The sequence below is a fragment of the Triticum aestivum genome, chromosome 2D (assembly GCF_018294505.1).
Source record: "Triticum aestivum cultivar Chinese Spring chromosome 2D, IWGSC CS RefSeq v2.1, whole genome shotgun sequence".
NCBI classification, from domain to species: Eukaryota; Viridiplantae; Streptophyta; class Magnoliopsida; order Poales; family Poaceae; genus Triticum; species Triticum aestivum.
This window is the reverse complement of record NC_057799.1, coordinates 587,621,933-587,694,021: the sequence shown is the minus strand read 5'-3', so window position 1 is coordinate 587,694,021 and position 72,089 is coordinate 587,621,933. Positions and strand designations below refer to the sequence as shown.

Below are 72,089 nucleotides of genomic sequence, written 5' to 3'. Positions count from 1 at the left end.
ATGAAGAGAGGCGGAAAGCTATTGGTGAAGAGGTGGCCCGGCTCTTGGCGGCCGGGTTTATTGTTGAAGTCTTTCACCCAGAGTGGTTAGCTAACCCGGTCCTCGTGCTCAAGAAGAACGGCACCTGGCGGATGTGTGTGGACTACACGGACTTAAACAAGGCGTGTCCGGCTGATCCTTTTGCCCTTCCCCGTATTGATCAAATTATTGATGCTACGGCAGGTTGTGAGCGCTTAAGTTTCTTGGATGCTTATTCTGGATATCATCAGATTAAAATGGCAGTTAAGGACCAGGAGAAGACGGCGTTCATCACTCCCTTTGGAGCCTTCTGCTATGTGTCCATGCCCTTTGGACTCAAGTGTGCACAGGCGACTTATCAGCGTTGCGTGCAGAACTGTCTTCATAACCAGATTGGGCGCAATGTTCATGCTTATGTGGACGATATTGTGGTTAAATCCATGAAGGAGGAAACCCTTGATAGATGATCTGAAGGAAACCTTTGATAATCTCCGGGTCTACAAGATGATGCTTAACCCGGCCAAGTGTGTTTTTGGTGTTCCTGCAGGCAAACTCTTGGGTTTCTTGGTTTCTAACAGAGGCATTGAAGCTAACCCGGAGAAGATCAAGGCCATCACCTCCCTGGCTAAGCCGGCGTGTATAAATGACGTCCAGCGCTTGGCGGGTCGCATCGCTGCTTTAAGCCGGTTTATAAGCCGTTTGGGTGAGAAGGCCATGCCATTATATCAGTTGATGAAGAAAACTGATGACTTTGTCTGGAATGATGCAGCTAATACTGCTTTTGAGGATTTGAAGAGGCAGCTGGCAGAGCCCCCAGTCCTTGCTGCTCCGGTTGATAAGGAGCCTTTATTACTGTATGTGGCGGCTAACACACGAGCCGTCAGTGTGGCTGTGGTGGTGGAGCGCAAGGAGGAGGGTAAGGAGCATCCGGTTCAGCGGCCAGTTTATTATGTCAGCGAAGTGCTCATCGAGTCCAAACAGCGGTATCCACATTAGCAGAAGCTTGTTTATGGTGTATTCATGGCGAGCCGGAAGCTTAAACATTATTTCCAGGGTCATCCCATCACCGTGGTCAGTTCTGCCCCTCTTGGTGATATCATTCAAAACAGAGAGGCCACAGGGAGAGTGGCTAAGTGGGCTATAGAGCTCGGACCTCATGGTCTGAAATACGTACCACGCACTGCTGTTAAATCTCAGGCCTTGGTGGATTTCATCAATGATTGGACAGAGTCACAAGTGCCTGAGCAAAAGCCGAATAACACATACTGGACTATTCACTTCGATGGGTCCAGGCAATTGGAGGGCTCGGGGGCTGGAGTTATGTTGGCTTCCCCTAAAGGTGACAAGTTCCATTATGTGCTACAATTGATGTTTCCTTGTACCAACAACGCAGCTGAGTACGAGGCCTTGCTCCACGGTCTTCGGATGGCTAAGGAGATGAGCTTGAGCCGGGTAAGGTGCTTCGGTGACTCAGACTTGGTGGCTCAACAAGTATCAGGAAAGTGGGACTCCAAGGACCCTCTCATGGCGGCTTATTGCCGCGAAGTTGATGCCATTGCTGGGCACTTTCAGGGTTACCAAGTAGAGCACATCGATCGCAGGAAGAACGAGGCGGCTGATGCTTTAAGCCGGCTGGGCTCTCAGCGAAAACCGGTGCCGCCTAATACTTTCCTGGACGTCCTGTATAACCCTTCTGTTAAGTTGCCTACAGAGGAAGACTTGGCTGTCCCTGACCCGGAGGCACGACTGGTGGCGGCTCTCCACGTCATACCGGACTGGACAGTGCCCTATTTGGCTTACATGACCCGGGGAGATTTGCCTGAGGATGAAACTTTGGCCAGGACAAATAACCCGGCGGTCTAAGTCCATGGTTGTTATCGATGGTGAGTTGCATCGCCGCAGTGTTACGGGGGCGTTCCAGCGCTGTGTCTCCCCTGAGGAAGGTCAAGAGATCTTGCGTGAGATTCATGAAGGGGACTGTGGCCATCACGCCGGCTCAAAGTCTCTTGTGGCCAAGGCTTTTCGTCATGGTTTTTATTGGCTGACGGCTCATGCTGATGCGGAGGACTTGGTCAGTAAATGTGATGGTTGCCAAAGGTTCTCGCGACGGGCTCATGTGCCGGCTCAGGAGCTGAGGATGATCCCAATTACTTGGCCCTTTGCGGTCTGGGGGCTTGATATGGTTGGGCCTTTTAAAAGGTCCAAGGATAAGAAGACCCACCTCTTGGTGGCAGTTGACAAATTTACCAAGTGGGTTGAAGCGGAGCCAGTTAGCAAGTGTGATGCAGCCACGGCGGTTCAATTTATGAAAAAGGTGATTTTTCGCTTTGGCTTTCCACACAGCATTATAACTGACAATGGTACCAATCTATCCAAAGGCGCCATGGAGGAGTTTTGTCAACGAGAGCATATCCGACTTGATGTTTCATCAGTGGCTCATCCTCAATCCAATGGTCAAGCTGAGAGGGCTAATCAGGAGATTCTGAAGGGCATCAAGCCCCGGCTTTTGGTCCCTTTGCAACGGACGCCGGGTTGTTGGGTGGAGGAGTTGCCCTCCGTGTTATGGAGCATCAACACTACTCCTAACAGGTCTACAGGTTTCACGCCTTTCTTCATGGTTTATGGGGCAGAAGCAGTCCTCCCCAGTGACATCCGTCATGACTCGCCTCGAGTGGCGGCTTATGTTGAGGCGGATAATGAACAGGCGCGCCAAGATGCTCTTGACTTGTTGGACGAACAGCGTGATGTGGCAGCAGCTCGCTCAGCGATTTACCAACAAGACCTGCGCCGTTATCATAGTCGCCGGGTTAAATCCCGGGTCTTCCAGGAAGGCGATCTGGTGCTCCGGCTCATCCAAGATCAAACAGATGCGCACAAGCTATCCCCGCCTTGGGAAGGGCCCTTTGTGGTCAGCAAGAATTTGCACAACGGGTCATATTACCTCATTGACATTCGGGAGCACAAAGATTCACGTAAGTCGGAGGAAGAGACCCGTCGGCCGTGGAATATAGCTCAGCTTCGGCCTTACTACACTTGAGCCACCGGCTCTCATAATGTACATATTTCTCTAAGCCATGTATATATTATGATAAGCAATAAAGCAGGACCTCTGTCCTTTTTTCTCCTCCAAATGTGAACGTGTTGTTTTCATTGCAAGATCATGTGATAACTTGAAGGAGGATCCGGCTTATGATCGTATTCGAATCTAGCCGTAGGCAATAAGGTCACTTGGGGGCTTCCTGTTCAAACATAGGTCGTATTCGAACCAAAGAGAACATAGCTGTCGATACCCATTTGATTGGCAAAGTGCCGAGCTCATTGGGGAGTTTTCTTTGATCATATTTGAATCATAGTTTAACCCCTTTGGGAACCGACGTGGATCGTATTCGAATCAGCGTCGTTAAACAATTCTTAAAGTCATTTGGGGGCTTCCTGTTCAAACATAGGTCGTATTCGAACCAAAGAGAACATAGCTGTCGGTACCCTCTTGATTGGCATCGCCACACCCACTGGGGGCTATATGATCGCATTCGAATCCTAGCATAACCCCTTTGGGACGGGTCTCTGGTCGTATTCGAACCGGAAGCCCCTAAGTTCTTCTGATTTATAGCGAGTTCTTCTGATTCTTTCAAGTGTGCACGGCGGGTCTCACTTTGCCGGCTTAACTTTGATTTATAGTACTAGTCGAATACAATCGGTGTTATTAAGACTGGTAAACCGGAATTGAGGTACCAACCTTATTACTCGGGTTATATAAGCCGGAAGTGTGCTTGCAGGCCGGTAAGTGTGTTATTACGGCTATATCAAGGACATAATTGAGGACCAGTCTTGTTTGATTCATATTCCGGGTTATATGTCTAAAACTATGATTCTCAGTGCGGTAAGACGCCTAGAGACTTGTGATTTGTCCTTTTATGCAGGATAGTTAAAGGCAACTATTTGAGCTTAAGGAAAATGAAATGATCGATTATGACCGGGGGAAATATAAGGGAGACAATTTCAATGGACTTCAGCATTCAACGCGTGCACGATGGCACGGCAAAGTTAAAGTGTTGGTCCTACTCTATTACAAGACTTGTCGAGTCCAAAAGGGTGGAGCATTGTTTAAGTAAGCCGCCTGCGGAGTTACGATGCTTGCTGAGTTGAAGTCTCCGGCTCATCCCTCTCCTTTGCTCCGGCTGTTCCCAAGACCTGGAAAGTTGACGACTTCCAGTCAATGCCGCTCAGAGCTTCAAAGTGAGCTTCCTCGTCAATTAACCCGGCCGGGTCAATCTCCGGGGCGAAGGTGTGCTTACGAGCCGGCGGGATTAAGCTGAGGGCTTCATAGCGCGGAGTGGGGATCCTCTGATTTTATGCATCGTAATCCGGCTGGTACTTAGTCAGATCTGTATCATTGCCAATCAGAGTGGCCACCGGGCGTACGATCTTCACGCAGGCTGCGAAGTCCTTTTGGTCGAAGGCGGTGCCGTCTTCCTTCAAACTGGGGTAGCCCAGAGCGATGTCCGCCGGGTCTAGTTCTGGAAGGAATGCCTTGGCCCGGCTTAGAGCAGCTATGGCTCCAGCTCTTGCAGAGGCCCGTCGCAGCTCTTGGATACGTTGAGGAAGAACGGCGAGCCGGCGAAGAACTTCCGCAGGTGAGTCGGCACCTCATTGGATAGGGCCACCACAGCCAAAGCACGCTGTGACCCGGTGTAGAGTTGCTCCACCAGGGTGTACACGGCCTTCAGCTTGGTTACCACGCTTTGGTTGAGGTTGGCGCTTCTGGGACCTGTTTTACAGAATAAAGATAAGCCGCCGACAAGGATGAGTTATGAGATATAAAGATTATAAACTTGATGAAAGCCGGTGAAATGACTTACCGAAGATTGCGGCAACCATCTGGGACACTTGGCGCTTTAAGCCGGAGAGTTCGGCGGTCTTCTCTGACAGAGCCTTCTCCGCCTGTTCGGCCCGGTTCACCAGAGTAGCCTTCTCTTCGGCCCAGGCTCTCCGTTCAGCGTCAAAGTCCATCTTCAACTTTTCTTGTGCAGCAATACTGGACACAAATTTGGCATTTGCTTTCCGGGTCTCAGTTTCTTGCGTCTTCAGACGGGTCTTGAGATCGGAGATGTCAGCTTCAGACTTCTTGCCAGCAGCCCGCATAATTTCCGGGTCATAGGATGAACAGTTACTATGCAATTTTAAAAGTCCCAAGCACTTTCCAAGCAAAGACACTTGGCACTTGGGGGCTAATGCATATCGAACGTTTCTATTTACAAGTTACCGGTTCAAACGATTAAGCCAGAATTTAAGTCTACAACATATTCTCTCATAAGTAGTAGACTTGGGGGCTGGAGCATGGTAAGAATAACAAGATAACTATGCAGTAAGTAAGAAGAAAGAAGAGGGATACCTCAGACTTCTGCTAAATCTGGTTCACCATGGCAATTTCTAAGTCCCGGCTCTTGTGCACCTGGCTGATATAGCCGGAGATGATCTCTCCGATGCTCAGATTGCCACAGTCGGTGAGGTCCAGATTGGCCCGGTGGCGCCCTAACAACTCCTCCTTAGCGGAGCACTTGGCCAGCGCAGTAGGTCTCCCCGGCTCAACATATTCCGTCCGGGTGATTACCACATCCGGGTCATCTGCTGGTTGAGCCGAGCTGGAGGCCTCCGGGTTAGCAGAAGCTTCTGCTATTGGCTTGTCAGTTGGAGCAGTGGCTTCAGGAGCAGAGGCAGCTGGCGGCTCTTGAGCGGCTGCCTCCGATTCAGGCAAGTCCGACTCTTCGACCGACTTGTTCTTCTTTGCCCTTTTGCTGAGTTTTGCCTGGGCACTGAAAAAAACAGAAAGGTTAAGCACAAAAGTGTAAGTAAAGACAAAGTACAACATGAGATGATCATCATTACCCGGGCACGGTCTTGAAAGCCGGCAGGTTCGACTGCATAGAGTCGCCAGAAGAGGGGGAAGTTTCCTGATAATTTGAGTCAGAGGAATTGAGCGGTTGACGTATAACACCCGCCAAAGGATGAAAAGGGTACAAGTTGGAGATAACCTCAGTTCGGCGTTTCCTCGATGCGTCAGGTAACCCGGAGGAGAGGTCAGCGTCCTTGTTGGTCCGGGTGTGACGCCGGTTCTCATGAACCTGTCGCTTCAAAATAAATTGAGGGTCTTGATAAGCTAAAGGATGTGAAAAGCTTACTTTCCGGGTTACCCTTCGGATTTTCAGCCTTGGCAAGGGCTCCGAGTCGGAGGAAAGTGACATTACCTCTTCAACCACCGGGTTACTTGCTCCGGTGTCATCCTGTTGATGAACAGTATTGATAAGGTGGACAAAAATAAACAACAAATACAACAAGAGCTTACAGGTTCAGGGGTTACCTCTGACTCGGAGCTGTCGCTTAGTTGCATCAGCTCTGAAGCAGTAGGCCTACTTCCCTTCTTGCGGGGAGCGGCTCTCTTGGCGGCTTTCTTCGCCTTCCTGGCCTTCTTGGCCGCCTCATGGTCATATTTGACCTTCCCGAATTTGTCATCAACCTGAAAAATACAATGATGATTTCTTAAAGATTCAGGTGAAGGATATCTACAGAAGAAGATAAAATGTTCAAGTTAGCGGCTTACCGCTGGGGCTGGGTTGGTCTTGCAGAAGGGGGCTAGCCCGGTCCTCCCGCAGTCTGCCAAGCTCTTGTTCAAGAGAGCCTTGGTCATATCCTCAGCAACGTCTTCAGGAAGATCGTTGCGGCTGTGTCTCAGGGGGTCATCCTTTCGGCCCGTGTACTCGCACATTAAGCCGGGGCGGCGGCTCAATGGGATCACCCACCAGGAGATCCAGACTCGGACCAGATCGATTCCATTGAGACCATTGCCTGGGAGAGCCTTGACCTTGTTGATGGTGGGGAGAAGAGGTTGGCGTTCCGCTTGAGTTAACTTGTCAGACAGAGGGTGAGTTGGCTCCAGACGTGAAGGGCGAAAGCCGGGCAGCGGGCTCTTGTCAGCCGGTGACGTGTCTTGGCAATAGAACCACGTCAGGGTCCAGTCCTTTGGGTGACTCGGCGGCTCGGCGTAAGGGAAAAGGCAGTCTCTCCGTCGCTGAATGGAGATTCTGCCAAGTTCCAAACTTGGCCCATTGGCGCACTCGTTCTGGCGGTTCAGGTAGAAGAGCTTTCTGAAGAGTAGCAGGTTGGGCTCTTCTCCAAGATAAACCTCGCAGAACACTTGGAAATTGCATATGTTGGACACCGAGTTGGGTCCTATATCTTGTGGCCACAGGTCAAAGAAGTTCAGCACGTCTCTAAAAAACTTTGAGCCGGGCGGTGCGAAGCCCCGGCTCATGTGATCCGCAAAAATGACCACCTCCCCGTCCCTTGGCTGTGGTCTCTCCTCTGATGGGTCGGGGGCACGGTAGGACATGACGTCCTTCTTGGGCAGGTAACCCGACTTCATAAAGTCTGCTAAGGTCTCGTTGGTGACGTTGGACCTCATCCAATTGCAAGTGATGGGTGCTTTGGGAGCTTTGGGAGGCATGGTGAAAGTCGGAAGCCTATGATAAAAGGGAAATATGTCCGGTTTAATTGTAAGCCGGAGGAAAGTTACAGTTCAATATTTCAAGTGGCGGCTTATGGAGGGGCCTAATGACATATATCTAAGTGCATCGGGTTATCTAAGCCGCTGGTGTGCTTGAGAGTAATTCAAATCATCTACAGCCTTATTGTAAGTGAGCCGGAAATTTTACGGCGCGTGGCTTCCTTTGAGCCGGAAGGTTCTACGGTGCGTGGTTTCTTTAAAACCGGAAATGTAAACCGCCAAGACTCAGCAGAAGCAGTTTTTTACTAAGTATGGTGAAAACAAGTTTCACAGATCGCAGTAAAAATTTCGGATCAAAATGGTCAACTAAAGGGAAAAATTTCTAGACCTAAAGCAGATGCAAGAGAAGTTCGCAGGCTCAAACAGGGATTCTATGCAGTGAAAAGTGATCTATTTGCATTTGAAATGGGTGCCAAACAGCTACCACAGTAGGTCCATACAGGTCTAAGATCAAGAAGGGCAGTAAAAATGAAAACTACCAAGAGCTTGTGGGCGACGGCGAAGAACACGGACGAACAGGATGGACCCTACTGCAGATCTGTTCTACGGGGTAGCCAGGACTTACAGGTGCTGGTGAGTCGTGGAGGTCGCCGCCGTCTTCTCTGGACACAACAGGTTGATGCAGCGGCCGGAGTTGGTGAGGAGGAGGAGACCCATGGGGGCGACAGCAATAGAGCTCGAGTGGAGGAACAGTGGCGCGAGGAGGAAGACGAGTGGCTGAAGGCCCGTCGGGCCGGGCTATTTATAAGGGCGAGCTCATAAGTGGGCGCGAGAAACGAGGAGACCACGGCGTGGTTATCTCCCCATGAAACGCCTCGATTTTCGGGATGGCAGTAAAGATAAGATCCGTTGCGGATCTGGTGGAGTAAAAAACGGACTTAATGGAAGATGATGTCATGGCAGATTACCAGGAGTCCAGAGGATGACGTCACGCCGGGTTATGACCTTCACACAACGGTAAGCCGGAGATTTTTCTGTCGAAAGGATTGAAGATTGACATGAGCCGGCTCAAATCAATCTGGGGCCTAATGTTGAGTATATAGACCTTAGAGTCACCCGCCAGGAGGGGCCGGGTTACCCATAATGGTCATCGCCAGAAGCCCGGTGCCAAGCTTGAAGATGGTGGGCCAAAGATGGGCTTAAGACCCGGATATGGCTTAAGGCCCGTAGTTACAATCATCATTGTGGTAGAACTTGTAGTGTAAGGCAAGAATAGTTGAGAGTCCGAGCCGGACACTCTTATGAGCCGGCCGGGACTCTGAGAGCTGCTGGGCGTCAGCCTCCCTATATAAAGGGATGACCCGGCAGCGGTTTAGGGACAAGAAAGATCTCATCGAGAGCCAGGCATAGCAGTTAAGCTCCTTGGTCATCGAAACCCTAATTAATACCACCTCAACTGGACGTAGGCTTTTACCTTCACCGTAAGGGGCCGAACCAGTATAAACCCCCGTGTTCCTTGTCCCGTTAACCCCTTCAAGCTTCCTAGCGGCGATGGCTCCACGACTAAGTCCAAGCTTGAGGACATCTGCCGTGACAATTCCACGACATACCCATTCATATCGTAGGACTGATAGGTCGTGAGCTTGGGCGCGGGGCCATGTGCTAAGGCGTGTATGAGCAATCCGTCCGAACTTCCCTCTTCTGGGTAATTTCAAGAACTTGCGCTTTGAACCAACGCAAGAAAGTGGCATTGTGCTCTAAAGTAACTTCATTGTCCGTCTTGAGCATCCCCTTATCATGGTACTTCTTTGCGATGCTTTCTTTGTGCTGTGCCACATAATCATCTACCACATCTAGATGTTGTAGCACTACTGAGTTAGCCCTGTCTAAGTCGTTCTGTCGATCCAAGTAGTCCACGTGCAATTCCCTCCGGCCGTTGTTGTGACCATCTCCTTCGAGCTTCCCATCGTGTTTCTTGACGGCAAACCAACAACAGGGTCTCTGAAGCTTCTATAATTCTCGCAAAAGGAGACGCACTCATGCGTCACATACCCCTGGACGATGCTCCCTTCGGGACGGGACATGTTATGAACGAATCCTTTGATGACCCCATTCATCCTCTCGAACGGCATCATGCTGTGAAGGAATGTCAGCCCGAGGTCGATGATGTCGTCCATGATGTGGACACACAGATGCATCATGACGTCAAAGAACGCAGGCAGGAAGTACATCTCAAGCTCACATAGTACGACAACAATCTCTTCATGTAGTCTTCGGAGGTGCTTCACACTTATGGGCTTTCGAGATATAACGTCGAAGAAGTTGCAGAGACCAGTAAGCGTGTCACGGACGTGCTTGTCCATTATCCCTCTAATGGCAACCGGGAGTATCTGTGTCATCGTCACGTGACAGTCATGAGACTTCATCCTGCTGAACCTTTTCTTCTTGGGGTCTAGAAATCTACTTATCTTCCCACAGTAACCGGAACTGACTTTGATTCCCATAAGGCACTTGATGAATTGATCGATCTCCTTAGCACTTAAGGTGAAGCAAGAAGAGGGGCAATAATTCTCCTCCTTCTTGTTGACTTTTCTGCCCCCTTCCCCCTCCTCCGTCTCCGTCTCCGTCTCCTCCATCGACTTTTTACGGTGGAGCTCTTTCCTGATCTTCAAATCTTCCAAGTCTTTCCTTGCCTTCGGCCCATCCTTGGTCTTCTCTGCCATGTTCAATAGTGTGCCAAGCAAGCTCTCGAGGACATTCTTCGTGATATGCATTTGATCAAGGCAATGAGGCGTGTCGTGATTGGGCCAGTACTCCAAGTCCCAGAAAATAGACCTCATTTTTCATACCTTCAGCAGCGGCTCCGGCGCCTTTTGGATCTTTCCAGGTGCGGGGCTTTGTTCCCAGTTTCTCAACAGCTCGTCAATTTCGGCGCCGCTCCTCTTACATGGAGGTCCTCGAAGCTCAGCCAACCCATTGAATAGATCTCCACGCTTTCTCCACGGGCCATCCTTCTCGAGCCATCTATGATGCCCCATGTACACGATTTTCCCGGACCCGCCATCTTTCATTGACGTAAGCTGCTGAGACGTTGTATCATGCATGCACCTCGTGCATACGCAGTATCCGTGGCACACCTGGTCTGAGGTGTACCCGTAACCGAGATAGTCGTGCAACGTCATCATCAGCGCGACTCTCATATGGAAATATTCTCCTTTGCTGGCGTCCCATGTCCATGCCGGTGTTTTCCATAACGTGTCTAGCTCCTCTTGCAGAAGCCCCATATACAGGTTAATACTATTTCCCGGTTGTTTCGGCCCTTGAGTCAGCATGCTCATGTGTATGTACTTTGTCTTCATGCACTTCCATGGGGGGAGGTTGTACATCCATACAAACATGGGCCATGTGCTATGGTTAGTGTTCTGGTTTCCAAACAGATTCATGCCATCGGTACTCGCACCAAGCACGATGTTCCTTGGATCTTCTGCAGCAAATCCATATACGGTGTTGAATGCTCTCCACTGGCTACCATCCACGAGGTGTCTCAGCCTCGAATCATCTCCATCGTCGGGCTTCTTCCTCTCCGCGTGCTAGCGCATGAGCTTTGCTTCCTTAGGATCTACGAAATACCGCTGCAGATGGGGAGTGATCGGAAAGTACCATACAACTTTCTGAGGAGCTTTCTTTCCCGCCTTTTTGTATCGAGAAGCATTGCACACTGGACAGTTGGTTTTTTCTGCGTGCTCCCCCCGATAAATGATACAATCATTTATGCATGCGTGGTACCTAATGTGCGGCAAATCAAAAGGGCAAACGATTTTCTTGGCCTCCTCGACACTATTAGGACACAGGTTCCCCGCGGGAAGAACTTTATTATGTAGATACTTCAAATGCTCATCGAGGCTTTTGTCTGTCCATTTGTTTTTGGCCTTCGTCTTTAGAAGTTCAAGCGTGAAACTCAAGCGGGTCACCTCGTCATCGCAACCGTCATACAATGGAGTCCTCGAGTCTACTTCAAGTTGTGCCAGCTTGGCCTCCTCTCTAGAAGCAGCTCTCTCGCTAGTCGTACTCTTGCGAAGGAGGTCTCGAACATGAGGGTCCTGCACGACTGGACTTAGTAGCGTCGAAGACTGCGGCGTGACCGCCGCCTCTTGTCCGCCATGTCCGGACTCTTCTTCGCCGTGTCCGAAATCTTCTCCGCCGCCATCGTCATTTCCGCCAGACTCTTCCCCTCCGACATGTCCGGCGCCATCGTCTTCATGTCGATCGGTCATCTCTTCGTCTAGCCACATGTCGTTATTCCCTGCCATGTAGACGTCCTCCTCCTCATCATCTTCTTCACTTATCCACTGAGTATAGCCATCCATGAAACCATTCATCAACAGGTGCACCTTCAAAGTGCCATGATTAAAAGGGTCCAAAAGGACTCCTTCCTTGCATCTTGCACACGGACATCAAATCCTAGTCTGATTATTTGCATACATGTCCATCACCGTGGATTGCATGTACCGCTCCACCTTCCATCCACTCACCTTCATGACCGACTGCACGGTATAAAATAAATAATGCATGCTTCAAAGTCATATATATATATATATATATATATAAAATTTTGGCATGACCTTGCCTAAAAATAGGACATATTGAGTTTGCTCAAACTTCACCGAAATGGAAATAAATCGACATTTCAGCAAAACATAAGCAACTCGAGGGCATGTCACTCGCACAAATCTCTCCATATATATATATATATCTCCCGAGAGAGACCGAGAGCATGCGGTTAATTAGATGATGAGAGAGAACGATCGAGAGAGCACGTGTGGTTGGCTAAATAGCTAGCTAGATCTAGTTGTTGGGGAGGAGAGGTGAATCTAGCTAGCTAACTAATGGAGAGGGGTTATATTGGAGGGGGCATTAATGGGGGAGAGAAGAGAGGTGTCGTAGGAGAAAGAGGGAGGCCATTTATGGAGGAGGGTACCATCAATGAGGAGAGAAGAGAGGTAGGAGGAAGAGAGAAGAAGAGCAACAATGGTGGAGAGTGGAGAGGGGAGAGGGGAAAGGAGGGGGAGAGAGGGCAAAGTGGGGGAGAGGAGGGGAGGAGGGGAGGGGGTGGAAAAAGGTGGCACCAGCCGCAACTAGCAGTAGCGTTGCTTTGCAAAAAGCGCTGCTGCTATTGGACTTAGTAGTAGCGCTCCCCTGGAAAAGCGGTACTACTAAGTGGGGCCCACTAGTAGTAGCGCCACGTTTAAACAGATCACTGCTACTAAAATGTTAGTAGTAGCACTTTTTTCTATACACCGCAACGACTACGGCGACCGTTGGTGGCCTCGTCTGGTCCCACATAGTAGTAGCGCATTTCTGCTTCACATCGCTACTACTAAACTGTTACTAGTAGCGCTTTCTTGGAAAAACGCTACTGCTAAATAGCAGCAGCGTTTTCTATTTTCCAGCGCTACTACTATGCTACTGTGTATAAGCATTTTCCTAGTAGTGTCTTCCCGCGTGATTGGCCCATGGTAGAACATCCCTGTTTGTTCGAGGACCTGCTTCATGATCACTTGGGAAAGTTCACACTGTACGTGATAAAACTCAGCTCTGATTCGATGATCTGGTGTCTTTCCTATACTTGTGGCCCAGCTGACAATCTCGGCATCGTTGGTAGTAGCTGACATGCGAAGGCGTTGATTATCCCTTATGTACTTGAGCAGGTGATGCATGAGGTAGAATCCATCAACCATACTGGTGTGTGGTTGTTGGGTGCAACAAAAGTCGGTCTTATGGCCGAAAGCCAGCCCGCGATTCATGTACTTTTTCACCTTGATATATCCACCAGACAGGCTGTCGAGAACACTCTTTATGTGCTTGTAATCCTTTTTCTTGTAGTTCTTTGATGAGTCCAAGTACATAGCATGGGAGTATTCCGGGTACAGAATGATGAGGACGGCGCCCCCCCCCCCCCCGCTGCGCAAATTAAGTACACCTCAAATTAGCCTCCATGCTTGCAAAGGAATGATTAACACTTACGAAAGGATATGCACGGATGACTTACGTGGGATGATAGGCAGGAGAATCGCTTCCTTGTCCTTATTAGCGATCATGAAGTCGTCGAGGTACTTTCTCGCATAGTCACGGTGCTCTTTGCAAACTGCCAAGAAGCTTCATGCATATAGAACGGGTCAGCGATGCAGATATATTTTATGTTCTCGATCCTGATGAAGTAGTTGAGATACAGCGCATACATGCGGATGAACTGGAAATCCAACTTGGTCATGTGGAACATGTCGTAGATGTAGTCAAATCGCAGGATGAACATATTCACGGGCCATCTCTCGACGTACAACTTCCCACCCGGCACCTGAGCCGCGTAAAGCGGGTATCCTAGTTTTTCCGAGATGAGAAGGCTTTTCTCTCTGGTCGGCACATCTTCATGGAGTCTCCTTAGATCATTGTTGAGTATGTGCTCTAGTGCTTTCGCAGGTAGGATCGGTTTCGCCGGCGACATGGAAACGCTTCGCACCTTCGACAGGTATTCAGTCTACCACCCGGGGCTTCAGAAGCGGCTGGCTACTTGAAGCAGCTTTGGCGCCTTTAGGGCCTTTCTTGTCTGGTCTCCTCCTTTGCTTCTTGGTGGGTGGCGGTAGTGAGCCCACCATACCTTCCCTAACCACCACCCCCAGTGTCGTCGGGCTAATCAGTGGAAGGCCCTCGGGGGGTTGCTGGGTACAGGCGGCATCTCGAGGCGTCTCCTGCGAGGATCGCTTGAAGAGAGGCTTTTTGCATTCTGCCTTAGGACGTTCCGGCTCCAGCAAATCAGGCAGCATCAAGTCATCATCTCCACGCTCATAGCCTGAGTCTTCGTCGTCCTGAGCCATCAATCCTCCATCATCATAGGCGGTATTGAAATACTTATCTGGGTCATCATCCTCCTCCTCCATGTCATCATCAACATTTGCTTATTCGACAACAGGGGCGACATGATCTGGCACTAATGGTGGCTCTCCCTCGCGTCGTCCGCTATCACCCGCCACGACAGGTGCAGGTAATTTGCTAGGTGGGGTGGTGTTCATACCTTCTTGAGAAGGTGGCATTGGTGTGATACTGGGCACCTCGAGACGAAGAAGAGACTTCGGCCAATCCAAGAACCATCTATTGCATGTGCCAATCCTCTTACAGGTCTCGTCATCATCGACTGGTACCGGAGGAGGCAAATCCTCGAAGCCCGCTAAGACACTGGCCACGTTAACCTTGAAGACGCCATCGGGCATCTCTCAGTTGTGGAACATGCGGTCCTTCGGCTTCACGATCGTTGCCTTTCCCATGGCCATCTTCTGGCCCTATATATCGTAGAGTAGGGTGCACGGGGTATCATTGGCCTATGAAGGAGACATGTCTACGACGTAAAACATCCGAAAGGCAACTGAAACGGAAGACTATAGACATGCTGGTGAAAATGGTATGACACGTAATTACCGTGAGGGTGTCGAGCTCAGCTAGCGACGAAGGCCCGCTGAGCATGCCAGAGACGGAAGTCGGGCTGCTATGAATAGGAGCAAGGCCTTTTGCGGTTGCTTGAGCAGGTGCTGGTGCTGTGGTATTCGCCGAATTGCTCTCAACAAAGCTGGGAAGGGGAAAGTTCTCCGGCCGTGCATTTGGATTGTTCTTCGACCAATCGAAAATTGCCGGAATCAAGCTGACCACCGCGTCAGTGACCGCTGCATTGAATACCCCGAGCAACTGTTCTTTGGTCTCAGCTTTGGTCTTATTGACCGCAATCGCGATCTTCTCATCGATGGTCTGCTGAGTGACGACCAACCGTCTCTTCCTTCTTTCCTCTGACTCCTCGCGGTAGCACGTCTTCCACGAGGTGCCATCTCCGACGCCGTGCACACGTCCATAGGACGACGTCTTGTCCACTGGGACCTTTTTTAGTATGTTCAGGGACCGATTGAATGGGATGTCCCACTTGGGCCTCGCCGACAATTGTGACGACTCGTTGCTTTTGGCTGCCTTTTGGTGTGATACGTCTCCAACGTATCTACTTTTCCAAACACTTTTGCCCTTGTTTTGGACTCTAACTTGCATGATTTGAATGGAACTAACCCGGACTGACGCTGTTTTCAGCAGAATTGCCATGGTGTTATTTATGTGCAGAAACAAAAGTTCACGGAATGACCTGAAACTCCACGGAACTTATTTTTGGAAAATATTAAAAATATCGGCGAAAGAATCAAGGCGAGGGGGCCACCACCTGTCCACGAGGGTGGGGGGCGCACCTGCCCTCCCGGGCGTGCCCCCTGCCTCGTGGCCCCCTGGAGCTCCACCGACCTCAACTCCAACTCCATATATTCGTGTCTGGGGAGAAAAAAATCAGAGAGAAAGATTCATCGCGTTTTACGATATGGAGCCGCCGCCAAGCCCTAAACTCTCTCGGGTGGGCTGATCTAGAGTCCGTTCGGGGCTCCGGAGAGGGGAATCCGCCGCCATCGTCATCATCAACCATCCTCCATCACCAATTTCATGATGCTCACTGCCGTGCGTGAGTAATTCCATCGTAGGCTTGCTGGACGGTGATGGGTTGGATGAGATTTATCATGTAATCGAGTTGGTTCTGTTAGGGTTTGATCCCTAGTATCCACTATGTTCTGAGATTGATGTTGCTATGACTTTGCTATGCTTAATGCTTGTCACTAGGGCCCGAGTGCCATGATTTCAGATCTGAACCTATTATGTTTTCATGAATATATGTGAGTTCTTGATCCTATCTTGCAAGTCTATAGTCACCTACTATGTGTTATGATCTGGCAACCCCGAAGTGACAATACTCGGGACCACTCCCGGTGATGACCTTCGTTTGAGGAGTTCATGTATTCACTATGTGTTAATGCTTTGGTCCGGTGCTCTATTAAAAGGAGGCCTTAATATCCCTTAGTTTCCATTAGGACCCCGCTGCCACGGGAGGGTATGACAAAAGATGTCATGCAAGTTCTTTTCCATAAGCACGTATGACTATATTCGGAATACATGCCTACATTACATTGATGAATTGGAGCTAGTTCTGTGTCACCCTATGTTATGACTGTTACATGATGAACCACATCCGGCATAATTCTCCATCATCGATCCAATGCCTACGAGCTTTTCACATATTGTTCTTCGCTTATTTGCTTTTCCGTTGCTCCTATTACAATCACTACAAAACCCAAAAATATTACTTTTGCTACCGTTACCGTTACTTCCATACTACTTTGCTACTAAATACTTTGCTGCAGATACTAAGTTATCCAGGTGTGGATGAATTCACAACTCAACTTCTAATACTTGAGAATATTCTTTGGCTCCCCTTGTGTCGGATCAATAAATTTGGGTTGAATACTCTACCCTCGAAAACTGTTGCGATCCCCTATACTTGTGGGTTATCAAGACTATTTTCTGGCGCCGTTGCCAAGGGGCATAGCTCTATTCTTTGAATAACTTGGGATTTATATCTGCTGGTCACTATGAAGAACTTGAAAGACGCGAAAACAAAAATTTATCCCTCAACTACGAGGGGAGGTAAGGAACTGCCATCTAGCTCTGCACTTGATTCACCTTCTATTTTGAGTAAGCTTGCGACACCTAAACCTGCTTCTGCTATTAATTCTGATATGTCGCATGTTATTGATGATGCCACTTTTGCTATGCATCATACTTATGATGAAACTACTTGTATGTTTGATCCTACTGTGCCACTTGGTGAATTTCTTGATGAACAACTTGCTAGGGCTAGAGAGAATGAAATTATTGAAACTGATGAAAGTGATGATGAAGGCTCTCCCAATAAATATGAATTGCCTGTTTTGCCAGAGGGCTATGTTATGGATGAAGAAACTAAAAGAGACTTTCTTGCTTGCAATGATAGAAGTGATCTTAAGAAATTATTAGCTAAGCTTAAACAAAAAACTCTGAATGCTAGAATGAAATATGATCCTGCTTATGCTACTTCACCTATCTTCGTTACTGATAAGGATTATGAATTCTCTGTTGATCCTGGTATAATTACTTTGGTTGAATCTGATCCTTTTTATGGCTATGAATCTGAAACTGTTGTGGCACATCTTACTAAATTAAATGATATAGCCACCCTATTCACTAATGATGAGAGAACTCGCTACTTTTATATCCTTAAAATATTTCTGTTCTCATTAAAGGGTGATGCTAAGATATGGTTTAATTCTCTTGATCCTGGTTGTGTGCGTAGTCCCCAGGATATGATTTATCACTTCTCTGCTAAATATTTCTCTGCTCATAAGAAACAAGTTGCTTTAAGGAATATATACAATTTTGTGCAAATTGCAGAAGAGAGTCTCCCACAAGTTTGGGGGAGGCTTCTCCAATTACTTAATGCTTTGCCTGATCATCCTCTTAAGAAAAATGAAATACCTGATATCTTTTATAATGGACTAACCGATGCTTCCATGGACCACCTGGATAGTTGTGCTGGTTCTGTTTTCAGGGAAAGAACACCGGATGAAGCTGAAATTCTATTGAATAATATGTTGACCAATGAAAATAATTGGACACTTCCTGAACCAATTCCTAAACCAACTCCGAAGAAGAGGGGTGTTCTATTTCTCAGTCCTGAAGATATGCAAGAGGCAAAGAAATATATGAAAGAAAAAGGTATTAAAGCTGAAGACGTTAAGAATTTACCTCCTATTGAAGAAATACATGGTCTTAATTTACCGCCTGTTGAAGAAATATATGATCTTAATCCATTGCCTATTGAAGAAACTCATGGTCTCGATAACCCGACACAGGTACTAAAGGTAAATTCTCTCTATAGATATGATAAAGCTGAAATCCCTCCTACTAAGTTTGCTAGCCAATGTTTGGATGAGTTGGATAACATTATGGTTAAGCAAGAAGATTTTAATGCTTATTTTGGTAGACAATTAAAACAAAATGCTTATATGATTGAACACTTGGGTGATTATATGTCTAGAGTTAAAGGTGAACTTAAACTCATTAGTAAACATGCTTCTATGGTCACCACTCAAGTAGAACAAGTACTTAAAGCTCAGAATGATCTTCTCAATGAATTAAATAGTAAAAATAATGACTATGCTGTTAGAGTGGCTACTAGAATTGGTAAAATGACTCAGGAACCTTTGTATCCTGAAGGCCATCCTAAGAGAATTGAGCAAGATTCTGAGAGAAATAATATTGATGCACCTAGTCCTTCTAAAAAGAAGAAAAAGAAAAATCATAGGACTTTGCATGCTTCTAATGAACCTATTCCTGAACCACCTGAGAATCCAAATGATATTTCTATTTCTGATGCTGAAACACAATCTGGTAATGAACATGAACCTAGTGATAATGTTAATGATGATGTTCATGTCGATGCTCAACCTAGTAATGATAATGATGTAGAAATTGAACCTGCTGTTGATCTTGATAACCCACAATCAAAGAATCAACGTTATGATAAGAGAGACTTTGTTGCTAGGAAACACGGTAAAGAAAGGGAACCTTGGGTTCAGAAACCCATGCCTTTTCCTCCCAAACCATTCAAGAAAAAGGATGATGAGGATTTTGAGCGCTTTGCTAAAATGATTAGACCTATCTTTTTGCGTATGCGATTAATTGATATGCTCAAAATGAATCCTTATGCTAAGTATATGAAAGAAATTGTTACAAATAAAAGAAAGATACCGGAAGCTGAAATTTCCACCATGCTTGCTAATTATACATTTAAGGGTGGAATACCTAAGAAACTTGGAGATCCAGGAGTACCAACTACCATGCTCTATTAAAAGAAATTATGTTAAAACTGCTTTATGTGATCTTGGAGCCAATGTTAGTGTTATGCCTCTCTCTTTATATCGTAGACTTGATTTGAATAAGTTGACACCTACTAAAATATCTTCGCAAATGGCTGATAAATAAACTGCTATACATGTCGGTATTTGTGAGGATGTGCCTGTTGTGGTTGCAAATGTTACTATTTTAACGGACTTTGTTATTCTTGATATTCCCGAGGACGATAGTATGTCTATTATTCTTGGAAGACCTTTTTTGAATACTGCAGGGGCTGTTATTGATTGCAACAAAGGCAATGTCACTTTTCATGTTAATGGTAATGAGCATACGGTGCACTTTCCGAGGAAACAACCTCAAGTCCACAGTATCAATTCTATTGGAAAAATTCCATCGATTATTATTGGAGGTTTTGAATTTCCTCTTCCTACTGTCAAGAAGAAATATGATATTCTTATTATAGGGGATGTGCATATCGCCGTTGAGGTAACATAGTGTTATTCGAAATTTCTCCGGTTCCATGTTATTCGGAATGAGTTTGTTAACAAGACCTGATCAACCTTGTTATTGGATTCCTTTTGATGAGCATGAGATGGATGAAGTTAGAAAGCACAACCTTCTGTACCCTCCTTTTACTTTCTATTATTTAGTTGAAATAAAGTAAAAATAGTATTTTCTGTCAGTTTTCTGAATCATCCGTGTAATATAAAAATACCCCGAAAATAAAAGTTCTCCAAATGCCCCGAAATTGAAATATGATTTTTTCTGGAATATTTGAGAATATCTGGCACTGAGAACACAGCAGGGGGAGCAAGCACCTGGCCACGAGGGTCCAGGGCGCGCCCACCCCTACAGGGCGCGCCCCCTGCCTCATGGGCCACGGTGGCTCCCCTCCACTTATTCCTGCACCCACACACTTCTCCTTCCTCCCAAAAAAATCACCATCCAGCTCAAGCACGAGTTCTAGCTCATTTTGCTGCGATTTTCGATCTCCTTGCTCAAAGCACCTCTCACAAAACTACTTTGGAGGATTGTTCCTTGGTATGTGACTCCTCCATTGGTCCAATTAGGTTTTGTTCTAGTGCTTTATTCATTGCAAATTTGTGCTGCCTAGGTGACCATGTTCTTGAGCATGTCAAATTTATATGGTTCCAAGTAGTTCTAATGCATGATATAGGCTCTAGGCACTTGTAGGAGTAGTTGCTATCAATTTTGTTGAGTTTGGTTCACTTTTATTTGAAGTTACTAAAAATTTCAGAAATTTTGCAGAGGAAGAAATATGTTTAGGAAAATGTACCAAGGTGGTCCTTCAAGGAAGCAAGGACCCAGGCTTGCAATGTGTGATGCTGATGATGAACCACCAAGGGACGCCCCAGTGCGGCCTTGTGAATGGCCTTCAGAGGACTTCATGGATCGAGCAGGAATGAAGGAAGAATTTAACGCATATTTGCGTAACGCCGATCTTGTGAGCTTCGAGGCAGAAAAGTGCCGTCAGTACCACTATCTCACTAGTTCCTTTGTGAGGAGGTTTGAATTTTCATCTTCACGCAATTCTCAAACTATCCTGTTTGATCTTTATGAAAATTCTTATACTATGGACTGAGGATTTTACCACTGCTTGCAAACTTCCGCAATGGGGTAGTACTAGTGAACCTCGCAAATCTAAATTTAGGGATTTTCTTGCTAGTATAACTGTGGGGGAATCTAGAGACATAGCACAAGCTACCATAGGGAGCATTCATTTTCCTACCATACATTATTTTTCTCTCTTCATAGGTAGGTGCATAAATGGTAAGGATGAAGCATGTCACATGTGTATCCCTGACCTCAGTGTTCTTAGGAGTGCTGTGTTAGGAGATAAACATTATAATTTGGGAGCCATTGTTGCACATAGGTTTCATCATAATAGATTTAATGGAGAGTTGCCTCCTGCTTATTTGGATTATGAGGCTATGGTTCGTCATCATTTTGTTGAGAGAAACGATCAGTTCCTCCAGTACCGACTAATCTTTGATAGACGACGCACCTATCACGTTGTTCTCCCTGCCCCTACTCTCTTTGACTTTCAGGCAAAGGGGAGACATTTTATAACCAGGGAGGAGGCAAATGAGTACGAAAGGAGGACGAGGGCTGCTCGCCTCCAAGCTGTAGCCCACGATGCAATAGCCGCTGCATCTCAGTACGACCCCAACTACAACTATGGATATCCGCCAGGCCATCCGTTGCAATAAACCAACTTAGGCAAAAAGCCTAAGCTTGGGGGAGTACGTATTTCCCACCGACATTACATTTATGTTTATACACTCATTGTTAGATGTCGGTGCTCATACTCTTTCACTGTAATATCCATGTTAGTTTATTTTCTTTTTATGCTTTCTTCTTGTGTGTTTGATAAACCTTAAGAAAACCAAATAAAAATTATTAGTAATAGCTTTTAGTTAGTTTACTTTTCTTGCTGTAGTAGTAATAATTAAAAAGAAAACCCAAAAATATTTCCCGTTCTTCTTCTGCTTGTTGGGAGCTTTCCCGTGTAAATAGTTTTTATTTCTTTTCTTTTCTTTGGGGGTCGATAGGAGAAGACCATAATTAAATTGTTGAAGTGGCTCTTATATGCATTATTGTTGATTTAACCAAGACCCCATATTACCTTGTCTTCTCCTTTGAATTGAATGCCTGCAGATTCCTGCTTAGTCCAATGCACGTGCACTATTATTATTATTCACATCGTTCGGTCGTGCAAGTGAAAGGCAATAATGACGATATATGATGAATTGATTGAGATGAGAGAAGCTGGTATGAACTCGACCTCTCTTGTTTTTGTAAATATGATTAGTTCATCGTTCCTGATTCAGCCTATTATGAATAAACATGTTTGCAATGACAATTAGAGATTATAGTCACTCATGCCATGCTTAATTAGCTAGGAGCTTATAATGGTTTACCTTGCGTGCCAACATGCTATTAAAATGGTTGTGATGTGGTATGATGGGGTGGTATCCTCCTTTGAATGATTTAAGTGACTTGACTTGGCACATGTTCACACATGTAGTTGAAACAAATCAACATAGCCTTCACGATATTTATGTTCATGGTGGATTATATCCTACTCATGCTTGCACTCAATGTTTATTAATTTTAATGCATGTTCATGACTGTTGTCGCTCTCTAGTTGGTCGCTTCCCAGTCTTTTGCTAGCCTTCACTTGTACTAAGCGAGAATACTGTTTGTGCATCCAATCCCTTAAACCCCAAAGATATTCCATATGAGTCCACTATAGCTTCCTATATGCGGTATCTACCTGCTGTTCCAAGTAAATTTGTATGTGCCAAACTCTAAACCTTCAAATGAAATTATGTTTTGTATGCTCGAATAGCTCATGTATCAACTAGGGCTCTCCGTATCTTCCTTGTTAGGCGGGTTATTCTCAAGAGGAATGGACTCCGCTCCTCACTCACGAGAAAATGGCTGGTCACCGGGATGCCTAGTCCCATGCTTTATGCATATCAAATCAAAATAATTGCAAACAAAACTCCCCCGGGACTGTTGTTAGTTGGAGGCACTCATTGTTTCGAGCAAGCCATGGATTGATGCTTGTTGGTGGAGGGGGAGTATAAACTTTACCATTCTCTTTGGGAACCGCCTATAATGTGTGTAGCATGGAAGATATCGCCATCTCTTGGTTGTTATGTTGACAATGAAAGTATGCCGCTCAAAATATTATTTATCTCTATTTCAAAATCGAGCTCTGGCACCTCTACAAATCCCTGCTTCCCTTTGCGAAGGGCCTATCTATTTACTTTTATGTTGAGTCATCACCCTCTTATTAAAAATCACCAGCTGGAGAGCACTGCTGTCATTTGCATTCATTACAATTAATTTATATTGGGTATGACTATGACTGGATCTCTTTTACCATGAATTACAATGTTTAGTCAGTCCTTGATCTTTAAAGGTGCTCTGCATTTATGTTTTGCGGTCTCAGAAAGGGCTAGCGAGATACCATCTTCTTATATCATACTATGATTGTTTTGAGAAAGTGTTGTCATCCGAGATTTATTATTATTGCTCGCTAGTTGATTATGCCATTGATATGAGTAAACATGAGACCTAAGTGTTATTGTGAATGTGGTTAGTCATAATCTTTGCTGAAAACTTGAATGCTGGCTTTACATATTTACTACAACAAGAGCAAACAGAGTTTGTAAAAGTTTTTTCTTTATCACTTTCAGTTTATCAACTGAATTGCTTGAGGACAAGCAAAGGTTTAAGCTTGGGGGAGTTGATACGTCTCCAACGTATCTACTTTTCCAAACACTTTTGCCCTTGTTTTGGACTCTAACTTGCATGATTTGAATGGAACTAACCCGGACTGATGTTGTTTTCAGCAGAATTGCCATGGTATTATTTATGTGCAGAAACAAAAGTTCTCGGAATGACCTGAAACTCCACGGAACTTATTTTTGGAAAATATTAAAAATATTGGCAAAAGAATCAAGGCCAGGGGGCCCACCACCTGTCCACGAGGGTGGGGGCGCGCCTGCCCCCCCCTGTGCGCGCCCCCTGCCTCGTGGGTCCCCTGGAGCTCCACCGACCTCAACTCCAACTCCATATATTTGTGTTCGGGCAGAAAAAAATCAGAGAGAAAGATTCATCGCGTTTTACGATATGGAGCCGCCGCCAAGCCCTAAACTCTCTCGGGAGGGCTGATCTGGAGTCCGTTCGGGGCTCCGGAGAGGGGAACCCGTCGCCATCGTCATCATCAGCCATCCTCCATCACCAATTTCATGATGCTCACCGCCGTGCGTGAGTAATTCCATCGTAGGCTTGCTGGACGGTGATGGGTTGGATGAGATTTATCATGTAATCGAGTTAGTTTTGTTAGGGTTTGATCCCTAGTATCCACTATGTTCTGAGATTGGTGTTGCTATGACTTTGCTATGCTTAATGCTTGTCACTAGGGCCCGAGTGCCATGATTTCAGATCTGAACCTATTATGTTTTCATGAATATATGTGAGTTCTTGATCCTATCTTGCAAGTCTATAGTCACCTACTATGTGTCATGATCCGGCAACCCCGAAGTGACAATAATCGGGACCACTCCCGGTGATGACCTTAGTTTGAGGAGTTCATGTATTCACTATGTGTTAATGCTTTGGTCCGGTACTCTATTAAAAGGAGGCCTTAATATCCCTTAGTTTCCATTAGGACCCTGCTGCCACGGGAGGGTAGGACAAAAGATGTCATGCAAGTTCTTTTCCATAAGCACGTATGACTATATTCGGAATACATGCCTACATTACATTGATGAATTGGAGCTAGTTCTGTGTCACCCTATGTTATGACTGTTACATGATGAACCAGATCCGGCATAATTCTCCATCATCGATCCAATGCCTACGAGCTTTTCACATATTGTTCTTCGCTTATTTGCTTTTCCGTTGCTCCTATTACAATCACTACAAAACCCAAAAATATTACTTTTGCTACCGTTACCGTTACTTCCATACTACTTTGCTACTAAATACTTTGCTGCAGATACTAAGTTATCCAGGTGTGGTTGAATTGACAACTCAACTGCTAATACTTGAGAATATTCTTTGGCTCCCCTTGTGTCGAATCAATAAATTTGGGTTGAATACTCTACCCTCGAAAACTGTTGCGATCCCCTATACTTGTGGGTTATCATGGTGCTGCTCTTTCTTCAAAAGGGATGTGGACGGTTTACTAATGTGACAAAACTTGTAGTCGAATTGATTGGAAGCTAATATGATAATGTGGTAATATAGCAATTACCATAAGTCTCATGAACTCCCTCGTGTTTGGGTCCGTGTAAAAGATCTTTTTGACACGGTCCCACTTGTACCGGGCCCAGATCCAGTCATGCTCCAGCGGGTCGGTGAACTCCGCCAATGGGTCTGGGATTCCGTGACTTTCACGTTCGGCGTCCTCCTTGGCCCGTACGTGCTTCTTCCCCTTGTAACTACAGCTTCCGAGGCAGTGGGGAGGCGTGTTCCTGGCCTGGAGCACCTTCATTTTCTCCGACCTTGCCTTGACTTCATCTTTATCGCAATTCTCCTTGAATTTTTCAAAGTCCTCATCCGTTATTGACGGATTATCAGCATGAATCTTGGACGATGGTTCATTCTTCGCAATCGCTTTTTTCACCCGAACTTTCCAAGAGGACAAGTCATTGGTGAACGTCACCATCACCTTGTTGTTTATCTTTGTCATGGTGACATCGTCCCACGACTCTTTAAATTTGCTTTCATCCCGGCCGGGGAACAGGAACCTATTGTGCAACTTATTTAGGAGCATGTGCTCCATATGTGGTATCTTCTTCAACTTCTCGTCGTTGTTGTTGGCGGTTTCCCTGAGGATGCATCCTAGTTGATTGCCCCAGCACGAGCGCGCTTCCTTTGGCATCGTTGGCTCTAATTTCTTGGGGTGCATCTCCGTGACCACAATTTGTCCGATGCCGAGCTCGTTTGGTCTTCGTGACCTCTTCTTCTTTGGTGCTCTACCGGCTACGACAACATCATTGCCGGTCTCGGGGTTGGTGTCTGTGCCGGTGCTAGTGCTGGTGCCGTCGTTGGTGTCGGGATTGGTGCCACTGCCACCACCATGCAAACCCATCTGGTGTTCGTCCAGGTAATCAAAATAGTGATTTGCTGCCTCCAAGGGGTCTTCTGCGAGGCGAGCAGAACCCCCGGCTTCGGCGTCGGTAGAAATGTTTCCTATTTAACAATTGTAAATAAAAGATATAATGAACAGAAAAAGGGGCCTATATTTTGTCGGAATGTTGATTCATTCCCCTTCCTGCAAATCCCGGGTACTCCATATGTCCTAGTTTCTAGCAAAAGTCATGCCGAAAATCACGGAAATTTTTGGCATGACCTTTGCTAAAAAGTGGACATATGGAGCGCCAGAAATTTGCCGGAACGGAAATGAATCAACATTCCGGCAAAACATAGGCCACTCGGATATTTTTCGACATTCAACCAACATTGCAAAACCATATAACATCAATGACATATATCATTTGCAAAATATCACATTCAAGCAAGTACATAGAGTGAAATGACCTCACTAAACATTGCAAATTAGTGGTCTTTTCAAAAACCAGAAACCTTTGCAAAATGACCTCACTAAACTGCCCTAACCAACTAAATTGATATTATATACCCTAAACTAAATTGCCCTAAACTAATTTCCTAAATTTCCTAAACTAAATTGCCCTAAACTAATTTGCTATTGTTTTTTCCTAAATGATCTCTCTCTCTCTCTCTCTCTCTCTAGATATATATATATATATAGGACAAATGTTTCCTACAAGCAGTGGTAGTTACCACCACTTGCTTTTTGTATGTTGTATGTTTTATCTATCGAAACCGAGAATACGTACGTGTAGTATGTAGTATATAACAATGATTAGGTAGTATATATACTAATTTTTAGGTAGTATGTACCATGTTTTGAGTATGCTCTTTTTACGTACAAATATGTACGTATTTCACAAATATAACAAAAACTATGGGCTCATATGCAATTTTTTTCATACAACTTGCTTTGAAATATCTTAGATATAGTATATGAACATATTTAAAATAATAAAATAGTATATATAGTACCACATGGTAGTATATAAGATATGTGGGGTAACTATCACCGGGTGGTAGGATGGATATATATATATATATATATATATATATATATATATGTTTGCTACTGTACATAGAGTGAAATGACCTTACTAATTTGCTAATTTGCTACAAAAATTTGCTACTAGTTTGCCCTAGCTAAATTTTCTAATTTGCTACTTTTTTTATAAATTTTTGCTACTATTTTTTATAGATAATTTATATACCTACAAAAAATAATTAGCTACTGTTTTTTATAAATTTTAGCTACTGATTTTCATAAATATTTGCTACTGTTTTTTATTTATACCCTAAACTAAATTGCTAAATTGCACTAAACTAAATTTGCTAAATTTCCCTAAACTAAATTGCTCTCTCTCTCTCTCTGCTACATCTCCTAGCTAGGGTTCATACATGCAACACTTAGCTAGGCTAGGGTTCAAATTAGCGAGAGAGAGAGAGCAGAGAGCAGAGAGAGCGCAAAGAGAGAGAGAGAGAGAGAGAGAGAGAGAGAGAGAGAGAGAGAGGAGGGCAGGGGAGAGGAGGTGGAGAGGCTTACGGGGCGGGGGAGAGGGCGGCGGCGGCAAGGTTGAGGCCAGTGGAGAGGGCGGCGGCAGCGAGGTCGAGGGCAGGGGAGAGGGCGGCGGCGGCAAGGTCGAGGGCGGGCCCGTGTGGTGACGTAGGTCGAGGAGGGCTCGGGAGACGGCCGGCGTCGAGGTCGACGGCGGGCAGGGGCGACGACCGGCGACATAGGGGGGAGAGGTTGGAGATGGGGGGAAATGACTTGGTGAAATTTTCAGCCCGCGCGGTGGGGGGGGGGGGGGGGGGTTAACTCAAAATAACAGTAGCGCTGCTTTGGAATCCAGCACTACTTCTAACTTAGCTATAGCGCAGGATCCTAAGCCAGCGCTACTGCTAACTATTCCAATTTTTATTTTTCTAATTCTAAAAGAAAAGTAGCAGTAGCGCTGGATTAGGATCCAGCGGTATAGCTAACTTATCTATAGCGCTAGTTCCCAACCCAGCGCTACCTTTATTTTTCTTTTCTTTTTATTATTTTCCTTTTCTAGTTTTTATTTTTTTTCTTTTTATTATTTTCCTTTTCTTTTCTATTTACTTTTCTTTTTCTTTTGTATTGCTTTCTCCCTTCTATTTTTGTTTTTTTTGTTTTTCTTCCAACGACGGCGTCTCCCTCTCCCACACTGCGTGAATATCACCGGAACCATGGATGTAATTGAAGGGGGATACGGTTACATCATTTGACCGATAACGATTACTTAAGTGTGTACACAAAATAGATACATACATATATATAATGGTTTCTCAGCTGCGTCGACGACGTTTCACATTGAGCTTCTTCCCTTTCTTGTTCGTTGCCAAATAATTGAGCCCCTCCTTGTGACTTTTCCGGAACCATGGAGTACGATCTTTCTTAGGTAATGTAGTATTGATTCTTCTTTTCACCTATGCTTCATCGTCATCGTCATCTTCCCTCATCGGGTTGCCATATTGGTCATAGTCGTCCTCGTTGGCAACTCCATCCATTCCGTCGATGCTCCTTTTGGATCTCCTCACGACATCACGACTGGGATTGGCCGGGTCGGTTATGAAGAAGCATTGTGTCACGTGCTTAGCGTGTACCCATGGCTCATTTTTGGCAATGATGTTAACGTTCATGGGAGTGCTTTTCGCGTCGGGTATAGACATGGTAGTGAAATACTTGTTTTCTCTTACGATGTCCTTGGCCCGTCTGACATGGAACATCGTCACATCGTGCATTCCAGCATAGTCAAGCTCCCCAGATCTCTTCGACCCTTCCGTAGAATCTTTCAGTTGTGCCGTTGGCGTCGATCACGCATTCAATTGTCACCTCGGAGTTCTGGTAATCACTGTCCATGTCTTTCGCCTCCGTGTAGAACGTGTACCCCATTCATATCGTAGGACTGATAGGTCGCGAGCTTGGGCGCGGGGCCATGTGCTAAGGCGTGTATGAGCAATCCGTCCGAACTTCCCTCTTCCGGGGGATTTTCAAGAACTTGCTCTTTGAACCAACACAAGAAAGTGGCGTTGTGCTCTACAGTAATTTCGTCGTCCGTCTTGAGCATCCCCTTATCATGGTACTTCTTTGCAATGCTTTCTTTGTGCTGTGCCACATAATCATCTACCACATCTAGGTGTTGTAGCACTACTAAGTTAGCCCTGTCAAAGTCGTTCCGTCGATCCGAGTAGTCCACGTGCAATTCCCTCTGGCCGTTGTTGTGACCATATCCTTCGAGCTTCCCATCGTGCTTCTTGACGGGCAAACCAACAATAGGGTCTCCGACGCCTATATAATTCTCGCAAAATGAGATGCACTCATGTGTCAGATACCCTTAGACGATGCTCCCATTGGGACAAACATGTTACGAACGAATCCTTTGATGACCCCATTTATCCTATCAAACGACATCATGTTGTGAAGCAATGTCGGCCCGAGGTCGATGATGTCGTCCACGATGTGGACACACAGATGCACCATGATGTCAAAGAATGCGGGTGAGAAGTACATCTCAAGATCACATGGTATGACAACGATCTCTTCCTGTAGCCTTCGGAGCTGCTTCACACTTATGGACTTTCGAGAGATAACATCAAAGAAGTTGCAGAGACCAGTAAGCGCGCCACGGACGTGCTTCTCCATTATCCCTCTAATGGCAACTCGGAGTATCTGCGTCATCATCACGTGACAGTCATGAGACTTCATCCCGCTGAACCTTTTCTTCTTGGGGTCTAGAAATCTGCTTATCTTCCCACAGTAACCGGAACTGACTTTGATTCCCATAAGGCACTTGATGAATTGATCGATCTCCTTCGCACTTAAGGTGAAGCAAGAAGGGGGCATAAATTCTCCTCCTTCTTGTTGACTTTTCTGCCCCTTTCCTCCTCCTCCGTCTCCGTCTCCTCCGTCGACTTTATACGGTGGAGATCTTTCCTGATCTTCAAATCTTCCAAGTCTTTCCTTGCCTTCTGCCCATCCTTGGTCTTCTCCGGCATGTTCGTCAGTGTGCCAAGCAAGCTCTCGAGGACATTCTTCGTGATATGCATTTTATCAATGCAATGAGGCATGTCGTGATTGGGCCATTACTCCATGTCCCAGAAAACAGACCTCGTTTTCCATACCTTCAGCAGCGGCTCCAGCGCCTTTTTCATCTTTCCCGGCGTAGGGCACTGTTCCCAGTTTTTCAACGGCTCATTGATTTCGGCGCCGCTCCTCTTCCGTGGAGGACCTCGATGCTCAGCCAACCCATTGAATAGATCTCCACGCTTTCTCCACGGGTCATCCTTCTCGAGCCATCTACGATGCCCCGTGTACATGATTTTCCCGCACCCGCCATCTTTCGTTGACGTAAGCTAGTGAGACATTGTATCATCCATGCAGCTCGTGCATCCGCAGTACTCGTGGCACACCTGGCCTGAGGTGTACCCGTAACCGAGATAGTCGTGCACCGTCATCATCAGCGCGGCTCTCATATAGAAATACTCTCCTTTGCTGGTGTCCCATGTCCATGCCGGTGTTTTCCATAACGTGTCTAGCTGCTCTTGCAGAAGCCCCATATACAGGTTAATATTATTTTCCGGTTGTTTCGGCCCTTGAATCAGCATGCTCATGTGTATGTACTTTGTCTTCATGCACTTCCATGGGGAGAGGTTGTACATCCATACAAAGACGGGCCATGTGCTATGGTTGGTGTTCTGCTTTCCAAACAGATTCATGCCATCGGTACTCGCACCAAGCACGATGGTCCTTGGATCTTCTGCAGCAAATCCATATATGGCGTTGAATGCTCTCCATTGGCTTCTTCATCTTCGTGTCCCAGCGCATGAGCTTTGCTTCCTTAGGATCTACAAAATACCGCTGCAGACCAGGAGTGAGCGGAAAGTACCATACAACTTTCTGAGGAGCTTTCTTTTCTGTCTTCTTGTATCGAGAAGCATTGCACACTGGACAACTGGTTTGTTCCGCGTGCTCCCCCCGATAAATGATGCAATCGTTGATGCATGCGTGGTACCTAATGTGTGGCAAATCAAAAGGGCAAACAATTTTCTTGGCCTCCTCGACACTAGTAGGACACAGGTTCCCCGCGGGAAGAACTTTATTATGTAGATACTTCAAATGCTCATCGAGGCTTTTGTTTGTCCATTTGTTTTTGGCCTTCGTCTTTAGAAGTTCAAGCGTGAAACTCAAGCGGGTCACCTCGGCATCGCAACCGTCAGACAATGGAGTCTTTGAGTCCCAGCTTGGCCTCCTCTCTAGAAGCAGCTCTCTCGCTAGTCGTACTCTTGCGAAGGAGGTCTCAAACATGAGGGTCCTCCACGACTGCACTTAGTAGCGTCGAAGACTGCGGCGTGACCGCCGCCTCTTCTCCGCCATGTCCGGACTCTTCTTCGTCGTGTCCGGAATCTTCTCCGCCGCCGTCGGCATGTCCGGACTCTTCCACGCCGCCATGTCAGCCGCCATCGTCTTAGTGTTGATCGGTCATCTCTTCGTCTAGCCCCATGTCGTTATTCCCTGCCATGTGGACGTCCTCATCATCATCATCTTCTTCACTTATCCACCAAGTATAGCCATCCATGAAACCATTCATCAGCAGGTGCGCCTTCAAAGTGCCACGATCAAAAGGGTCCAAAAGGACTCCTTCTTTGCATCTTGCACACGGACATCTAATCCTAGTACGATTATTTACATACATGTACATCACCGCGGATTGCATGTACCGCTCCACGTTCCATCCACTCACCTTCATGACCGATTGCATGGTATAACAAGCAAAAGGGTTATAAACAAAATGCATGCATGCTTCAAAGTCATATAAATTTTGGCATGACCTTGCCTAAAATAGGACATATTGAGTTTGCTCGAAATTCACCGAAACAGAAATAATCGACATTTCGGCAAAACATAAGCAACTCGGGGGCATGTCACTCGCACAAATCTCTCCATATCCCAAACACACATATTCTCATTCACACACATATTCCCATTCTTGAAATGAACAACTTTGTACTCACCTATATATCTCCCGAGAGAGACCCATCGAGTGAGCACAGTTAGATTATGAGGCCTTTTCGCTACCTATACTGATCGAAAGTGTGGATGGCTAAATAGCTAGCTAGATCTAGTTGTTGGCAAGGAGAGGTGACTCTAGCTAGCTAACTAATGGAGAGGGAGTTATGGTGGAGGGGCATTAATGGGGAGAGAAGAGAGGTAGGAGAACGAGAGGAGAGATGAGAGAGGCCATTTATGGAGGAGAGTAATGGTGGAGGGGGACATTAATGAGGAGAGAAGAGAGGTAGGAGGATGAGAGAAGAAGGGCAGCAATGGTGGAGAGGGGAGAAGGGAAAGGAGCGAGAGAGAGAGCAAAGTGGGGGGAGGGGGAGGGGTGAAAAATGTGGCACCAGCCGCAACTACCATTAGCGCTGCTTCCCAGAAAACGCTGCTGCTATGGTACTTAGTAGTAGCGCTTTCCAGGAAAAACGCTACTATTAAGTGGGGCCCATTAGCAGTAGCGATGCTTTAAAATAAAGCGCCACTGCTAAAATCTTAGTAGCAGCGCTGGATTTTGGACAGCGCTGCTACTATAGCTACCGTCGGTGGCCTCGTCTAGTCCCATATAGTACTAGCACTTTTTTGTTTTCCTGCGCTACTGCTAAGGAGTTACTAGTAGCGCTGCCCTAGAACAGCGCTACTGCTAACTAGCAGCAGCGGTTGCTATTTTCCAGCGCTACTACTGAGGTCCTGCCTATAAGCATTTCCCTAGTAGTGGTGATCTATACTTTCTTCTTTTCCACATAGTACACAATGTTTATCATCTTTCCATCCCCTTTTCAGTAAATTGTCTCTAGTTAGAATGCTTTTTCTATTAAGCAACCACAAGAAGAATTAAATTTTTGCTGGGACCTTGTTTTCCACACAAAAAGTTGTGGGAAACCAATGTCAGTTTTGATGAGATGAAGGTAGAGAGATTTAACAGTGAATTTCCTGTCAGCAGATAGCATCCACATAGGTTTATCTTTCCCTCCATACATCAGCACTTCCTCACTTCTCCCTTTGAGGCTTTCCCATAGTTGTTCAGTATCACCAAACAAAGTTCTTCTAAAGGTGAAGAGATCCCATCCTTTATCAATAGCATTTCTCACAGAAATACCATGATCATTACTAATAAAGTAGAGTGAGGGATAAGCATATTTTAAAGGTTTATCCCCCGCCCACCAATCTTCCCAAAACCTGGTGTTGTTACCATCCCCAAGTTTCTTTTTCACATGAGGATAAAATATTTTTTTGATATTGATGAGACTAGACCAGAATTGGGAGTCTCCATTCCTATGTTCTACCCAGAAAGACATTTATCTTTAACATTTTTCTCTCTAATTATATTATTCCAAAGACCTTCCTCATCTTCCAGTTTCCACAGCCACTTGGCCAGAAGGGCAATGTTGAATAATTCAAGGTTAGTAAAGCCCCCCTTGTTGTTTTGAGAGACAGCAAGTTTTCCATTTAACCAAGTGATATTTCTTTTTATCTTCTTCAGCCCGCCAGACCATCCTGGCTCTATAGAAATCTACCTTGTTCGTAACTCCAGCAGGGAGAAGATAGAAGGACACACACACACACACACACACACACACACACACACACACACACACACATATATATATATATATATATATATATATTTGAAAGACAAGATTGTACTAGTGTGACTCTGCCAGCTATGTAAGTAATCTACCTTGCCAACAGGCACATCTTTTTTCAATCTTCTCAGTTACATTTTTCCACATACTGTTTCTAATTCTCTTATTAGAAACTGGTAAACCAAGATATTTCAGAGGCATTTCTCCAAGGACACATGTGAAAATTTCCTAATATATATCCTTTTTTCTCTAGCTTCCCCAAACAAATAGATTTCACTTTTGTGAAAGTTGATTGTCAGCCCAGGCATTTGTTCAAAAGCAGTGAAAATGAATTTAAGATTTCTAGCAGATTCTTCATCATCCTGAATTAGGAATATAGTGTCACCAGCATATTGCAACATATTCGCCCCATTTTCATGGTAGTCAGTGAGTACCCCTTTTATACAACCTTCAGTTCTAGCTTTGTCAAGAATGATGGCTAGAGCATCAACAACTAAGTCAAAGAGCAGAGGAGACAAAGAATCTCCCTGTCTAAGTCCTTTGAAAGTTTTGAAGAAAGGGCCCACATTATCATTGACCTTTATTCCCACCTGACCTCCTCTGATAGTGTGCATAACCCAATCACACCACTTGTCAGGAAAGTTTTTAAGCCTTAGCATCTTGTGCACAAAAGGCCATTTAATTTTTTCATATGCTTTTTCAAAATCAACTTTGAATAGCATAGCACTCTCTTTTTTACTGTGTATGGAGTTGAAAGCTTCATGTAGGATAACCACTCCTTCCATGATATATCTACCTTTCACAAAGGCAGTTTGGATTGGGGAGATGATAGGGTTTACCACTTTACTGAGACTGTTCATAAGAACCTTAGTGATAATTTTAAAACTCACATTCAAGAGGCATATAGGCCTAAACTTTTGAATTTGCTTAGCTTCTTTGGTTTTGGGCACCAGAGTTATAATCCCATAACTGAGTCTAGCTAGATCTATCTTACCATTATGGAAGTCATCCAAAATGGTCTTTAAATCCATTTTAATCATCTCCCAGAAATGCTGATAGAAATCAACCGCAAATCCATCAGGTCATGGGCTTTTATTTTTCTCCATAGAGAATACCACAGCCTGAATTTCTTTCATAGTAAAAGGTCTAATCAAGTCCTCTTGCTCCTGAGGAGAAATCCCCTCAATTCCTTGGATGTCAAGATTGATATTTGAAATATCAGCTTGTCCAAATAGTGTTTGAAATACCGTCGGACACCCTGCATCGAAAATCTACCAACTTATTGTATGTTCCTGTCCCACTTACTATTGAACATGGCCAGCTCTGGCTAGAATTTAATCATGTAGTACCACGTCTCTTGTGTGACCACAACACGACTCTGCTCGTGGCTCTTGCGTATTCCCCACAATACGTACGACACTTTCAATGCTCCGAGTCCTTTTATGGTGCATCTGGCGAATATAGCCGCTACCTCCAGTGACGCACGCCGTCTTCTTCCCCTCGGCCGCCGACATCTCGAACAGTACCTCTCCTGGCAAAGATCGAGAATGATGATTCGCTCGCTCACCTCACTTCAGGCAGCGAGGTCTGCTCCGGTTGTTCGTTGCCACTCCGTAGAGAATCTGCATTTATACTGCACATACCGAGACAAGTTGCAGGTTCGTGACGAGTGACAAAGAAATTTCTAGCAGCTGAAAGTGATTTGCATGCTCATCGATGACGCAGTGACAGTAGGTAAGGTTGATGTGCGTTGTAGGATACAATACAAACGTTTGAACTTAGAATTGTTGACACTGCTGTCGAGCTCAACAGTGAGCAACTGGTACGGAAAGGAGTAAGGATGGCAATTTTACCCACAGGCACGGGAACCCGAGGGTACCGTACCCGCATGGGCAGGGTATGGACACACTTTTGAACCATGGGTAGTACTCATACCCTACCCGTTAAGTCATGGGTAGGGTACGGGTATAACCTTGTACCCGCGGGTATACTCATACCCTACCCGCTCGTGAACTAATGTTAAGTTGTTGTTAATTAATCATTAACTTGTCATGTGACTTGTCTACTTCTATTGATTTATGAGTATGTTGTACTCATCTAACTATTATTGAACTGAGATAATTGTTTTTTGTCAAATGTGCTATTGATGAGGGTAAAAATGTGAACAACGCGTGCACTATTTGTTCTACCCGTTGGGTACCCAATGGGTATGGATACCCGTCGGGTATGGGTATGGGTAAAGTTTCATACCCATGGGTACGGGTAAGGGTAGAATTTTATACCCACCGACTATACAGGTATGGGTATGGTATTGCTCTAACCTGTACATACCCTACCCATTACCATCCTTAGAAAGGAGGGGTTATATGATTTGGCTGGCGACGGGCAAGGAGTTGACGAAATATTGTTTTTTCTGAGCCTTAGAAGTCAGATCCTTCTACGTTTGTTTGGCATTAAGTTGAATAAATTATTACAATGCAGTGAACATGACTAAGATAAATACCAATGTTTCAACATATTTATGCTGGGGATATTACAATATAGTGATCTAAAACGTCTTATAGTAACGAAAAAGGGTTTCTCCAGCTTTATATTATAAAGCACAACCGCCAAGCATCCAACAACATAAGAGTACAGGTACAGGGTACAGACAACAAATAAATGAGGTCCGGCTGGGGGCACAACCAAACAAGCCCCAACAACAACAAAAAGGAACTCTAGTCAGGCTCCGGTGGTGGGGGTGGTGATGGCGGGGTCATCGCGGCAGTAGAAGAACGAAGACCAGCGATGATGGAGTCAATGGAGCCAGGATCACGCCACTTGCTAAGCGATCTCCAGAGCTGTAGAAATACACACATTTTAAAGATGGCATCAGTGACACGACAAGGAATGACATGCTTGATCACTAGTTTATTACGACAATTCCAGAGGGTCCACGCCAGGGTACCCACTGCGACCCAAGGGGGGGGCCTACTAATAGGGGGGAATCTAGGACCTCCCTGAATAGGTCAGGGAGGTTATCATGGCACCATGTCCCACCCACGATGTCCCGGAAGCAACTCCATAGGAATTGCGCCGCCGGGCATTGGAAGAAGATGTGGTTGGAGTCTTCCGGAGTTCCACATAGGGGGCAAAGGCCATCACCCGGGCCGTTCCGCTTCTGGACCTCCGTGCCCGAGGGCGGGTGGCCACGAACCCATTGCCACAGGAAGATACGTATCTTAAGCGGTAACTTGATTTCCCAAAGAACCGTAAGCTCATTGGGACCCGGAGACGGCAAGATTGCACGGTATAGTAATCTAAAACGTCTTATAGTAGTTTACCGAGGGAATATATATGTACGGAAGGATTCTCAAAGACCCTTCCGTATGGTCGTATACCTCATCACAAGTCTTGTACTTCCTTCGCAGATTTTGTGGTTGTGCGGGAAGCCACCGGTGTTGCACACCAACAGCTCACACATCGTCAATGGTTAGTGTATCACAAGCATGGTTTTGGGTACCGGGCGGTAAATTCGGTTACCCCCCGGTAACCGTGTTTCCCGCTCCCCCACGAGAATCATGTATACCGGGCAGAAAATCTCGAATTGTTTGAATTTTTTGAATTTAAACTCCTATCGCCTACTTAAATACGGTATATCTCTAACTGAAACATGAGAATACTCGCGTCCCAGTGGGATGGTCGAACTCGCGATCTGCATGTGTGCGGCATCGGAGCAGACCTCCTACCACTGCACTAGCACTAGTGTAGACAGCCAGCAGTACTTTTTTCCTTTTTGATTTTTGAAGCTATAATTTCTAAAAAATTATGAGCGTGGGATGGTCGAACTGGCGACCTATATGTGCGCGGCATCGGAGCAGACCTCCTACCACTGCGCTAGCACTAGTGTAGATAGCCAGTAGTACCTTTTTCCTTTTAGATTTTTGAAGCTATAATATCTAAAAAATTATGAGCGTTGGATGGTCAAACTCGCGACCTGCATGTGCGCGGCATCGGAGCAGACCTCCTACCACTGCGCTAGCACTAGTGTAGACAATGAGCAGTACTTTTTCCTTTTTGATTTTTGAAGCTATAATTTCTAAAAAATTATGAGCGCGGGATGGTCGAACTCGCGACCTGCATGCGCGGCATCGGAGCAGACCTCCTACCACTGCGCTAGCACTAGTGTAGACAGCATTTTGTGCTCAAGGCTTATGTATCCGTGTCTTAAATTTTTTGAATTCAAAACTTGATTTTAAATTTCGCTTGATTTTGGAATTTCGTCGTTACCGTGGTAGCCGAGTTTACCGCTCCCCTCGAGAAAAATGTTCCATTCGGAACCCAAAACCTTGATCACAATTTGGCCTACCGATCGGTCTTGACATTGTGCAGTGCGCGACCAGTTAATACCGGACATTGAGATTCAGCCGGGGAAAAGGGAGGGCGAGAGAGAGAGAGGGGGGGAGAGAGGGGGGGTTGTGCCTCAGGCTTTTTCCGCTGGTCAAGAGAGAAAGATATATGCATCAGAGGGTTGCGTGAGACCATGAATCTGAGGAGGTCCTTAGACCCGTGCTTGCTCATGAATAAGGATGGCAATGGGTCGGGTTTGGATCGGGTTGAAAATATCAAATCCATATCCATATTCATGAAGACAGTCTTTGCCCGCCCATGAAAAAATCCATGGGTGAAAAATTGTGTCCATGTCCAAACCCGATGGATATCCATACCCACTGGGTATCCATTGGGTCATCTAAAGACATATAAATAAGACATAAGACAATGTTGACCTAAGATCTTCCATTCTTCACCTCGTGTCGAGTTAGGCTTCACTTATTGTAAACATCAACTTATGGTAAATCAACGTCCACTAACAACCTAATATCATATAGTATTTTTTCTAAAAGATGAGAATGACGAGTCATTTAACGAGGAGACAAAAATAAGGGAAGGAGCGCTAGAGTATGTTAATGGGGATTGAATGCCAACTAATAAAAGTCACGGTGGGGATTGTGCAATTTCATTCGCATGTTTTACATAACAAAGTATAAAGCTGCAGTGGGACATGTGACTGTGGGGTAGGGATAGCAGAATTTTTTCCATTAATGCATACTATCGAGTCGGGTTTGGGTATATCCACGGATACAAGATTATATCCATGCCCTACCCACGAGTAATCGGGGCGGGTTTGGGCATCGCCCATGGGCACAAAAGCATATCCAAACCCTATCCATTCGGGGCGGATATCCATGGGTATCCATGTCCATGGGTAAAATTGCCATCCTTAGTGTGTGGATGTGCTCGTGCAGCGACTCATGCATAAACAAGTTAGCGGTTGTTAATTAAGCTGTGGGCAGTGTTGAAGCATAATGTCGGGTCCTCTTTCATAGTTCAGACTTTTGGGGCAACTGGCTGGAGCATGAATCCAATATGGTATCCGATCTAAGAGGTCTCGAGTTTAAGACCCTTCCAACACAGTATATTAAAAAAAGGATTCTTCAGCCTACATAAATATTGCCCGTGTCTCTCCATTAGTTCAGACTCATGGATGGACTGGTGTGGTGCATAAACTTACAACCAAGAGGTTTAGGGTTCAAAACCCAGTAAACACAATAAATATTACTGCTGCCCACATGACTTCAATAGGTAGTAATTAATTAGCATGCCATGTCTTTTTGGACACCGTGTGTTGTATGTGGTGGCAAAAGGAAGAAGCCCGACAGGTGCCGGGGCTGGTGCTTCTGGTCCATGGGGATCGAGGTGCTGGACCTCATGTGATGAGACATACAAGGCACAACAGCAAGCCCGAGAAGCTCATCTGAAACCTCATTGGATGGTTCAAGGTCAAGGTCAATGTGTGCCGGCCCCACAACCACAAGGGCGAGATCGACATGGTGTTTGAGCACCCCTACAGCCTAGCAACCAGACGGGCGGCTAGACGGTCTGATAGAAGCACCTGGAGACCAGAGACGGTGGGGCCGGGGCTCAAGCAGAGCACGTGCACACAGTTCATGAGCACCCGTGTTTGTGGAAAATAATAGGGAGTGGGTGGGTGCACAAAAAGATCTTGTCGGCAATGATGATGGCACTGTGATTTTACCCAGGTTTAGACCCTGGGATGGGTAAGAGCCTATGATGTGCGTACCTATCTTTATTGATAATCTAAAAGAATTGCAATGGAGCTTTCTTACCTATATCCAGCTAGGTTACGAAATTTTGCACCCATGTGACCTTCTCTTCATGTGGAAACTTGTTTGCCTTTATATGTGCTGCCAGGGGCCGGCGGTTAGGTAATTATATTCGACGAATACAACATGTTTGGGCGATCCCGTAGTTGTAGGGAAACTGTAGTCAGAGGATCCTTGGGATAGTGCAACTTAGCTCTTGTCCCTTACGAGTGTCTACTAGGGTTCAGTGGGGCGCAGGGCTTGGGAGCCCCTAGACACTCAAACCAATGATATGACCTAGTCGCACCTGTAAAGTCCAGCTCTCCAAGCGGGTACCCTTACTCACCACCAACAACATTATATTTAGGTGAGTTGAAATCCACACCTCTTAATCTTAAAAGTTGGGATTTGGTGATACAAAACTCCCAAAGATCGAGATTTTGTGCTATCTAAAATGTTTTTTGACACAAGGGGGGGGGGGGGGGGGGGGGTTGTAATAACATCTTATCCTATCCTATCATTTGAATGCTATTTATATTCTCTCTCAACATGCACACATCCAACTCACCGCAGATGCCACCTCATCAGTCACACAAATTATGTTTCTCTCAACATGCATGGAAATACTACTTATATTATGTGTATATATTGACAATATAATAGTCAGATACAATATATTTTATCTATTTTTATTTCATTTAAATATCATCAAAAATATTGTAACAAATCTCCGCTGCAACGCGTGGGGTATCATCTAGTTTTATCAAAATACAAGCACGGGACCTTTTGCTTATTTGAGACATCATTGTTTTGTTCTGATCACATATTGATAAGAACTAGTGTACGTATCAGTAGGGAAGAATCCCCGTGGCCCTGCCATACTCGACAAGGTCATTGAAGATCTCATTCATGTCATTGTACTTGAACACGAACCCTTCCTCGATGAGCTTCTCAGACGACAGACATACTTTCGGCTTCTCCGGGGACCCATCAAAGCTACACAAGTATATTGAATGTTGTTAAACCTATATATAAAAAAATGTGCTTGTGTTGAGTAGTTCAAGCAGCCTAATCACATACCGTTCTGGTTGCACGTTGTATTGTGGGTACTTCTCGGCCAAGAAACGGGCTAGCTGCAAGACTGTAGTGTTGTGACTACAGCAAATGTACCTGCCCGAGGAGGACTCATTCTCAGCGACGAACACCTTGGCGCGACATAGGTCGTCGACATGGCATATGGACATAGAGTCGGTGACCAACTGCAGGCCTATCAGCATGTTCAGATATGTCTCGTCACCTGAAAAATGCACATGTCAACCAGACACCATGTGAGAAGAACATGAGACTGAAATCAGAGCTTGCTTGCGACATCTCTCGGTTAGCAAGCACCGACCGAACATAAAAAACAACCCAGAAATGCTATAGCATGGACGCCTCTCTCACCGGACAACAGGGATAGGGTGATGGGGACGCTGGTTCTGGCCTTGGAGACCGGCGCCGCGCCCAAGGTGAACACGGGCAACACAGTGACGAGGCTGATGTCGTTCTCATTCGCGAATTCACTCGCAGCCTTCTCCACAAGCACCTTGGAGACCGCGTACGCCTGCGACGAAAATTATACATATGTTATGCAGCATATTTCCATCGACGGGTAAATGTCTGGGCGAGATCATGCAGGGCCTACACTCATTCCCTTGGAAAAAGCATGCAAACCCAAGAAACATGGAGGTCTGGGTATACTAGATGTGACAGTCAGTACACAACAAATCACTAGTCATGAAGAATACATATAAATTCTTCAATAGAGAAAATCTGTCTGAACCTAAATTGGGAAAGCTACCACAACATCCACCCCCCTCGAGCAAAATTGAAGGTTCAAGGTGGTGGAAGAATCATCTTAAACTGCTACCCACTTTTAAAGAAAATGTAAGATTGGGAATGGAAATACCACCATGCTGAAAGAGAGCACACAAAAATTTACGGAAATGATAGATCTGGAACATTTGGATTTTAGGCATGGCAACCGAACGTTTGTTATGGCAACTGTAGTTGACGCGAGGTTGGAAAAACATGGCAATTTTCTGGCAAAAAAAACAAACTGGGACAAAGTTGCCATGTCTTAACAACTAAACTTGCCACCTCATGTCAACTAAAGTGGTCATGAAAAAACGTTTAGAGTGACATGCTTAAAATCAGAACGTTCGGGATTTATCGGGTATGTACCCAAATTGGTGGCTTGTCTGCTCTGAGGTACTCAATGTCGGACCAGGAGCCCTCGTCCAGCACGTGTCCGTCACCGTGCAATGGCCTCCTGGACACCGCGGCGTCCGATGAAGTCAGGATAACCCGTTTCACCGTTCCGGCTCTCACGCACGATCTCATTACGTTGAGAGTTCCTTGGACAGCTGCTTCGATCACATCCTTCTGCCGCCAAACACAAAGAACAATAAGTTAATTATCCCTGAAGATGATATAAACTGGCATAATTGTTTCGCAGGACCCCAAGTCTTCTTCTATGGCTGAGAAAGTGAGAATATTATTAGAGAGCACGTGATAGCTGTCAACACAAAATTGTGTCCAAGTCCCTACTCCCAACCACTATAACACCATCAGATGCCCGAAGAGCGATCATGCAAATGAAAACGAAGCTTGCTGGAGATGGGTGTTTACCTCAAGATCTGCTGCCTCGAGGTTCATCGGAGCAGCGACAAGGAAGGCGTAGTCGCAGCCAGAAACCGCTTTGTCGAAGCTACCTTCTATGTCCAGTTGGGCACCGATGATCTCCAAGGGGCCAAGCGCTTGTAGATCCTTGAGGTGGGAGTTCTTTTCCATGTCCTCTTCATATAAAATACAGAATCTTGAGAGTCTTGGGAATTAATTTGGATCAATAACAATATCCAGCAATTTCAGCATAAGTAATACGGTACTACGCAAAACACTTCATTTGGAACTTAGCTGTCTGAATATGGCAAAGAAATTAGAAGGCACAAAAAAAAAGGCATGGCAAGGTCCAAAGGACCTAAGATTTCGGGGTCTAATTTTGAAGGGAAGATTGCTGAAGTACATAAAAGACAGAACTATAAACGAAGAAACAAAAAGCCAACCGGGGTCTCGGACTGTCGTCTTGACAGCGTAGCCTTTCTGGAGCAGCAGCTTGATCAGTGCTGCAGCGATGTAGCCGCTCCCTCCGGTGACGCACGCCGTCTTCCTTCCCTCCCCCGCAGACATATCGATCAGTACCTCTCCCGGCAATCAGAACGACGACTCGATCGCTCACCTCAGTTCAAGCAGCAAAGTAGTGTGGTCGTTCCTCTATTCCTGATGTTGCCTCTCTGTGCTATGAAGAGAACCTGCATTTATATTGTATACAGATAAGTAACATCGGATACAAGTCACAGGTTGGTGGTGAATGACCAAGATTTTTCTAGCAGTTGAAACTTGAAAGTGACCTGCACGATCATCGCTGACGCCAAAGTGGCAGTAGGTTTTTTTTTTTTGCATGAACAGTAGGTATGGTTTATGTAAAAAATGCTAGACTTACTGATAGCATCTACAGAGTATACCTACGGATGTGCACTGCACGATAGTACTCACTCTGTAGAGAAATATAAGATCTTTTAGTTCACTAAAGTTCATTTGAACTTAGAATTGTTGACCCTGCTATAGAGGCCAACAGCGAGCAACTGCTGCAGAGGGATTCGAATGGTTGAGCTCAGGGGCGGAGCCAGGACTTGAACATGAGGAGGAGGAGGAGGGGGGGGGGGGGGGGGGGGGGGGAGGAGGGGGCAAAACCTATTTTTGACGTGAAAGATGAAATATCACGGTATATTAAGTCCCATGATAGCGTGGATGATAAGGCAAAAATTTATGGTTTCAAACTAAAAAAATGATAATTCTCAGGAAAATGTTGGAGCTTCAAGTTAAAGCAAATGGATTGAAAAAAAATATTTACCCCATTAGTTTTTGTTTCCTGTCATAATTTACAAGAAAATCTACTCCCATTGTTCCAAAGTAATTGTAGATTTAGGTTCATCCTAACTCAAACTTCTTCAAGTTTGTAGAAAAATAAACCAATATCTGAAACACGAAATTAGTTTTATTAGAATCTTTAGAAAATATTCACGCTATGCATATTTAATTTTGTAGATCTTATCATATACTCCCTCCGTTCTATAATATAAGAGCGTTTTTTACACTAGTGTAGTGTAAAAAACGCTCTTATATTGTAGTGTAAAAAACGCTCTTATATTATGGGATGGAGGGAGTAGTATTTTTCAAAATTTACTTAAGACAAACGTAGAACTATAATTATTTTAGAATGGTGGGAATAATAATAAAAGGAACTAATAGCTATAAGCTGGAGTAGTAGTGTGTAGTGTACCTGCATCTGTGCATCTGTCCTGCTCACCCTGCATCTACCCATATTTGATCCGCCTGTGCCTAACCGTCCCCGTGAGTCGACGGTGGACTGTAGATAGATGAACGTTGTTGTTGTCGTGGCGAGTAGAGGCCAACGGCAATGGCAAACGCCCTAGCCCCTAGCGGGACACACTGGCAAAGCAGCGGCAGCGGCGGCGAACGCCCTAGCAGAAGTGCAGCACACGCACGTACATTGGTTTATATATCAATCGATCGATCTGATGGATTAGACACTGACCTGTGACAAAATACTAATACTCTTTTTTGTAGGGATACAAAATACTTTTTTTTAGAATGGATACAAAATACTAATACTCGGCCACAGCCAACCGTACATGAGTTATTGGGTTATGGGCTTCTCTACTTTTTGTTTTCGAAATGGGGGAAGATCACCCCGGCCTCTGCATCCAAAAGATGCACACATCCTTTTTATTAGATTATTCACAACACCTTACAAGAGCAATTACAAAGATCAGGCCGAAGCCACCAAAACTAGCGACAACTCGCTAATCCTACAACACTGATGAAGGGGGGAGTCGATGAACAAGGCCAACACCCTGACATCACACCAACGTGGATCATCTAAAAACCGAAGGCCTCGACAAGTCGCCCAGCAGCGAGCAAGTGACACAACCGGTCCGGCTGACCCTTAGCACGTACCAGCATACATGCTCCAGAAGTCTTCGCCGCCGCCGTCTTCCGCATACCCATCTTCAGGAGAAATGAATATAATGACCTTGCGAGGCCTGCCAACAACGCCACCATGACGCCGGACGACGCCACCGTCCTGCGCGCGTTCATCATCCCGCGTCCGTCGTCGAGACCCCGCTACACCATGCCGCTGAGACTCGTCCTCGTAGATGGTAGATGCCATGCCGCCCCATTGTGGTCCCCACACGACAATCACGGGGAGACCGACGCCCTACCACCAAGCCGTCCACATGTCCGTCCAGCCGATGAATGTCTCCAAAGATGATGCCCCCATGGGGGTGACGACGAAGACGTCACCATCATCCGTTCCAAGAGGCCCCTTCAACGGCTCGAACGAGGGCTAGACACCCATGGGCGCCGCCGTCAATGGTGGCCTCCCCCAGATTTGAGGTCTCCCCCGGAAACAATGGAGCGAGGGATGCCCTCACCATCACCTCCAACGAGGAAAATGACACCCACGGGTGCCGCCGTCGATGGTGGCATCCTCACCCACTTCAGCAGCTAGGCCACCATCTCCTCCTCAACTTGAGCACCCACCATCCAGATACCTTTGGACCAACGATGAAAACAACCAAAGGTAGAGGAGGTCACATCGCTGCATGATCGGCGCCATGGCCACACACACGTCGTCCCGAGGCGTCCGTTCAAGATCCACCGTCAAAGCCACGCCTCCAAGCCGCGACGGAGGGACGCCCGGCCGCCGTCATCACCCCCCCCCCTCCCCCCCCCGGCACGGGCTTTGCCCAGCTAGGATCCGACAGCGGCGGGAGGGGGTGGCGGCGGAAACCCTAGGGAGGGAAGGGGGGCAGAGGAGAGGGGAGGGGAGGGAGCGCGCCTTCAATTATGGGCTTCTCTACTTGGATGTTAGTTCAGTTAATTGTTAACATATGGGATAGTTACTCAATTAATTGCGGGCATTAGGCATATACAGTATACACTACCTGCTATGAATCGTTGAGGGGGGCGAGCGATTGGCAGGGGTCTGACTCCTGCTTGCCCCTCCCTATCTCCGCCCCTGGTTGAGCTGCGTTCCTATAATTTTATTTTCTTGGACGTGACGAGTGATAATTTTGTAGAAATGCTATAAAATTGACTTTCACTGGGAGAGGTTTATTGACGGAATGCTCTCTGACGCGTCTAATTTCCACGCGTGAATCTTAAGGCGGTGACACATGGCAATTCCCGTCACGGCGATGATGGGGATCTCTCGTGTGTTGGGGTTCCTGGAGCTATCGAGTCAGGTGATGGGCCGGTGGTGCGTGGATAGTGGAGGCGCAGTCTGCGCATGAGGTTGTAACGCATGGTGACTGCATAGTTGCGGAGTTATGGGCTCATGATCAAAAAAATTCATCACTTTTTAAATACATGGTCAACATTTTCTCTATACCCATTTAACATTTCCCAAATTCTTGATTAACATTTTCAAATACTTGTTCAACATTTGTGTTTTAAAATTTTGAATTGACATTTTTATATACATGATAAAAAAGTTTGTCATTTTTTTCATACATCATCAACAAATTTTCTACACACATTCAACATTTTTCGGAATGCTTGTTTAAATTTTTTCAAATACTTATTCAGTATTTTTTAAATACTTGTTCAAAATATTAAATGTGTTTTGTAGACAATTGTTTGTCATATATATATATATATATATATATATATATATATATATATATATATAAACATAAGTACAAAAAAAGAAAAAAAGAAAACATAAAAAAGAGGCTGCGGCCTGCCACGCGCGTGGGCCGGACCATCTCGCTCCCCTTCGGCAAGTCAGAAGCTGGACTCGCTGAAGGCGAGATATAGGGGCGCCTTTATTCTAGAGACCTTTTATTATACTGCGCAGGATTTGCGTCCCGGGACAGCCCATTCACAAATTCAATTTCAATAAAATATTTTTATTTCACATATTAAAAAGCGTGTAATAATGCTAACCGGTTCTTAAAAGAATAAATTAATATTAAAGGAAATGAAAAAGGTTCACCCTGGTACATAAAAAATAATTCGTCACCTATTTGGAATAAATGTTCATCACGTCTTAAACATATGTCCGTTGGTATTTGAAAATTATTGGTTAAGTATTTAAAAATGTTTGCTTCTAAAAAGGGTTTGTCACCTATTTCAAAACTATTAATCATGTATTTTAAAAAAGATATATTGTATAATAAAAAAATGCCCATTGCATATCTGAAAACTCTCATTGGATATGTGAAAAACGTTAAACATATTATAAAAATTTGTGTATAAAACACAGAAAATAACAGAAGAACTAACAGGAAAAAATTAAAAAATGTTCATCCTAATTCCAAAATCATTATATATTTAAAAAATGTTTTGTACGTGTTGATAAATAAATTTCACACATAGAAAATAACATAGAAAAAGAAGCATAATATAAAAGTGAGAAGAAGAAAATGAAGAGGGTATATAATGACCCAAAAATGGACAAAACAACAAATAGGGAAAATAGAAAATGTCAACAAATACCGGAAGAAGCAATAAATAAACCTTAGCTGTTGCTTATTTGGGAGGATATTGTTTTGTTGCGATTACATATCCATCGACGAACCGATATGTATACATATCAGTAGGGAAGAATCCCTGTGGTCCTGCCATACTTGACGAGATCGTCGAAGATCTCACCTAGATCGTTGTGCTTGAACTCAAACCCTTCCCTGATGAGCTTTTGAGACGATAGACACACTCTCGGCTGCTCTTGGGACCCAGCAAAGCTACAAAAGCATATTCGTGGATGTTGTTAAACTCGCATTACAAATAAACATGAGTGCGTTTGGAGCGGTTCAGATAGACGGGTCGCATACCGTTCGGGTTTCATGTTGTATTGTGGGTACTTCTCGGCCAGAAGACGGGCAAGCTGCACGACGGTGGTGTTGTGGCTGCAGCAGATGTACCTGCCCGACGAGGACTCGTTCTCGGCTATGAACACCTCGGCACGACAGAGGTCGTCCACGTGGCATATCGACACGGAGTCGGTGACCGACTGCAGGCCTATCAGAATGTGCAGCTGTGTCTCATCGCCTAAAAATGCACAAAACATGAAGACTAGGTCAAATTAACATAATTTGCTTTTGAAAAATTAACACTGAGCTAGCAACCGCTGATCATCATGCTGTAAAAAACAGAGAAATGCTCTCACCAGACAACAGGGAGAGGGTAACGGGGACGCTGGTCCTGGCCTTGGAGACCGGCGCCGCGCCCAAGGTGAACACTGGCAGTACGGTGGCGAGGCTGATGCCGTTCTCCACCGCAAATTTGCTCGCCGCCTTCTCTAGAAGCACCTTGGACACTGCGTATTCCTACGATGCAAATTACACTTAAACAAAAGCTTCCATCGAATGTAAATGTCTAAGCGAGAGGGACTGAGCTCAATGATTTATGTATACCCAAGTTGGTGGCTTGTTGGCTTTGAGGTACTCGACGTCGGACCAGGAGCCCTCGTCCAGCACGTGGCCGCCGCCGTGCAGCGGCCTCCTGGACACGCCGGCGTCCGACGACGTCAGGATCACCCGCTTCACCGTCCCCGCTCGCACGCACGATCTCATCACGTTGAGTGTTCCTTGGACGGCCGGCTCGATCATATCTCTCTGCCATCGAACACGAAGCACGGTAAGTTATCCCAAAAGTGGAATCAAACTAACATTATTGAGTTGCCAAATACTGAAACGCCAATGGTGGGCTGAGGATAAGTCCTCAGACAGTGAGTGATGGCTGACAACTTAATTGGTGTCCCACATCCCAACAACCACACCTCCCTACCCGCAAAAGAAAAGAAAAACTACTACACCTCCCAACAATCGTGCTCGTGCAAATGAAAACGAAGCTTGGTGGTGGAGATGGCTGTTTACCTCAGGATCTGCTGAGCCGATGTTCATCGGAGCGGCGACGAGGAAGGCATAGTCGCTGCCGGAAACTGCGTCGTCGAAGCTGCCTTCTTCATCCAGTCGGGCACGGATGATCTCCAAGGGGCCAAGTGCTTGCAAGTCCTTGAGGTGGGAATTCTTCTCCGTGTCATCTGCAAACAGCTACAGCTTACAGAACCTTCGGGGAGGTAACTTTGGGGGTTGAGACAAGCTTAATTTGCTGCTGACTTTATCCAGTCGATTCTGAACTCTGAAGAACCTACTATGATTTCACCTCAAACTCCGGAAAGGAAAGTATAGAACCTATATGATCTCACCTCAAACTCAGAAGGAAAAGTTGCTGAAGTACGTACGTACGTACAAGACAGAACTAGAAGCGAAGAAACAAGAAACGAACCGGGGTCTCTGACGGTCGTCTTGACAGCATAGCCTTTCTCGAGCAGCAGCTTGATGAGCGCTGAGGCGATGTAGCCGCTCCCTCCGGTGACGCACGCCGTCTTCTTCCCCTCACCCGCCGACATCGCCGGCCGCTACTGGATCGTACCTCTCGTGGAAAAGAGAAGGATTATTCGCTTATTCGCTTGGTCCCCTCGCTTCAAGAACAGAGGTTGTGAGGTGGTTCCTTTGGAGTGGTTGTTGGCACACTATGATGAGCTCCAAATATCATATCATATCCTGTGTGGGAAAGAGGATGCTGCATTAACAGCCGAGGCAAGTAGCAGGCTAGTAGTAATGCAGAAGGTTTTTTTAAGTAGTTGAAAATGACCTGCATTACATGCATAGTTCCCTGTCAGAAAATGATGACGTAGCTGATGGACTGGTGGTTGATCAGTAGTTCTCTGTGCACTGTAATATACAACCCACGAGCCTCAACCGTGAGCAATTGGCCAGCGTTTTTCTTATCCTAGTTTTTTTTACTTCTGTACGAACTAGACAATGCCTACCCGGTTGCCATGGAATTAGATATATAGTTTCTGAATATTGTGTAGAATACTAGTTCAGTTCTTACGATATAAACTATGTGAACAGAATTCTTCATAAGCAAAAAATCTCAACATGGCATGTGCAGGTCTCAATGAAATCCAGTGTAGTCTAAAGCCACTGAAAATGTGCTAATGCATGCCGCGTGATAGAGGATTCTCATGCATATATCGGACGGATGTCAATGGATAAGGTTAGTAAATCTAATGGCTGCAACAATTTAGATGATGTGGAAGCATGCACATTAAACTGATATTATTTTTTTGAGAAGGGGAATGTATTAATAGCGCGGGAGGCAGCATCCTCCTTTTTTTCTGTATTTTTACATTTTCTGTTTCGTTGTTTTGCTTTATTTTTTTTCATTTTTGTTTATACTTTCAAATATTCTAAAGCATTTAGGAAATGTTGAGCAAGTATTTGAAAAATGTCAAATATATATAGAATTTTTTTATCAATTATATGAAATTTTTACAAAAACCGTGTATAAAACTTTGATCATGTATTAAAAAATGTTAGTCATGCATTTGAATTTTTTGAACAAGTATTTGAAAAATGTTAAATGTGTATAAGAAAAATGTTGACCATGTATTAAATGTGAATTGTTTTCGATCATGTATATAACATGTTAATAAAGCATTTGAAAAAATGTTGAATAAGTATTCGAAAAATGGTGATCAAGCATTTAAAAAATGTTAAATGTCTAAAGAAAAAATGTTGACCATGTACTAAAAAAATGATGAATTTTTTTGATCATGTATATAAATATGTTAATCAAGCATTTGAAAAAATGTTGAATATGTATTGGAAAAATGTTAAATATTTATAGAAAAAATGTGGACCATGTAATAAAAAATTATGATTTTTTTATCATGTATATAAAAACATTAATCAAGCATTCGTAAAAAAATGTTAAAAAATTATTTGTAAAATGTTGATCAAGCATTTGAAAAAAAATGCTAGATGTGTATAGAAAAAATGTTGGTCATGTCTTCAAAAAAATTTAGTATTGAATTTAGAAAATGTTAATCAAGTATTTAAAAAATGTTTAAAATATGTATAAAAATGTTGACCATATATTATATTTTTTTAATTTGTATTTAAAAAATGTTAAACATATATTAAAAATTGTTGTTGGCATATACAAAAAATGTATAAATGAAAAACAAAATAAAAAATATAACAAAAAAGTAAAAACCAAACAAGAAACAAAATAAACCAAAAGATGAAAGAAAATGAAAAATAAAACCGAGGAAATGAATGAAAAAGTATGAAGAAATAGAGAAGAAAATGAAAAATAAAATTGTAGAAAATAAGTGAAAACCAAGAAAGAATGAAAAGAAAAATACCAGCGAAACGGAGAAAGAAAGAAAAAACCCGGTGAAAACTAGAAGAAACATGAAACCAGAAAAGCTAGTTGAAATCCGGTTTTATTTACTTTAAGTAGTTCGCGCCCTTAAGATGAAACATGAAATGAGCGATGGCTTATCCCACGCTCTCTCTTTTTATCCTGTGATTTACTTATTTTAAGAGCGATAATGGGCCAGGCCGGTAACTACCTGAGAGATGAAAAGTTCGACGTCAGAGGAATCATCGATCTCGCATAATGCGAGATATAGCGCTCATGAAACTTCTGTATGGACACGATGTTAGTTTTATTTATAAAGGAGGGCGAAAGCCTTTTTTGAGGTGATAGCACGGCATACATTTAGCAAAATAATACTGTATACCTAAAAAAGCAAAATAATATTTATTTATTTTTGCCGCACAGGCAAAGAACTAAACATCTTCACGCACCAAAATACAAGCATGGATTACCCCTCAAAGAAAATACAGGCATGTTTTTTTTTTTTGCTCAGACACGTTATTTTCTTCTGGTTACATATCCGTCCGCAGATAACAAACATATCAGTAGGGAAGGATCCCTGTGGTCCTGCCGTATTCAACGAGGTCGTCAAAGATCTCACTTAAATCATCGTGCTTGAACTCGAACCCTTCCCCGATGAGCTTCTGAGACGATAAACACACTCTTGGCTTCTCTTGGAACCCAGCAAAGCTACATAAGTATATATTTGGATATTGTTAAACACGTATTAAAAATGTACTGTAGATGTGTGCGTGTCAACTGTTGAGACAGACTGTTCGCATACCGTTCAAGTTTCACATTGTATTGTGGGTACTTTTCGGCCAGGAGAGAGGCAAGCTGCACGAGGGTGGTGTCGTGGCTTCACAGATGTACCTGCCCGTCGAGGACTCATTCTCGGCTACGAACACCTGGGCGCGACAGAGGTCATCCACGTGGCATATTGACACGGAGGTGGTGACCGACAGCACGCCTATCAGGATGTCCAGCTGTGTCTCATCGCCTGAAAAATGTCACCGATCAAATTAACACTCAGCTAGCAAGCACTGATCATGCTGTAAAAACAGAGAAATGATATGGCAGGGACGCCTCTCACCAGTTAATAGGGAGAGGGTAAGGGGGGGCGCTGGTTCTGGCCTTGGAGACCGGCGCCGTGCCCAAGGTGAACACGGGCAGCACGGTGACGAGGCTGATGCCGTTCTCCTCCGCGAATTTGGTCGCCGCCTTCTCCAGAAGCACCTTGGACACCACGTATTCCTACGATGCAAATCACACGTAACCAATATCTTCTATCGAATGTAAACGTCCAGTCGAGAGAGGTTGAGCAGATAGATTTATGTACCCAAGTTGGTGGTTTGTTGGCTCTGAGGTACTCGACGTCGGACCAGGAGCTCTCGTCCAGCACGTGGCGGTCGCCCTGCAGCGGCCTCCTGGACACGCTGGCGTCCGATGACGTCAGGATCACCCGCTTCACCGTCCCCGCTCGCACGCACGACCTCATCACGTTGAGTGTTCCTTGGACGGCCGGCTCGATCATATCTCTCTGCATGCCATCGAACAGGAAGCACGGTAAGTTATCCATAGGCGGAAATAAACTAACATGACTGAGTTGCCAAATACTCCCTCCGTCCCAAAATAAGTGACTAAATTTTATACTCCAACAGTGGGATGAGGATAAGTCGTCAGACAATGAGTGATGGCTGACAACTTAAATGGTGTCCCACATCCCAACAACCACACCTCCCAACAGTGGTGCAAATGAAAAGGAAGCTTGGTGGAGATGGCTCTTTACCTCAGGATCTGCTGAGCCGAAGTTCATCGGAGCGGCGACAAGGAAGGCGTAGTCGCAGCCGGAAACTGCATCGTCGAAGCTGCCTTCTTCGTCCAGCCAGGCACGGATGACCTCCAAGGGGCCAAGCGCTTGCAAGTCCTTGAGGTGGGAATTCTTCTCCGTGTCATCTGCATACAGCTTACAAAATCTTCAGAGACCAAAACAGTTTCCATCAATCTCAGCATGATGATTTGGCTAAAAAGGCTTTGCTGCTGACTTTATCCAGTCGATTCTGAACTCTGAAGAGCCTACTAAGGTTTCGCTTCAAACTCCGGAAAGGAAAGTTTAGAACCTATTATGTTACCTCAAACACGGAAGAAAAAGTTGCTGAAGTATGTACATAATACGTACAAGACAGAACTAGGAGCCAAGAAGCAAGAAATGAACCAGGGTCTCTGACGGTCGTCTTGACAGCGTAGCCTTTCTCGAGCAGCAGCTTGATGAGCGCTGAAGCGATGTAACCGCTCCCTCCGGTGACGCACGCCGTCTTCTTCCCCTCGCTCGCCGACATGGCCGGCCGCTACTCGATCGGTACCTCTCCTGGAAAAGGGAAGGATGATTCGCTTGTTCACCTCGCTTCAAGAACAGAGGTTGTGATGTAGTTCCTGTGGGGTGGTTGTTGGCACACTACAATGAGCTGCAAAAATAAGATATCCTATTGGGGAAAGAGGATCCTGCCTTAACAACCGAGATAAGCAGTGTAATACAGAAGTTTTTTTTAAGTAGTTGAAAATGACATGCATTACATGCATGGTTAGAAAGTGATGACGTAGCTGGTGGTTGATCCGTAGGTCTCTGTCCAGTGTGAGCAATTGGCGAGCGTTTTTTTAATGAAAAATGATTCAAATCACCCAACCGATAACAACGCCCGCGTCCGCCGGATCGATTTTAATCAAATGGCTTGAGAGCAAAGTATTACCTAGACTAGTTTTCGTAACTGAGCCGTTGATGCAATTCCCCACCGCAACAAATGATGTATTGCGGGATCTAGATCTGGATCTCGTGCTCTTCCGAGGTCCCCGTCAAGCCGATGCCTCTATGCGCTGCTCCGACCGCTGCCGCCGCTGCTCGCTGCCGGGAGCACACGGACAAGGCCGCCGACAAGCACGCCGATGAGATCGCCTCTCCCTGTGTCCGCTCGCGGCCAGTTGCCATGGCCGCTCGACCGCGCACGCCGGAGTTCTGCTCCGGCCGCCTTTGCCAATCTATGCCACTCCGGCAGCCTTTGCCGATCTATGTCGTTCCGGCCCCATGCTGCATCGCCTCCATCACCACCATCATCGCATACGCAACACCCCTCCTCCATTCCCCAACAAGACCAAGCTTCTGCTCGAGGCCATGACCGCAAGCAATGCAACACGGTAATTTTCTGCAACTAGAAATCAGTTGCAAGAAAAAATTGCAACAAAAGATTTGTTTCAAAAGAAATCTTAAAAAGATTCTGCAACAACACCTTCGTTGTAAAAGAAAATATGCAACACAACATTTCTTACAAATATTTCTGCAATAAGACATGTGTTGCAAAAGGGTTCTTGCAACACGACTTCTGTTCCAAAAGTGACAACCAACATTGACCCGGAGACAACGTCAGATAGGACGGCTCGTAGGCCAGCGGATCTATTTAAAAGATCCACCGGCCGACACATAGCAAGACCATTTTTCTTATGCTAGGTTTTTCTATCAGGACTTTTATACAAGTTTTCCAACGAGTGACTATTGTTCGATCGAGTGACAGCCAAGCCATCCCACCAAGATTTTTCTTATCATTTTTATTTATATTCGTATGAATCATGATATCTAAATTGAAAGCGGCGAATATAATTTGCAACTTAAAGGCCTCATTTTTAGGACAGTAAAGCTACACTGATTGAATCGTTTCTGGCCGTGCGATCAACTTTGCCATAGTGTCCTAGCGGCAGCTACTCTGGTAGAAAAAATGTGGCCGCTCCTTGATTCCGGTTACGGGTCCGTAAAAAATCCGCTAACCTTCGATTGGTACCCATCCAGCCCGTATGCATAAGCCGTCGCTCTAGCGGCGGCGATGGCAACGTCACATCCTACCTTTATCCGGTGACGGTGGATCAACGCCGCAGCAGCGCACACGCCCCCTGCTCCACATCTTGGTGACGCGACTGTGGTCTTCCTCGTCCATTAGAGGCGCTCAGCAAACTAAACACTAGCCTTTCCTCATCTTATTTCAGATAGTAACTCCGCTTTAGATTCAATACACCTCAGTTCTTCTTTGTTTTGGTTACTCTTGGTGGAACCTCTTCATTTGCATGGTACTCCAGCAACTGAACAAGAAGGTTAGGTATTCGTATCTCGGATTGGATGTGATGATTGCACGGCATAAGAGAGTCCATGTTTGGACAACATCTAAATTTCGCCATGCCATGGTACTACATAAACTAGGTGGGTGGAGGGTGGGATGAAAATTCTTGCCTCTCCAGATTTGTTCCAGATCTGGTCGTAGACCGAAGTCCGACCGTTCAGGATCGCAGGGCTGTGAATCCAATCTAACATCTTGTTCAAAAGCGCTTTGTCTGCCTCGCCCATATCTTGACACGAGGTTCGGTTCAGCCATACCTCTCCCGAGATCTCTTCTGATGCGGGCTTGCGAGTTTGATCAGCTAAACTTGACGCTTGATCCGAGGAGAGGGCGTTCGGCTCCATGCTTGAAGCTCGATCTGATGTGAGATCTGCCGAGGTCTTGGTCCAAGATTGAATCTAGGGCTGGCTCGTCGGCATCGGCGGGGTCGTCGGACTGGTCAGACACCCAGCCCAAGAACGCTAGCTCGCCGAGGGCATCCGTGGTGTACTCCATATTGCCAAACCTGATGGTCTAGCCTGGAGCGAGGTTTTCGATCTGGCCGAAGTGGCCAGTCGAAGAGCATGACGCTGCCGAAGACCATAAGCTGTCTAGGGAAGAAGGTCTTCCCACAGCCAATGTTGTTGTTGATCTAAACTCGATCCATCGAGTTGTCTTGAGCACACAGCGGGACCTGCATGGGCCACCAATGTCGGGGTAAAATCCGACAGATCTTGGGTAGGGGGTCCCGAGTTGGTGATCTTAGCTAGATGGTAACAGGATGGACAAGGGACATGATGTTTACCTAGATTCGGGCCCTCTTGAAGAGGTAAAATCCTACATCCTGCTTTTGATGTATTGATTGTGTTGGAGTACAAAGTACAAGACGATCTACCTCGAGATCGCACGTGAATGTCTAATTCTCTACCCAATGCTCTAAATCCCCCGGCTTATATAGACACCGGGGGTACGTAGGGTTACATGTAGGTCGATTACATCTAGGGATAAACACGTTGAAGATTCAAATGTGTCTTGGAGTATGCGTCTAACTCTTCGGAGGAACCTTATCTTGAGTATGTTGAGGCATATGGAAGTCTTGGCCCATTTGTTAATGATCCAGGGGTCCTCGACGCAGCCCACTATGATGGGGCTGACATGGTTTGGACCCCCTAGCTCAGGACACCGTCAGCAGAGTGAGCCCCAGCATGGACTCCTCCACTTCTGCTCGCCCTGGGGGTGCTGGTGAGGCTGAGGGCATCCGGTGACCATGTGTGACGCCCCGAGTCTGTTGCGCCAGGTGTCTTCCGGTTATTCGCCGTCATTGCCATGTCATTTGCTTGCGTGTTGCATATTGCCATGTCATCATGTGCATTGCATCCTCATGTTTTTCAAAACTTGCATCCGGCCCGGTCTCCCAGCTTTCTCCATTGTCCATTTCGGATTCCGACACTCTCACATGCACCCGCCGCACCTAGATCTTGTTTCGTGAGCAGGAGAAAAACATTCTCGGAATGGGCCGAGATTTTTCGAGTGGTCTTGGTACACCACCGGTAGACCGCCTGCCAAATTTCGTTCCATTTGGAGGTCGTTTGATGCCCCAACGGTTAACCGCGTTAATCGCCGGACCCCTTTCTCCTTGCAGCCCAGCACCCTCCACAACAGCCCACTAGCCCATCTAAACCCCCTCCATGCTCTCCGTCGTTGGATCACGATCGTGTAGGAGAAAACCGCACCTCAATAGCCCTCTCCTAGCTCCCAGAATCAATATAAACCCCCTCTCCCCGGAAATTTCAGGCGAAACCCTAGTTTTCCTCCTCCTCCCGCCGCCGGACGCATCCGCCGCCACCGGACATGTCCGCGCCGCCGCCCTCGTCCAATCCGCAGCCGCCACATCGCTCCCGCCGCCATCCCCGCGGCCGCGGCCCGCCGAGCCCATCGCGGGCCAGCGCGAGCCCGACCGCGCCCGCCGCCACTTGAGCTCCGCCGCCCGGCCCGCTCCGCCCCGCCGCTCGCCGGCCCTGCCGCCTCCCGCCGCCCGCGCGCTGCGCTCCGACCGCCAGCCATGCCGCCGCCCCGCAGCGCTCGCCTCCCCGCGCTCGGACCCCACGCGCTGCCGCCGCCGCACTGTGCCGCCTCCGCCTCGGCTCCCCCGTGCCCGCGCCGCGGCGCCTTGTCGCCGGCCGGCCACCACCCGGATCCGGCCGGGACCGCCCTGACCTCGCCGTCCTCGGCCTCCTCCGCCGCCCGCCATCGCCGGGCGCCTCGACGCCTCGCCGGCGGCCCGGATCCGGCGGGTGGACGAGATCCACCCGCCCCTCCTTCCAAACATGCTGCTCTCCCCCTGGATCCCTCAGTCCCGCTCGGCCTCATCCCGTTTTCCCGAGGGTAAAAATCTGCTAAGTCCCCAGTTTGTGGCATTGTGTGCCTTTGTATGTATCCCCAATTATTATGTAATGGTACGATGTAATGATATCCACCTTGCAAAAGCGTCTCCAATATGCGCTTCTATCCTTGGTGGGACCTTCGAGTTCCTTTAGGATAGAGTCGCATATTGGGCATGATAAGTTGGTATCAGAGCCTCGACCGGCCATAGAAGCCCCCTTGATTGTTCATAGTTGGCCGTTGTCGAGTCTAGAAGAAAACTGTTTTCGAAGTCTAGTTATATCGGAGGGTAGGAATTCTTTTTACTCCTCAGCCCCTTCGTCGCTCTGGTAAGGAATCTTGACATAGGTGCTTTGAATTACTACTCTTCCCCTTTAAATTCTTTTAGGATCACGCAGTTAGTTTCGTTCATTGCGATGTCAGCTCTTTTCATCCGGTGCTTTTCTCGTCAAGTTGACTCGACCCTCTTTGTCTTTTGCGAGATCAATCATCAGTTCTTTATCAACGACGTTGTTCCCCCGTATGAAGTCGTCTTTCTTTTTACCACCCACCCACCCCCTTTCTTCTCGGAGTCGGAGTCCGTAATCGAGTATCCATTCTACTCGTGCGAAGCCTTTGCATTATTTCCTCAATAGTTCAACCGATGCTTTTCTCTTCTAGTTATTTGTCGGTTCCCCGTTTCAGTTGTCTTTGTTTTTCCCGCTCGTGTAATGCCCCAGACACACCCGCCGGTGGTCGTTACTCCTGGCGGGATCTAGACTGGCCCCATAGATCAATACTAGTCTTTTCTGCGCACTTTGTCCTCACTCGTGCGCACCTGGGAGCAACTTCCCGGTCGGTCACCCATCCCGAAACTACTCCAAGCGGAGCACGCTTAACTTTGGAGTTTTGTCCGAATGGGCTTCCGAAAAAGAAGGAATTCCTTATTGATATGAGTAGTCTATCATCCCTATTAAGCTAGGCTATCGCATACACCCCCACTCAGAGGAACCGACGTCCTCGTCGGGCCACAAGAACGTTCCCTCTTGGCACATACGTCTGTGCTTCCAGTCCGGCACATGTTCCTGTCGTGTGCCACGACGGGTCACAAGCATCATGCACAACATGACCGCACACATGTCCGCAAACATCCGTGTAACTGCGAGGGTCGGCTCTGATACCAACTTGTAATGCCCCAGACACACCCGCCAGTGGTCGTTACTCCTGGCGGGATCTAGACTGGCCCCACAGATCAATACTAGTCTTTTCTGCGCACTTTGTCCTCACTCGTGCGCATCCGGGAGCAACTTCCCGGTTGGTCACCCATCCTGAAACTACTCCAAGCTGAGCATGCTTAACTTTGGAGTTCTGTCCTAATGGGCTCCCGGAAAAGAAGGAATTCCTTATTGATATGAGTAGTCTATCATCCCTATTAAGCCAGGCTATTACACTATGCACCCTGGAGGGTTGCGTGGTGCTCCTCCATGGCCGCGGTGAAGGAGCGCGGGATCCGGCAAGCTTCCGATGGTGGCGTGGGAGGTAGAGGTGTTGCCGATGGTGGAGGAGGTGCGGAGTCGGCGACGAGCCCTTGTCTTCAACCTTAATGGCCATGTTCAGGCCGGGGATGAAGGTGTACCCGCTAGTTCCCGCTGCTACCTCTATCGGGGATGGAAATCCGGGATGGGGCCGCATCCAGGAAGGAAGAGGTGCTCTAGCAGTTCGTCCGATGGCGTTGGTGATGGTAGCCGTGGTGGTGCACCCGTACGCGCTAGGACGATCCAAAACAGTGTTGTAGGCAGTACGGGGGCAGAGGTAGCAGGGCGAGGTTGCAAGGGAAGTTCACCTCTTCTCCCAGAAATATCATAGACGGACCTGCAAGCAACCAATCCATCAGTGGGATGGTGAAGGAAGATGGTGGAGTTGCCAGTACGATGTGGTCAACGGCGACAGCCAGGGCCGAAGGCCTGGCATGACGTGTGATACGTCTCCAACGTATCTATAATTTTTGATTGCTCCATGCTATATTATCTTCTGTTTTGGACATTATTGGGCTTTATTATTCACTTTTATATTATTTTTGGGACTAACCTATTAACCGGAGGCCCAGCCCAGAATTGCTGTTTTTTGCCTATTTCAGAGTTTCGCAGAAAAAGAATATCAAACAGAGTTCAAACGGAATGAAACCTTCGGGAACGTGATTTTTGGAACGAACAAGATCCAGGAGACTTGGACCCTACGTCAAGCAACCAACAGGGAAGCCATGAGGTAGGGGGGCGCGCCTACCCCCCCCCAGGCGCGCCCTCCACCCTCGTGGGCCCCCTGTTGCTCCACCGACGTACTTCTTCCTCTAATATATACCTACGTACCCCCAAATGATCAGGGGAGGAGCCAAAACCCTAATTCCACCGCCAAAACCTTCTGTACCCACGAGATCCCATCTTGGGGCCTGTTCTGGAGCTCCGCCGGAAGGGGCATCGATCACCGAGGGCTTCTACATCAACACCATAGCCCCTCCGATGAAGTGTGAGTAGTTTACCTCAGACCTTCGGGTCCATAGTTATTAGCTAGATGGCTTTCTCTCTCTTTTTGGATCTCAATACAATGTTCTCCCCCTCTCTCGTGGAGATCTATTCGATGTAATCTTCTTTTGCAGTGTGTTTGTTGAGACCGATGAATTGTGAGTTTATGATCAAGTTTATCTATGAACAATATTTGAATCTTCTCTGAATTCTTTTATGTATAATTGGTTATCTTTGCAAGTCTCTTTGAATTAGTAGTTTGGTTTGGCCTACTAGATTGATCTTTCTTGCAATGGGAGAAGTGCTTAGCTTTGGGTTCAATCTTGCGGTGTCCTTTCCCAGTGACAGTAGGGGCAGCAAGGCACGTACTGTATTGTTGCCATCGAGGATAACAAGATGGGGTTTTTATCATATTGCATGAATTTATCCCTCTACATCATGTCATCTTGCTTAAGGCGTTACTCTGTTCTTATGAACTTAATACTCTAGATGCATGCTGGATAGCGGTCGATGTGTGGAGTAATAGTAGTAGATGCAGGCAGGAGTCGGTCTACTTGTCCTGGACGTGATGCCTATATACATGATCATACCTAGATATTCTCATAACTATGCTCAATTCTGTCAATTGCTCAATAGTAATTTGTTCACCCACCGTAAAATACTAATGCTCTTGAGAGAAGCCACTAGTGAAACCTATGGGCCCCGGGTCTATCTGTTGGGAATCGTAGCATAATTTTAAAATTTTCCTACGCTCACCAAGATGCATCTATGGAGTGTACTAGCAACGAGGGGAAAGGGGTGCATCTACATACCCTTGTAGATCGCGAGCGGAAGCGTTCCAATGAACGTGGATGACGGAGTCGTACTCGCCGTGATTCAAATCACCGATGACCGAGTGCCGAACGGACGGCACCTCCGCGTTCAACACACGTACGGTGCAGCGACGTCTCCTCCTTCTTGATCCAGCAAGGGGAAGGCGAGGTTGATGGAGATCCAGCAGCACGACGGCGTGGTGGTGGATGTAGCGGGTCTCGACAGGGCTTCGCCGAGCTTTTGCGAGAGGGAGAGGTGTAGCAGGGGAGGAGGGAGGCGCCCAAGGCTGTAATGTTGCTGCCCTCCCTCCCCCCCTTTATATATGCCCCCTGGGAGGGGGGCCGCCGGCCAAGATCCATCTGGAGGGGGGGGGGCGGCGGCCAAGGGGGGTGGCTTGCCCCCCAAGGCAAGTGGGGCGCCCACCCACCCTAGGGTTTCCAACCCTAGGCGCAGGGGGGAGGCCCATGGGGGGCGCCCAGCCCACTAGGGGCTGGTTCCCTTCCCACTTCAGCCCACGGGGCCCTCCGGGATAGGTGGCCCCACCCGGTGGACCCCCGGGACCCTTCCGGTGGTCCCGGTACAATACCGGTAACCCCCGAAACTTTCCCGGTGGCCGAAACTTGACTTCCTATATATAATTCTTCACCTCCGGACCATTCCGGAACTCCTCGTGACGTCCGGGATCTCATCCGGGACTCCTAAAAACTTTCGGGTTTCCGCATACACATATCTCTACAACCCTAGCGTCACCGAACCTTAAGTGTGTAGACCCTACGGGTTCGGGAGACATGCAGACATGACCGAGACGCCTCTCCGGTCAATAACCAACAGCGGGATCTAGATACCCATGTTGGCTCCCACATGTTCCAAGATGATCTCATCGGATGAACCACGATGTCGAGGATTCAATCAATCCCGTATACAATTCCCTTTGTCAATCGGTATGTTACTTGCCCGAGATTCGATCGTCGGTATCCCAATACCTTGTTCAATCTCGTTACCGGCAAGTCTCTTTACTCGTACCGCAATGCATGATCCCGTGACTAACGCCTTAGTCACATTGAGCACATTATGATGATGCATTACCGAGTGGGCCCAGAGATACCTCTCCGTCACACGGAGTGACAAATCCCAGTCTCGATCCATGCCAACCCAACAGACACTTTCGGAGATACCCGTAGTGCACCTTTATAGTCACCCAGTTACGTTGTGACGTTTGGCACACCCAAAGCACTCCTACGGTATCCGGGAGTTGCACGATCTCATGGTCTAAGGAAAAGATACTTGACATTGGAAAAGCTCTAGCAAACGAAACTACACGATCTTTTATGCTATGCTTAGGATTGGGTCTTGTCCATCACATCATTCTCCTAATGATGTGATCTCGTTATCAATGACATCCAATGTCCATAGTCAGGAAACCATGACTATCTGTTGATCAACGAGCTAGTCAACTAGAGGCTTACTAGGGACACGTTGTGGTCTATGTATTCACGCATGTATTACGATTTCCGGATAACACAATTATAGCATGAATAATAGACAATTACCATGAACAAAGAAATATAATAATAACCATTTATTATTGCCTCTAGGGCATATTTCCAATAGTCTCCCACTTGCACTAGAGTCAATAATCTAGTTACATTGTGATGAATCGAACACCCATTGCGTCCTGGTGTTGATCATGTTTTGCTCTAGGGAGAGGTTTAGTCAATGGATCTGCTACATTCAGGTCCGTATGTACTTTACAAATATCTATGTCTCCATTTTGAACACTTTCACGAATGGAGTTGAAGCGACGCTTGATATGCCTGGTCTTCATGTGAAACCTGGGCTCCTTCGCAAGGGCAATAGCTCCAGTGTTGTCACAGAAGAGAGTCATCGGGCCCGACGCATTGGGAATCACCCCTAGGTCGGTAATAAACCCCTTCATCCAGACTGCTTCCTGTGCTGCCTCCGAGGCCGCCATGTACTCCGCTTCACATGTAGATCCCACCACGACGCTTTGCTTGCAACTGCACCAGCTTACTGCTCCTCCATTCAAAATATACACGTATCCGGTTTGTGACTTCGAGTCATCCAGATCTGTGTCGAAGCTAGCGTCGACTTAACCCTTTCCACGAGCTCTTCGTCACCTCCATAAACGAGAAACATATCCTTAGTCCTCTTCAGGTACTTCAGGATATTCTTGACCGCTGTCCAGTGTTCCATGCCGGGATTACTTTGGTACCTTCCTACCAAACTTACGGCAAGGTTTACATCAGGTCTGGTACACAGCATGGCATACATAATAGACCCTATGGCCGAGGCATAGGGGATGACGCTCATCTTTTCTCTATCTTCTGCCGTGGTCGGCCATTGAGCCGTGCTCAATTGCACACCTTGCAATACAGGCAAGAACCCCTTCTTGGACTGATCCATATTGAACTTCTTCAATATCTTGTCAAGGTATGTACTCTGTGAAAGACCAATGAGGCGTCTTGATCTATCTCTATAGATCTTGATGCCTAATATATAAGCAGCTTCTCCAAGGTCCTTCATTGAAAAACACTTATTCAAATAGGCCTTTATACTTTCCAAGAATTCTATATCATTTCCCATCAATAATATGTCATCCACATATAATAAGAGAAATGCTACAGAGCTCCCACTCACTTTCTTGTAAATACAGGCTTCTCCATTAGTCTGTGTAAACCCAAACGCTTTGATCATCTCATCAAAGCGAATGTTCCAACTCCGAGATGCTTGCACCAGCCCATAGATTGAGCGCTGGAGCTTGCATACTTTGTTAGCATTCTTAGGATCGACAAAACCTTCCGGCTGCATCATATACAACTCTTCCTTAAGGAAGCCATTAAGGAATGTCGTTTTGACGTCCATCTGCCATATCTCATAATCATAGTATGCGGCAATTGCTAACATGATTCGGACGGACTTCAGCTTCGCTACGGGTGAGAAAGTCTCATCGTAGTCAACCCCTTGAACTTGTCGATAACCCTTAGCGACAAGTCGAGCCTTATAGATGGTCACATTACCATCCGCGTCTGTCTTCTTCTTCAAGATCCATTTGTTTTCTATGGCTCGCCGATCATCGGGCAAGTTAGTCAAAGTCCATACTTCGTTTTCATACATGGATCCTATCTCGGATTTCATGGCTTCTAGCCATTTGTCGGAATCCGGGCCCGCCATCGCTTCTTCATAGTTCGAAGGTTCACCGTTGTCTAACAACATGATTTCCAGGACAGGGTTGCCGTACCACTCTGGTGCGGAACGTGTCCTTGTGGACCTACGAAGTTCAGTAGTAACTTGATCCGAAGCTTCATGATCATCATCATTAACTTCCTCCCCAGTCGGTGTAGGCACCAGAGGAACATTTTCCCGCGCTGCGCTACTTTCCGGTTCGGAAGGGGTGACTATCACCTCATCAAGTTCCACTTTCCTCCCACTCAATTCTTTCGAGAGAAACTCCTTCTCCAGAAAGGACCCGTTCTTGGCAACGAAGATCTTGCCTTCGGATCTGAGGTAGAAGGTATACCCAATAGTTTCCTTAGGGTATCCTATGAAGACGCATTTTTCCGACTTGGGTTCGAGTTTTTCAGGTTGAAGTTTCTTGACATAAGCATCGCATCCCCAAACTTTTAGAAACGACAGCTTAGGTTTCTTCCCAAACCATAATTCATACGGTGTCGTCTCAACGGATTTCGACGGAGCCCTATTTAAAGTGAATGCGGCAGTCTCTAAAGCATAGCCCCAAAATGAGAGCGGTAAATCGGTAAGAGACATCATAGATCGCACCATATCCAATAGAGTGCGATTACGACGTTCGGACACACCATTTCTCTAAGGTGTTCCAGGCGGCGTGAGTTGTGAAACTATTCCACATTTCCTTAAGTGTGTACCAAACTCGTGACTTAAATATTCTCCACCACAATCTGATCGTAAGAATTTTATTTTCCTGTCACGTTGATTCTCAACCTCACTCTGAAATTCCTTAAACTTTTCAAAGGTTTCATACTTGTGTTTCATTAGGTAGACATACCCATATCTACTTAAGTCATCAGTGAGAGTGAGAACATAACGATATCCTCCGCGAGCCTCAACACTCATTGGACCACACACATCGGTATGTTTGATTTCCAATAAGTTGGTCGCTCGCTCCATTGTTCCGGAGAACGGAGTCTTGGTCATCTTACCCATGAGGCATGGTTCGCACATGTCAAATGATTTGTAATCAAGAGACTCCAAAAGTCCATCTGCATGGAGCTTCTTCATGCGCTTGACACCAATGTGACCAAGGCGGCAGTGCCACAAGTATGTGGGACTATCGTTATCAACTTTACATCTTTTGGTATTCACACTATGAATATGTGTAACATCACGTTCGAGATTCATCAAGAATAAACCATTAACCAGCGGGGCATGACCATAAAACATATCTCTCATATAAATAGAACAACCATTATTCTCGGATTTAAATGAGTAGCCATCTCGAATTAAACGAGATCCAGATACAATGTTCATGCTCAAAGCTGGCACTAAATAACAATTATTGAGGTTTAAAACTAATCCCATAGGTAGATGCAGAGGTAGCGTGCCGACGGCGATCACATCGACCTTGGAACCATTCCCGACGCGCATCGTCACCTCGTCCTTCGCCAGTCTCCGTTTATTCTGTAGTTCCTGTTTTGAGTTACAAATATGAGCAACCGTACCGGTATCAAATACCCAGGAGCTACTACGAGTACTGGTAAGGTACACATCAATTACATGTATATCACATATACCTTTGGCGTTGTCGGCCTTCTTGTCCGCTAAGTATTTGGGGCAGTTCCGCTTCCAGTGACCACTTCCCTTGCAATAAAAGCACTTAGTTTCAGGCTTGGGTCCATTCTTCGACTTCTTCCCAGTAACTGGCTTACCGGGCGCGGCAACTCCCTTGCCGTCCTTCTTGAAGTTCTTCTTACCCTTGCCCTTCTTGAACTTAGTGGTTTTATTCACCATCAACACTTGATGTTCTTTTCTGATCTCCACCTCCGCTGATTTCAGCATTGAATATACCTCGGGAATGGTCTTTTCCATCCCCTGCATATTGAAGTTCATCACAAAGCTCTTGTAGCTTGGTGGAAGCGACTGGAGGATTCTGTCAATGACCGCATCATCCGGGAGATTAACTCCCAGCTGAGACAAGCGGTTGTGCAACCCAGACATTCTGAGTATGTGCTCACTAACAGAACTATTCTCCTCCATTTTACAGCTGAAGAACTTGTCAGAGACTTCATATCTCTCGACCCGGGCATGAGCTTGGAAAACCATTTTCTGCTCCTCGAACATCTCATATGCTCCATGTTTCTCAAAACGCTTTTGGAGACCCGGTTCTAAGCTGTAAAGCATGCCGCACTGAACGAGGGAGTAATCATCAGCATGCTGCTGCCAAGCGTTCATAACGCCTTGGTTCTCTGGGATTGGTGCTTCACCTAGCGGTGCTTCTAGGACATAATCTTTCTTGGCTGCTATGAGGATGATCCTCAGGTTCCGGACCCAGTCCGTATAGTTGCTGCCATCATCTTTCAGCTTGGTTTTCTCTAGGAACGCGTTGAAATTGAGGACAACGTGGGCCATTTGATCTACAATACATAGTGTAAAGATTTTAGACTAATTTCATGATAATTAAGTTCATCTAATCATATTACTCAATGAACTCCCACTCAGATAGACATCCCTCTAGTCATCTAAGTGAAACATGATCCGAGTTAACTAGGCCGTGTCCGATCATCACGTGAGACGGACTAGTCGAGATCGGTGAACATCTCCATGTTGATCGTATCTTCTATACGACTCATGCTCGACCTTTCGGTCCTCCGTGTTCCGAGGCCATGTCTGTACATGCTAGGCTCGTCAAGTTAACCTAAGTGTATTGCGTGTGTTCCGAGGCCATGTCTGTACATGCTAGGCTCGTCAACACCCGTTGTATGCGAACGTTAGAATCTATCACACCCGATCATCACGTGGTGCTTTGAAACAACGAACCTTCGCAACGGTGCACAGTTAGGGTGAACACTTTCTTGAAATTATTATAAGGGATCATCTTACTTACTACCGTCGTTCTAAGCAAATAAGATGCAAAAACATGATAAACATCACATGCAATCAAATAGTGACATGATATGGCCAATATCATTATGCTCCTTTGATCTCCATCTTCGGGGCACCATGATCATCTTCGTCACCGGCATGACACCATGATCTCCATCATTGTGTCTTCATGAAGTCGTCACGCCAACGATTACTTCTACTTCTATGGCTAACGCGTTTAGCAACAAAGTAAAGTAATTTACATGGCGTTATTCAATGACACGCAGGTCATACAAAATAATAAAGACAACTCCTATGGCTCCTGCCGGTTGTCATACTCATCGACATGCAAGTCGTGATTCCTATTACAAGAATATGATCAATCTCATACATCACATATATCATTCATCACATCTTCTGGCCATATCACATCACATAGCACTTGCTGCAAAAACAAGTTAGACGTCCTCTAATTGTTGTTGCAAGTTTTTACGTGGTTTGTAGGTTTCTAGCAAGAACGTTTCTTACCTACGTATGACCACAACGTGATTTGCCAATTTCTATTTACCCTTCATAAGGACCCTTTTCATCGAATCCGTTCCGACTAAAGTAGGAGAGACAGACACCCGCTAGCCACCTTATGCAACTAGTGCATGTCAGTCGGTGGAACCTGTCTCACGTAAGCGTACGTGTAAGGTCGGTCCGGGCCGCTTCATCCTACAATACCGCCGAAACAGGATACGACTAGTAGCGGCAAGAAGAATTGACAACATCAACGCCCACAACTGCTTTGTGTTCTACTCGTGCATAGTAACTACGCATAGGCCTGGCTCATGATGCCACGGTTGGGAATCGTAGCATAATTTTAAAATTTTCCTACGCTCACCAAGATGCATATATGGAGTGTACTAGCAACGAGGGGAAAGGGGTGCATCTACATACCCTTGTAGATCACGAGCGGAAGCGTTCCAATGAACGTGGATGACAGAGTCGTACTCGCCGTGATTCAAATCACCGATGACCGAGTGCCGAACGGACGGCACCTCCGCGTTCAACACACGTACGGTGCAGCGACGTCTCCTCCTTCTTGATCCAGCAAGGGGAAGGAGAGGTTGATGGAGATCCAGCAGCACGACGGCGTGGTGGTGGATGTAGCGGGTCTCGGCAGGGCTTCGCCGAGCTTCTGCGAGAGGGAGAGGTGTAGCAGGGGAGGAGAGAGGCGCCCAAGGCTGTAATGTTGCTGCCCTCCCTCCCCCTTTATATATGCCCCCTGGGAGGGGGGGCCGCCGGCCAAGATCCATCTGGAGGGGGGGCGGCGGCCAAGGGGGGTGGCTTGCCCCCCAAGGCAAGTGGGGCGCCCCCCCCACCCTAGGGTTTCCAACCCTAGGCGCAGGGGGGCCCGTGGGGGGGCGCCCAGCCCACTAGGGGCTGGTTCCCTTCCCACTTCATCCTACGGGGCCCTCCGGGATAGGTGGCCCCACCCGGTGGACCCCCGGGACCCTTCCGGTGGTCCCGGTACAATACCGGTAACCCCCGAAACTTTCCCGGTGGCCGAAACTTGACTTCCTATATATAATTCTTCACCTCCGGACCATTCCGGAACTCCTCGTGACGTCCGGGATCTCATCTGGGACTCCGAACAACTTTCGGGTTTCCGCATACACATATCTCTACAACCCTAGCGTCACCGAACCTTAAGTGTGTAGACCCTACGGGTTCGGGAGACATGCAGACATGACCGAGACGCCTCTCCGGTCAATAACCAACAGCGGGATCTGGATACCCATGTTGGCTCCCACATGTTCCACGATGATCTCATCGGATGAACCACGATGTCGAGGATTCAATCAATCATGTATACAATTCCCTTTGTCAATCGGTATGTTACTTGCCCGAGATTCGATCGTCGGTATCCCAATACCTTGTTCAATCTCGTTACCGGCAAGTCTCTTTACTCGTACCGCAATGCATGATCCCGTGACTAACACCTTAGTCACATTGAGCTCATTATGATGATGCATTACCGAGTGGGCCCAGAGATACCTCTCCGTCACACGGAGTGACAAATCCCAGTCTCGATCCATGCCAACCCAACGGACACTTTCGGAGATACCCGTAGTGCACCTTTATAGTCACCCAGTTACGTTGTGACGTTTGGCACACCCAAAGCACTCCTACGGTATCCGGGAGTTGCACGATCTCATGGTCTAAGGAAAAGATACTTGACATTGGAAAAGCTCTAGCAAACGAAACTACACGATCTTTTATGCTATGCTTAGGATTGGGTCTTGTCCATCACATCATTCTCCTAATGATGTGATCCCGTTATCAATGACATCCAATGTCCATAGTCAGGAAACCATGACTATCTGTTGATCAACGAGCTAGTCAACTAGAGGCTTACTAGGGACACGTTGTGGTATATGTATTCACACATGTATTACGATTTCCGGATAACATAATTATAGCATGAATAATAGACAATGACCATGAACAAAGAAATATAATAATAACCATTTATTATTGCCTCTAGGGCATATTTCCAACACTATCTTCATCATATTAATCTTCCAACACTTAGTTATTTCCGTTGCTTTTTACTTTGCTTTTATTTTACTTTGCATCTTTATCATAAAAGTACCAAAAATATTATCCTATCATATCTATTAGATCACACTCTCATAAGTGACCGTGTAGGGATTGACAACCCCTTATCGCGTTGGTTGCGAGGATTTATTTGTTTGGTGTAGGTGCGAGGGACTCGCGCGTAGCCTCCTACTGGATTGATACCTTGGTTCTCAAAAACTGAGGGAAATACTTACGCTACTTTGCTGCATCACCCTTTCCTCTTCAAGGGAAAACCAACGCAGTGCTCAAGAGGTAGTAAGAAGGATTTTTGGCGCCGTTGCCGGGGAGGTCTATGGAAAAGTCAACATACCAAGTACCCATCACAAACCCTTATCTCCCGCATTACATTATTTGCCATTCGCCTCTCGTTTTCCTCTCCCCCACTTCACCCTTGCCGTTTTATTCGCCCTCTCTTTCTCGTTCGCCTCTTTTTCGCTTGCTTTTCGTTTGCTCATGTGTTGGATTGCTTGTTTGCCACGATGGCTCAAGATAATACCAATTGTGTGACTTTACCAATACCAACAATAATGATTTCCTTAGCACTTCGATTGCTCCTCTTACCGATACTGAATCTTGTGAAATCAATACTGCTTTGTTGAATCTTGTCATGAAAGATCAATTCGCCGGCCTTCCTTGTGAAGATGCCGCTACTCATCTAAATAGCTTCGTTGATTTGTGTGATATGCAAAAGAAGAAAGATGTTGATAATGATATTTTTAAATTGAAGCTATTTCCTTTTTCGCTTAGAGATCGTGCTAAAGCTTGGTTTTCGTCTTTGCCTAAAAATAGTATTGATTCTTGGAATAAGTGTAAAGATGCTTTTATCTCTAAGTACTTTCCTCCCGCTAAGATCATCTCTCTTAGAAACGATATTATGAATTTTAAGCAACTTGATCATGAACATGTTGCACAAGCTTGGGAGAGGATGAAATTAATGATACGTAATTGCCCTACTCATGGTTTGAATTTGTGGATGATTATACAAAAAATTTATGCCAGATTGAATTTTGCTTCTAGAAATCTTTTAGATTCGGCCGCGGGAGGCACTTTTATGGAAATCACTTTAGGAGAAGCTACTAAACTCCTAGATAATATTATGGTTAATTATTCTCAATGGCACACTGAAAGATCTACTAATAAAAAAGTGCATGCGATAGAAGAAATTAATGTTTTGAGTGGAAAGATGGATGAACTTATGAAATTATTTGCTACTAAGAGTGTTTCTTCTGATCCTAATGGCATGCCTTTGTCTACTTTGATTGAGAATAATAATGAATCTATGGATGTGAATTTTGTTGGTAGGAATAATTTTGGTAACAACGCGTATAGAGGAAACTTTAATCCTAGGCCTTATCCTAGTAATTCCTCTAATAATTATGATAATTCCTACAACAATCCTTATGGAAATTTTAATAAGATGCCCTCTTAATTTGAGACTAGTGTTAAAGAGTTTATGAATTCGCAAAAGAATTTCAATGCTTTGCTTGAAGAGAAATTGCTTAAAGTTGATGAATTGGCTAGGAACGTTGATAGAATTTCTCTTGCTGTGGATTCTTTAAAGCTTAGATCTATTCCTCCTAAGCATGATATCAACGAGCCTCTCAAAGCCATGAGAATTTCCATTGATGAGTGCAAAGAAAGAACCGCTAGGATACGTGCTAAGAAATATTGCTTTATGAAAGCGTGTTCTTCAAATTTCTATGAAAATAAAGATAAAGATCTAAAAGTTATTGATGTGTCCCCTATTAAATATTTGTTTTGCAATATGAATCTTGATAATGATGGGACTAAATATGACCCACCTTTACCTACAAGGCGTTCCAGAAATTCGGAGTTTTTAGATCTTGATGCTAAAATTGATAAAAGTGGGATTGAAGAGAACGAAACCCTAGATATTAATAAACCCACTATTTTGGATTTCAAGGAATTTACTTATGATAATTGCTCTTTGATAGATTGTATTTCCTTGTTGCAATCCGTGCTAAATTCTCCTCATGCTTATAGTCAAAATAAAGCTTTTACCAAACATATCGTTGATGCTTTGATGCAATCTTATGAAGAAAAACTTGAGTTGGAAGTTTCTATCCCTAGAAAAATTTACGATGAGTGGGAACCTACTATTAAAATTAAGATTAAGGATCATGAGTTCTATGTTTTATGTGATTTGGGTGCTAGTGTTTCCAGTATTCCCAAAACTTTGTGCGATTTGCTAGATTTCCGTGATTTTGATGATTGCTCTCTAAACTTGCATCTTGCGGATTCCACTATTAAGAAACCTATGGGAAGAATTAATGATGTTTTTATTGTTGCGAATAGGAACTATGTGCCCATAGATTTTATCGTTCTTGATATAGATTGCAATCCTTCATGCCCTATTATTATTGGTAGACCTTTCCTTAGAACGATTGGTGCAATTATTGAT

The 72,089-nt window shown here is 45.8% G+C and overlaps 2 protein-coding genes and 1 pseudogene across 2 annotated transcripts; all 3 read right to left on the bottom strand.

The window, feature by feature from the left end:
* Positions 1-40,475: 40,475 nt before the first annotated feature.
* On the bottom strand, positions 40,476-45,606 carry LOC123054733 (anthocyanidin reductase ((2S)-flavan-3-ol-forming)). The gene is made up of 7 exons (XM_044478569.1): positions 44,153-45,606; positions 42,876-43,121; positions 42,442-42,608; positions 41,995-42,195; positions 41,215-41,374; positions 40,852-41,068; positions 40,476-40,767 (listed from the first exon to the last, which is right to left on the bottom strand). Exons 2-7 carry the CDS (start codon positions 42,997-42,999, stop codon positions 40,620-40,622), a joined length of 1,017 nt encoding a protein of 338 aa, XP_044334504.1. The 5' UTR covers positions 43,000-43,121; positions 44,153-45,606; the 3' UTR covers positions 40,476-40,619.
* Positions 45,607-47,409: 1,803 nt separating this feature from the next.
* LOC123054732 (anthocyanidin reductase ((2S)-flavan-3-ol-forming)) lies at positions 47,410-49,495 on the bottom strand. Its single transcript, XM_044478568.1, has 6 exons — positions 49,189-49,495; positions 48,777-48,943; positions 48,315-48,515; positions 48,068-48,227; positions 47,733-47,949; positions 47,410-47,642 (listed from the first exon to the last, which is right to left on the bottom strand). The coding sequence occupies exons 1-6, from the start codon at positions 49,310-49,312 to the stop codon at positions 47,495-47,497; spliced, it is 1,017 nt and encodes a 338-aa protein (XP_044334503.1). The 5' UTR covers positions 49,313-49,495; the 3' UTR covers positions 47,410-47,494.
* Positions 49,496-51,500: 2,005 nt separating this feature from the next.
* Positions 51,501-53,646, bottom strand: LOC123054729 (anthocyanidin reductase ((2S)-flavan-3-ol-forming)-like; annotated as a pseudogene).
* Between the last annotated feature and the right edge of the window lie 18,443 nt (positions 53,647-72,089).

What these genes read in the sequence shown, in the direction of transcription:
- LOC123054733 (XM_044478569.1), bottom strand. Translation starts at nt 42,999, where the DNA reads ATGTCTGCGGGGGAGGGAAGGAAGACGGCGTGCGTCACCGGAGGGAGC. An exon ending in GACGACAGTCCGAGACCCCG is followed by an intron (nt 42,609 to 42,875) that starts GTTGGCTTTTTG and finishes TTTTATATGAAG; the next exon opens with AGGACATGGAAAAGAACTCC. An exon ending in CAGACAAGCCACCAATTTGG is followed by an intron (nt 41,375 to 41,994) that starts GTACATACCCGA and finishes TTTTCGTCGCAG; the next exon opens with GCGTACGCGGTCTCCAAGGT.
- LOC123054732 (XM_044478568.1), bottom strand. Translation starts at nt 49,312, where the DNA reads ATGTCGGCGGGTGAGGGGAAGAAGACGGCGTGCGTCACCGGAGGGAGC. An exon ending in TCGGCTCAGCAGATCCTGAG is followed by an intron (nt 48,516 to 48,776) that starts GTAAACAGCCAT and finishes GTTCGATGGCAG; the next exon opens with AGAGATATGATCGAGCCGGC. An exon ending in TACAACATGAAACCCGAACG is followed by an intron (nt 47,643 to 47,732) that starts GTATGCGACCCG and finishes ATGCTTTTGTAG; the next exon opens with CTTTGCTGGGTCCCAAGAGC.